General features: G+C 35.1%; 1 non-coding gene and 2 pseudogenes across 1 annotated transcript; all 3 read right to left on the bottom strand.

Annotated features, from left to right (window-relative positions):
- Nucleotides 1-2,747: 2,747 nt before the first annotated feature.
- On the bottom strand, nt 2,748-5,210 carry LOC149539698 (pentatricopeptide repeat-containing protein At2g13600 pseudogene; annotated as a pseudogene).
- Nucleotides 5,211-5,916: 706 nt separating this feature from the next.
- LOC149539699 (S-adenosylmethionine synthase 4-like) lies at nt 5,917-46,346 on the bottom strand (annotated as a pseudogene).
- A 6,348-nt stretch (nt 46,347-52,694) lies between these two features.
- On the bottom strand, nt 52,695-53,013 carry LOC149539700 (signal recognition particle RNA). Its single transcript, XR_016356612.1, has one exon.
- Nucleotides 53,014-72,089: the final 19,076 nt, after the last annotated feature.

Consider the following 72,089-nt stretch of genomic DNA (forward strand, 5'->3'; position numbering starts at 1 on the left):
ATATTCTATGAGCTACAAAATGTTCAATTTTGATTGTAATATTTCATGGTGATTAACTAACTTCCTAAAGATTCACCAATATTTTCTACATAGAAATTATGATTCTAAAAATAATCGTCAATATAAATAATATTTAAAATTAAACATTTGAGAGTTTCACCAATAGAAACAACTTTGTTTTTTAGAAGAAAATTATATATTCGCCAGAATTTTATATCTTTTTTTGGGAGGGAGTTTCTTAAAGTTCACCTAGTAACCTCTTTAGAACATTGTACAACTTTAATGTACATTTGTTGAAATATTTTTTCAGTTGTAAATACAAAGGATTGAAAATCATAAATGAAGCTTCATATTCCATAAGTGTGTGTATAAAAGGAAAGGTCTTCAACAAATTTCGTTCCTTAGGAATCATTCATTAGAAAGCTCCTTGAGCTCATCAACTGATAAGTAGGATATTTTTTCCATAGCAAGTCAAATTGTGATTTTTTTAATCATGATTCTACTATGTAGGTTTTGAGTCAAGTTCATTGACCCATGTTTCATGTGTAGTGGTTCACAAGAACCCACATATTATCAAAATGAATGGAACACTTAAAGAATTATTGTATTCTGGGTGATGCTAACAAATCGAAAACTTCCCATGAGGTCACACATTCAATATTACATAAAGTCAACTATTTAACATGTAATCATGAGCATGAGAATGTCATTGAGATAGCAGAAATTCCACTAAATTATATGATTAAGATTCTGTTGGAAAAAAATGGTATTTAAAAAATAGTTTATTAACCACAAATCAATGAAAATCATCAAAACTTGTGTGAATAAATTAAATATTATGTATAAATTAAATATTATATATAAATAATTTCTTAATTTTAATTCTACTTGTTGCTAAATGAGTTTCTAAAAATATTTAATAATGAAATATCATAGATTAAGAGTTATTACCCTTAACAATCTAGGGTTTCTCTAATTACTTCAACATGATCGAGCTTAATCTCTTCATTTTATCCTTTCGAACTTAAAATGCTTGAATTTTAGATTATTTTGGTTCCATATTCAATAACTTCAACATGGTTGATTAGATGATACAAAGATATTGTGACTTAAATAGGCTAAATAGTTGTTTGTCAAACCCAAGCGGTTCATAGTTCATTTTATTTTCATATGTTTTTTTGCTAAGAATCAAGCACAAAGAAACCTAGATTCACATAATAATGTCTAGGTTTCTATTCAGGACATCTATCTAATATCCTAAAGGACATATTGGGTGTGAACACAAATTACTTTATGTAGTAGGCATTTTAGTTTGAACAAAATTACAAATGGTGGCAATGGGAGGCTCAGAATGGATTAGTGAGCACGATATATTAACTATCATGAGATAGCGCACAATTTGGCAAATTCACAATGAATAACCTAGACCAAAAATCATTTGGTGAGATATCACGTCTACAGAGCATCCTTTAGTGAGCAAGGATATAATCTAAATATCAAATTCTTAACAAGGAAAATTGATTAGTTTTGTCTACCATTGATAATTGGTTTTTGAAAAATTGGAAATAAATTTTTTTATAACTAAGCAAATTAAGGCTCTAGCCAGGGGTCTTGAAGGCAACCAAATATAGATAATTATAAACATACAAATAGGCGAGACAAACCAATCATCATTATATGAAGAACAACTATCATGGCAATGTTATGTGTCTTGAATCCAATGTCTTCTATTGACATAGCTCTTAACCAGAAAAAGCTTGGCTTGTGGAGTGGGCTCGTGAGACCACAAAATCCCACGAGTAGTAGGAGTGCCAGGGTCGTAACATTTGTACACCCCAAAAAACACAGTGTTGGCATGAATACCAAATCCAAACAACTCACATAATCAAATACAAGAAGAATACAAGAAAATAAGATAAGAGAAAAGCCAAAGATTGAATCTTACTGGCATATAACGAGTCCTTGGACAAAAGAAGATTAACCAAAAAAAAAAAAGGCAACGATTGAATCTTGTATGTAATATGTTTACCAGTCCATGGAAGTTTGATGATCCCAGTTGTCCTAGGCAACACAGAAAACAATGTCATTGAAGTAAGTAAAAGCATGGATTGATTACGTTGTCAATGTATGAGTGAACACCGTTGTGCTACTCGAGTGTTGACCCATTAGTTTTCAAGAGCGTTTGCCACCTGTTTATGAATGACCGTTGCACATTTGGGTGTGGCGCATGTCCTTCATTCACATCTACCACTTGATGAATAGAGGCACAAGAAAGGGATGAAAGTCATGGATTTGGGGTTCTACTATTACTAAAATTTCCTTCATCACTTTCTCAACCTAACTGATCACGTCTCCATCCAACTTTCAGGCATCAAACCATCGTCTTTTTGGCTGCCTCTGCATACATCTCAAATACATCACTCCCATGACGATGACCGATACAGAGACCGTGACTGCCATATTTATTTTCCCTCCTCCTTTCCCTATCATATTATTTTGCTCTTTCTCGATTGTTTCGTAGCCTCTTGGAATTTCCCCGTCTAACTCGTAAGTTTTTGTGATTTTCCTAAATTCATGCATACTCCATCTCTTTGAATGGTTTACTGTAAAGTGATGGATTTTTGTATATCACACCATTAATTCTACTTAGCTTCACAACATAGCCCAATAAAGCTTCATCGGACAATACAAATAAATAACAAGTGGAGCAGCAATTTCATGATTAGATATGATCCTTGTAGATAAGATTTTGATAAGATACGATCCTTGCAGATAAGATTGAGTAAAGATTTGATACACAGATCAGTCACCCTAAACTATTATCTAAAAACCATTTTCAAGGTTTTCAAAGTTGTTTCGCAGTGTGAGACAATTTTCGATTGTAGGGAATCCCAAAGGGAAAGCCCATCAGCTAACAAGATATAAATCCCTACATCATTTACTTCCATGACAAGAAGGTGCTCTGCCGTGTTAATTGCTAGCTCCATAGTGTTATGGATTCGACATGCTCCAAGAAAGGCTCCCCAAACATAGGCATCAAGTTCAATTAGCATTCCTTTTATTAGCTTCTCCGCCTTGTCTAAACACCCAGCCTGCCCCAGAAGATCAATCATATAGGTGTAGTGTGACACATCTGGGATGATGCCATGATCACGAACCATAGAATGAAAGTAGCGGTGACCTTCATCAACAAGGCCAGCATGGTTGCATGCATAGAGCACACCAAAAAAACTAACCTCATTGTGTTCAATGCCCCTCTTGCACCATTTCTCAAACAGTTGCAAAGCCTCCTTCCCCTTCCCATGCTGGGCACAACCTAATATTATTGAATTCTAGGAAACCACATTCCTTTGACGCATATTGTCAAACACATGGTATGCATCCTCTACAATACCGAATTTGGCATACATACCAACAAGTGCACTACACAAAACAACATCCTTATCGAATCCGCTTACAATAATATAGGCATGGAACTGCTTACCCGATTCAAGTGCTGCTAAGTTAGCACATACACTGAGAACACTGGCCATTCTAAAACCATCTGGTTTCAGGTTTGTCTTTAGTGTTTCCTTAAACAAATTCAATGACTCTTCGTCATAACCATTCTGTGCAAGGCCTGCTATAAGCACAGTCTAGGAAATCACATCTAGGTTCAACATTCCATGAAATAATGCAAGAGCTTCTTTAGGAGAACCATTCTGAGCGTTAGCTGTAATCATTGCATTCCATGATGCAATGCCTCTTGCAGACATTTTTTCAAACACATGGCGTGCAATTTCTATCCTACGGCATTTAATGTACATAAGTAAAAGGGCATTCTGCACAATAGTATCCGATTCAAACCCACTTTCTACGACGTGATGATGAATACACTTTGCCTGTTTGAAAGCTTCCATACTACCACATGCCTTGATAATGGTAGCAAGCGTGAATTGGTTTGGCTTAACTCGTTCTTTCTGCATTTTATCATACAATTTGAGGGCTTTTTTGGCATTACCCCTGTTTGTGTAACCAGAAATAATACGTCTCGTTGTGAGATTCTGTCAAATACTTTGCGAGAATCTGTCATATACCCACATTTGGAATAAAGATGGACCAAATTATTTCCAACAAATATCTCATGCAGGAATCTAAGTTTTAGAATATGTGAATGTAGATGTTCCCATTTAATATAGATGTCGATTTCACATAGCCCTGCAAGAGAAAACAATAGATTTTAGAGTCCACGAAAACACATTGGTGAAGCATGTGGTGCAAAACAGCGAGTGCTTCCTTTAGTCTCCCCTGTTTGCAAAGGGCATTAATGTTTCCTGCATAATTGTCGAATATAAGGCCATGGACTCCTCACCTGGAAACAAAGATCTCATAGTGGCAGAGTGAATGTAGCCAGCTAAATAATGTTCAAAAATGGTGAATTGAGCACTTCTGCTAACGATCCGAGAATGTGTGTTTTCCTCGCTAGAGGCAGGCAGTGCACCTTGGCCAATCTCTGCATGCTTTTATGGCACAAATTGCCTCCAAATGAATATGAGTTTGCACATTATCGGTTACTCCACTTGCTTTTATAAAATGAATACGAATATGACCTTTCGAAGTTGCCAATGCATATATTGATCTACACTTTGAACATTGAATGTTTTCTTGCTACCATTGAATAGATATTTACACTATTTTACCAAATATTTTCTATTCAAATATATAGAATTAAGTCTTGCTTTCTCTTCCATGTACATAACATATACCCAATTCTTAAGGAGACAATGATCTATGTTTTGATATATCCAGTTATCCATGACTGGTGTTCTTTGAGGGTTTGAGATTTTCATAAAAGATGATTTTCGGTAAATGATGGGGTGAAATATTTTGAGAGTGCTTGTAATAATGGATTTTATTAGATTTGATTGGGAGTATTGGAGGAACCTAGATTGCCAAGTTTTGGGAGTTTTACATTTTTATTCAACTGTTGATATCACATCTTTACCTTTGCACTTTTCTATTTTGTTGTCTTTTTATTGGCATCACTGATGCTAGATTTGAACAAATGCTTCCTAAGGATCCATTTCATGTTTGGGTGTTTCTGGTTGTCAACTGTCATTGATCTTCCTTTGTTTCTAGTATTATGTTCTGTTTGATTTTTTTGTATGCCAATACAAGAGTATGTTATTTCATAATTGTAGACATGTGCATAAATATAATATACTCCGCATTACCAAATCAAACTTCTAAAGACTATAAGTATACTATTTCAAAACTACCATCAGTTTATTAAAATTATATGAAATGTTTTTGTAGATTTCAATTTAACAAATATCTGTACTTACAAAATAAATCACTCCTATCAACTTCTTGTTAAGAGTAAAAAAGCACATTTGAAACAATTGAACTTTGTTAGTTAGGTATATGTTCAGACAAAGGTAGTCTTTTATCAATGTTTCATCTCCATTCACTTGAAGGTAGTTAATTCAGTTATAAAAACACTGTCAAGTACATGGGAAAGAAAAAAAATACATCCTGTTATAATGATAAACAGATGAATGCTCAATTTTATATGAATTTCTTAGGAAATAGATCTCTGTGTGGAAATAGATCTTGGCAGCGTATACTAGAGATTTTCCAAATTACATTCATGAAAAGAGCAAAGTACACTGTCAGTCATACACTGAAATAGTATTTTTTTTCTTAGATCATATCGATAATCATGAGCATACAAAAACTGAAGGCTGCTACAAGATTCTACTTCTTAAAATAGAAACAATCTCACTTATCTTCAGACATCTTGACCCTAAGATGGATACAACTAAGCTACAATAGGCAAGACAAGAGTTGTTGAGCTTAACAAGCTTCCTCACACCAGAAACCTAAATGGGTTTTGCCCAAATAGCTTATTCATCCTCACAGCTGAAAATAAAAGCCTCAAGCTGAGGTCTTGAGAGGCTTGATAATCTCCTAGTGAAATCAAGGTCATCCCTGCCAAAATGACCATAAGCAACAGTCTTCTGGAACCTTCCATTCCTACCCCTCTTCAAATCCAGATTGATCGAAATCATTCCTGGCCTGAAATCAAAGCTATTCTTGATGATTTCTAGAATCTCCTTATCTGGGATCTTACCAGTGCCATAGGAATCAACAAAGACAAAGAGGGGCTCAGGGACAGCAATGGCATATGAAACCTGAACAATGCACCTCCTCGCAAGACCAGCAACAACAACACTCTTTGCAACCTACCTTACTACATATGCTCCACTCCTGTCCACTTTCGTTGGATCCTTCCCACTGAATGCCCCTCCTCCATGAGCTCTCCATCCTCCATATGTGTCTATTATTATCTTCCTCCCTATCAGTCCTGCATCTCCATGTGGCCCCCCAATTACAAACCTACCAGAGGGATTCAGATGGAATATGGTGTTCTCATCCATGTACTTCGATGGGATCACTGACTTTATCACATGCTCCTTCAGATCTGTAGCAATCTGATCATTTGTGATAGTCTCATCGTGCTGAGTAGAGATGAGGATGGTGTGGACTCTCACGAGAACCATGGCATCCTTTTCTTTCTTGTACTCAATTGTCACCTGTGTTTTCCCATCCGGTCTCAGCCATGGACATGTCCCATTCTTCCTCACCTCTATCAGTTTAGCCCCCAATTTGGTGGCTAAAACATGGGTGAGGGGCATGAGTTTGAGGGTTTCATCAGTGGCATAGCCGAACATGTGACCCTGATCCCCTGCTCCAATCTCTTCAGGGCACTTAGTGAGATGGCCATGAACGCCCTGTGCAATGTCAGGGCTCTATTGTTGAATGTTCACAAGCACTCTGCACTTGTCCGCATCAAAACCCACATCATCAAAGATGAAGCCAATTTCTCTACAGGTCTTCCACCTTCACATTTACAAGTATAAATCTCTTTGCATCAGGGAAATATGGCATTTTTCATTCTCAGATTTGATTGCACAATCTCACCATATCGATGTATATCTAAACAAGATTTTTCCATTATGAAAGTTGTTGACAGAAGTCAGAAATCAATGGTTATTCTGTATACTGATTTAAAATTTATATTACATCTACTTATTAATTAATGTTGCAGTAATGAGGGATAAACAAATAATTACTTATAGATTTTGTTATTTGAAATTATACTTAATTAACCATTTATAATAACCAACAAATAAGAATATATTGTTTAATAAAAACGTTTAATTGCAAATAAGATCATGCTATTATTTGACTATTATATTAAAAATATTTAATTGATAAAATATACCCATCAATGATAATTATATTAAAAAGTTTGTGAGCGACTATATTATTGAGGGTCTGTGACAATCCACCCTTCTTGAAGTTGCTTGTCCTCAAGTAATTTGGGATGTGACATGATTTCTTCACTCATCCATGTAGCATCTTCTTCGGGCAGGGTTTTCCATTTAACCAAATACTCGGGAATAGTTCAGTTTCGTAGTCTTATTTCCCTTTTATCAAGGATTGCTTTTGGTTCTAATATTAATTTCCCCTCATCATCGAGTGGTGGTAAGTCGACACTTGGGCTAATCTATCTTCCCAAAACCTTCTTGAGTTGAGACACATGGAAGATGTTGTAGATTATACTATTCTCAGACAGTTCGATCTCATAGACTACAACTCCTATCTTTCTTATAATTTTGTAGGGACCATAGAAGCATAGCTTCAATTTTTCCACTCCATCTGTCTTAAAGGTTGATTATTTGTAGGGTTGTAGTCTTAGGAATACTAAGTCACCTACTTCAAATACTCTTTCCACATGCTTCTGATCTGCATACATCTTAGATGAATTGATTTTGAGCATGATGTAAATTATCATTAAGTGCATTCATGATATCAACATATTGTTGGCCGAAATCTTTAGCCCCTTGTACATTTCTTCCCTAAATGATTAAGTCCCCAAAAGTAGTTGCCTCATACCCATATAATGCCTTAAATGGACTCATTTTAATGGACATATGATGGGTAGTGTTATAGCAATACTCTCCTAGATGTAACCACTTAATCCATGTATTTTGTTGTCCTGTTACATAATTTTTGAGATATCCTTTTATCTATTTGTTAACAATCTCAGTCTCCCCATCTATTTGTGGGTGATAACTTGTGGTTGGGGTTAAGTCAATTCTTGCTAGTCGAAATAATTCTTGCCAAAATAAGCTAGGCAATTTACAATCTCTATCACTAATGATATTTTTTTGGCAATCCATGTAATCTAAAGACTTCTTTGAAAAATAAAGTTTTTCTAAGTGGGGTGACTTTTAGTGTGTAGATATTGTGAAGAAATGTGCATATTTAGTCAGTTTATCTACCACTACAAAAATGAAATCCTTATCTTGTGCTTTTGGTAATCTTGTGATGAAGTCCATAGAAATGCTCTCCCACTTTTGATTTTTAATGGGTAATGGGTGCAGAAGGCCATCTGGATGATTATTCTCTTCTTTATTCTTTTGATAGGTAATGCATTCTTAGATGTACTTCTTAATATCTTTCTTGAGTCCTATCCATGCATATCATTCTCTAATTTGTTTATAGGTCTTATAGAATCCTGGGTATCCTGACAAAGGGTTATCATGGTATTCTTTCATGATTTTTCTTTTGATTTTGGAATTGGTTATAAGAAGTATCCTTCCTTTATATAGTATGAGTTCTTCCATTATCTTATATTCATCATTGGGTGCCTAACCTTCTATTATTCCCCTTGCCAATGGATCTTTAGTATATTCTACAATGATATCCTCTTTCCAATCCTCAGTGATGCTTACTATGGAGTTCACATATGCTTGATGAGATAAGGCATCTACTATGACATTATTAGAGCCTTTAACATATTCAACATCAAATTTATAAGCTTGTATTTTTCTTACCCCTATTGGAAATCATTGAGATCCTTTTGGTTCATAAAAAATCTCAAGTTGTTATGATCAGTCTTAATGTTGAAATTTCCACAAACCAAATATTGTCTAAATTTAACTAAGGCATGCGTGATGACTAACATTTCCTTATCATAGATGGAGTAACAACATTCACTTTCTATCAACTTACAACTTTCAAAAGCTATAGGATGTTTACTTTGCATAAGGATTGCACCAATTCCTTCCCCTGAAGCATCACACTATAATTCAAAAGGTTGGAAAAAATCTGGAATGGCCAAAACTGGACATAAACTCTTAGCTTCTTTAAGACTTTAAAAAGCTTATTGTGCACTCTCAATCCATTGGAAAGTTCCCTTCTTAGTTAAATTGGTCAATGGAGTGGCTATCTTGGAGAATCCCTTGATGAATCTTCGGTAGTAGCTACACAATCCTACAAAACCCCAAAGTTGTGTTATGGTTTTGGGTGTTTTCCACTCCATTATTGCTTTAATCTTTTCTTCATACATGCTCACTTCTTCTTTAGTGATTTTTTGACCTAGATAGAGGATTTCTTCTAGTCCAAATTCGCATTTTGATGCTTTATCATATAAGGAATTGGATTCCAAAATATTTAGTACTTCTTCAATGTGTTGGAGGTGCTCTTCCCATGTTTGGCTATAAATAAGGATATCATCAAAGACTATAAGTAGGAACTTCCTTAATTGTTTCTAAAATGTGTGATTCATACATGATTGGAAAGTAGTTAGGGCATTAGTAAGTTTGAATGGCAGGACCAAAAACTCAAAATGTCCATAGTGACATCTGAATGTTGTTTTGGGTACATCTTCTTCTCTCATTCTTATTTGGTGGTATCCTGATTTCAAATCTATTTTTGAAAAGTATTTGGCTCTATGAAGCTCATAAATGAGTTCATCTGCTCTTGGAATGGGATAACAATTCTTGATAGTTTTCTTGTTTAAGGCTCAATAATCTATACACATTTGCATGGTTCCATCTTTCCTTTTGATGAGCACTATTGAGGATGCAAAAGGGCTAGAACTAGGTTGTATGTGGCCCATTTCAAGAAGTTCATTTATTGTCTTTTCAATTTCATCCTTATATTTTTGGGGGTGCCTATATGGAGTAGTGATCATGGGTTTTTCTCCTTTTTCCAATTCTATGATATGTTCAAAACCTCTTTTGGGGGGCAATCTTGGTGGAATATCCTTAAATACCCTTTGGTGCTTTTTAAGAATAGGTTGAATATCAATATTGATAGTAGGTTTTTTCTCTCTAGTTTTATCCAAGACTAGACATTGGGCAGCCCACTCACCCCACCCATGCCTAAATATTCTCTCGAGTGTTTTACAAGAGACTAATTGTTGGGATCCATTTGGAATTCCTTCTAGAGTTATTTCCTAACCCTATTAATAAAGTGGATTTTTAATTTTGAGAGATCAAACTTAAAGCATCCAAAAGAGAAAATCTTGGGTGATCCTAAGATTATATCATTATTTAGTGGGACTACATGTAAGTCTTCTTTGATGCAATGGTTACATAACATAAATTCTTGTTGGGGAATCATCTTTGCGCATCTAACTAGGGATCCTATATCTTCAACAGCTATAAATCCTTGAATTCTTGAGTCTTTAATCCCATTTTTGCAACCAACCTCTTGTTAATAAAGTTGTGAGATGATCCACTATCAATTAAAGTCACCACTTTTTTCTCTTCAAGAGTACTCTTGATTCTTAATACATGATGCTTAGTAGATTTTGTGATAGTGGATACTATCCAAATTTCTTCCTCATCATCATCTTCTGGTCTTGGCTTTTCTCTTGAGTGATCATCTTTTCTGTCAGAGGTCATTTCAATATTGTTTTCTCTACCTCTTTTTTCACATTTATGTCTAGGGGCACATTCTTCTTTGCATTTAAAACATGTTTTCCTCCTTTCAGTATATCTATTTTTGCACATGTGATTCCTATCCCAAGGTTCCTGATATAAACAGCATTGTCTTCTTTTTGTCATTATCTCTCTCTCTCTCTCTCTCTCTTTATCTATAGGAGTTTCTTCTTTTTTGTGGAATGTCTTATTGTGATTGCTTGTTGTTTTATTATTTGATGATGATTCTAGATTTAATGTTGCTTCAAAAGCATCTTCAAGGTTTTTGGGTTTGAGGATGCTAACCAACCCTTTAAGGGGTTCTTTCAACCCTTCTAGGAATATGTAAGTGAGCCTATCTTCATCAATTCCTATAACTCGCACTATTAGTCTGTCGAACTCATTAATGTAATTCTTGACTATCCCATATTGTCTGATATGTGTTAATCTTTTAAAATCTTCTTGGGGATGTTTTCTATCAAATATTTTCATTAAATTTTGGGTGAATTCTTTATATGAGGTAATATTTTCATGGCCTCGTGTGTTTTTCCCATAGTACCACCATTCACATGTGATGTTGGCTAAATGTAAGATGGAAAACTAGAGTGCATCCTCTTTAGTCATGGGTTTGAATGTTAGGTATGTGTTTAATGTTTGTAGCCAATCATATGTTGTGATCTTTTATGAACCATTAAAATTTGGAACATCTACTTTATTTGCTTTATGTTTAAGATCTATATTAATGTGTGTCCTAGGAGTCTCCCTTCTTTTATCTTCAAAAAATTCCCTAAATTAGATTACTGCTCTAATATGTGGTTCAAGATCAATGTAAGCTCTTGCTATGTCCTCAATTTAGTTCAAGGGTTGTTCTATCCCTTCTTAATCTCTTAGTACTTTTCCTCTAGGTAAAAATGTTGGTTGTGGAATCCTGGTAGCCGTATGATCATTCTTTGAGTGGTTTGAGATAGTATCTCTTATATGAGTAGGTGGTCCTTTCATATTATTACTAATTGAGTTTCCCATACTCTGTAGTGCTTGGAGAAGTGCTTGGTTAGATTTTTCCATTTGATTAATTAATGTTTGGCTATTCTATTCCATGTAAGATCTCATCTCATTTGCTAGGTCATTCATGGTAGTTATTTTTTATATTCCCTCTAGAGTTTCCATAATCACCTATTCATAGGATGACAGGATTACTGCTCTGATACCAATTGTAATGAACCCTCTTATAGATTCATGAAAGATTTATAATAATACTAAATAACCAATTTTTTTGTTTCTTTAACTACCACTTCTATAATAAGAAGGGTAGAATTACTATGCTCAGGTAGAAACAGGCTCCAGGAGGCTCCCTCATGAACAATGTCTATTTTGGGAATCTTCTCCTCATTGTGCCCAAATTACTCTCCTTGTCACAAACTCCCTCTTCATTAGAAATATAGAAGGATTGGGTTTGATATTTGGATGGTTAAATATTCATCTTTGTGAGTGGTGTTTCATGGTTTTATCATAGTTCTGTTGTTGCCTAAAACTTGATTTTTGGGAACAAATGTAATTAAACCAACTTTAATAGAGAAAATCCCTTATTATCTTTTGTAAATAATTCATTAATAATAATAAATTAAAGGAAAGCTAATCCTAAGTTCAAATATCATATATATGTTCCCAATATAAGAGATGGTACCTTTCTTCAGGATGATGTATACAATCAAACTAAAATTGTGGCTTGTTTTAAAGGGTATAGAACCCTGTTTACACAATTGATAATTGGGTAATCCAATGGAGGATCTCCACGTGCTTCCACTAGGAAGAGCGTTTGGTTTTAAACATTGCTGATAGATCAATGATATGTGATGTGTGCTGATATTAATCACATCGAGAGGAATGGACAATTTCTCTTAGTCTCCTGATTTGACTCAGTAATTTGTTGTATTATTCCCTCGTATTCCTTCATCCTTTTCTAGTACTACCTCTATGTTATTACTGTGATGCTTGAATTAAAGGTGTGTAAATGCCATATCTTGTTATTCCAAGTCTTTCATCTACCTTTCCTTGGTGGGATTGTGATCCTTTATAGTGTGAGGTGATGATGTGGAAAGACACATCTCCTCACTTAAATTTATATCACATCTACTTATTAATTAATGTCGTAGTTATGAGGGATAAACAAATAATCACTTATAAATTTTGTTATTTGCAATTATATTTAACTAACCATTTATAATAACCAACAAATCAGATTATATTGTTTAATAAAAACATTTAATTGCAAATAAGATAATTTTATTATTTGACTATTATATTAAATATATTTAATTGATAAAAATTATACATCAATGATCATTATATAAAGAGTTTGTGAGTATATTAAAATCATTTTATTGATACCATCCATGATAATTATATTGAAAAGTTTGTGGCTGATCATATTATTGAGGGTCTATGACAATTCGCTTGAGGGCTTTAAAGCATTTAACATCCAGAGCATCCCTATAAGAGAAAATAAACATACTAACAAGCTTGCAGCCATTGGTGCTTCTTATGATGTACCAGAGCATGTTGAAGATGATAAGGAGCAACACATCAGAGAGGTTGTAAGGCCTGTTATTCTTGACAATTTCACAAATTGGCAAGCGTTTGATTCTGATGTACAAATTGTCAACTTCTTGCAAAGTAAGCAAAATTCTCTGAGAGGAATCAATTTAGACTACAAGGCTAGTATGGTGATCAAATCATGAACCTTAGTTCAAACAAGTTACCCAAGGGCCTAATTAGTTTGGAGAGTATCTTCGATCCTGATGATCAAGGAAGGAGCAGAGGCTCAAACTTGGTTGCAAACAAAGATGATCACATACTAGTTGTTGTTGCTAATCGAAGGACTCTTAGTTTGGGAAAGGTATGCTCTAAAGTTGAGAAAGAAAATTTTGTTCATTTGTGTCAAGAATTCAATGATGTATTTGCATGGACTTATGATGATTTAAATGGTTTTGACCCAAGTTTTTCACAAAATACCATAGATTTGAGTGATAATGCCAAACTTGTTTAAAAAAATAGAGAGTAGTCAACCCTAATATTGAGACTATGATGAGAAAGGAGTTATCCAAGTTAATAGAAGCCAATATTATCTTCCCTATTAAGCATTCTTCTTGGGTAGCCAACCTTGTTCTTGTTAGGAAGAAGAATGGGGAAATTAGACTATGTGTAGATTTTAGGGACCTTAATAGGGATTCTCTTAAATATCACCATCCTCTTCCTTCCATGGAACAAATCTTGTCCAAAGTTAGTGGTTTAGAGAGATTTTCTTTCCTAGATGGGTTTTTAGGGTATAACCAAGTGTTAGTCCAAGAGTCTAATAGATATAAGACTACTTTCACTACCAAATTTGGGGCACCTATGCCTATAGAAAAATGCTTTTTGGACTAACTAATGCAGGTGCTACTTTTCAAAAGGCAATAGAGATGGCCTTCAAGAATATGATTGAGAGGTTTGTTTTGGTTTACCTTGATGAAATAACAATATATTCAAAGGATTTGGTAGACCATTTTGGCCATCTAAAGTAGGTGTTCATCAAATGCAAAGAATATGGTGTGTCACTGAACCCAAGCAAGTGTGTACTTGCCACTAATCAAGGGAAATTGCTTGGACATATTGTGTCGAAGGAAGGTTTCACTATTGATCCAAAGAGAACAAAGGAAATTCTTGCTCTCCCACTTCCTACTCATAAGAATGGACTGCAAAGCTTCCTTGGTAGAATCAACTTTGTAAGAAGATTTATTCCTAGTCTTGCTACCATGCTCAAGCCTCTTACAACTATGTTAAGAAAGAACATGATCTTCACCTAAAAAAAGGAAGGAAGAGATAGTCTTTAAGAAATTAAAGAATCAATAACATCAACACCTACCCTTATCAATCCCAATTTTGATAAGGATTTCATTCTCTATACCCTAGGGGTGAGTCAAGCATCTCAACGATCGAGACACAATTGAATGATACAAATGAAGAACAACCTATAGCCTTTTTTAGTAAATGGCTAAAAGACTATGAAGATAAGTACAATTATGTTGAAAAATAGGTCCTGTCTATCATAAGGGCCTTAAAGAAGTTCAGGCATCTCTTGTCTCACAATAGAATCCAACTCCTGGTTCCTCATGGAAGTGTGAAGGACTTTCTTTTAAATAAGGATGTCAATGAGAAGAGGGCTAGATGGATTGCTAAAGTTATGGAGTATGATGTTGATATCAAGATCACCAAGCTTGTAAGAGGTAAAGGACTATGTGAACATATGATTTCATCCCAGGAGACAACTAAGGAAGTTTCTCTAGTTATAGAAAATGTAGAATTAGTAGGAGGTGAAAATCCAAACAATTGGATGCATGACATGTAACCTTCTTGTTAGGAGAAGGATATCCAAAAGGGTTAAACAAGGCTAAAAGAAGATAATTCAAACTACAATCTATCCCTTTTTTCCTAGTGGATGGGATCCTTTTCAGGAAGGATCTAAATGGAGCCTTACTAATATGTACCAACCTTGATCAGACAGATAGGATGATCAAGGAGTTTCATGATGGTCCTAATGGTGGTCATTTCTTAGCTAGAACAACCACTATGAAGGTCATGAGGGATGGTTATCATCAGCCAACATTATTCATGATTGTTATAAGCATATAAGAAGATGTGAGAAGTGTGCTTTCTTTTTAGGCAAATAGAGATTAGGAACTCTTCCCCTGCATCCAATTCAAGTTGATCAACCATTTTCCCAATGGGGGATGGATTTTATTGGTCCAATCAATCCACCTTCCAACTCTAGTCATAAGTTGATCCTAGCTGCAACATATTATTTTACAAGGTGGAAAGAAGCATTAGCTTTGAAGGATGCCACAAAGATTTTAGTGGTTGGATTCCTTGATGGAATTGCTACTAGGTTTGGTGTTCCTTCAACAATCATATTTGATAATGCTAAGTCCTTTGTTGGAACCCATATTTTTTTCTTGGGCAGTTGACCATGGTATCTATTTGAGCACCTCCTCAAATTACTACCCCCAAGTAAATGGCTTGGTTGAGTCCTCCATTAAGAACCTAATCAGAATCATGAATAGGATTATTGAGGACAACCAGAGGTGTTGGCATTCAAAATTAAAGACTGCCCTTTGGGCTGACAAAATTACATCTAAGAGAGCAGTTGGGAACTCTCCTTTCATGTAAGTTTATGGAAGGGAAACAAGGCTTCCTATCTCACTTGAGTTCCCCTCCCTAGAGTTAGCTCATCAATTGGAGCTAGTTGAACATGTTACCATGACTGTCAAGATAACAAACTTAATGAAATTGGAAGAAAAGAGGCAACATGATATGTAGACTCTTGAGGCACATCAACAATAGGTCAAAAGGAGCTTTGACAAGAGGTCAAAAGCTAGGGTTTTTTAGAGAGGGAGACCTTGTCCTCAAGTGGGATGAAGATAGGGCCAAACCAAGAAGGCACTCTAAATTTGACGCTATCTAGAGTGAACCTTATGTTATCACCATTTGTAAGGAGGCTAATGCCTTCTAGCTATGCATGCCCAATGGTGATGTCCTACCCATTCCAGTCAATAGAATTTACCTCAAACATTTTTTGTATATATTTGGTTAGTTTCCAATTTTCCAAGAAGTGTCAAGCACGGGTTATCTATTTGTCATATAACTAGATTTTGAAATTTTGTAGTTATAGAGAAGATAGGGGCAAAGTTTTGGTTTTACAAAGCACAAGTTTCATCTTATGACTACATAGCCCATTGGATGCTTAAGGTCACTAATCATATACTTAACAGGCTAGTATCCCCTCTGAGTCGCCAAAATTATTAGCCATTTTTTCCCTCCTGCCAAATTCAAGTTTTTCCTGTCAAGCATGGGCAACAATCATATTTTCAAATTTTTAAACATTCTAATGTTAGAGGGATACATTAAAAATCTTAGCTTATCCTTATATCCCTATGTTTCAAGCCTTTCATGATTTCTATGTTATATCGTATGAATTGTTTAAGTTGTGACCGTGAGATTGTTCTTTCATTGCCAAGTCGCAAGCTATTAGCACTTAACACTCAGGTAATCTATGAAAGGGAAAAACAAATAAGTCTACAATTAGCATACCTTTGCAACATTTCATGCTAGCTTATGGTTCCAAGGTGCAATGGTGTGAAGTTAACTCAAACAGATAGATTTCATGTGGGTCACAAGGTCATTGATGGTTAAGCTTAACTTAAGATCAAGTTAGTTACGCAATGATTCTCTTTATCGCTCGTTCACACGGTTAAGGCACTCAAGTTAATGGTAAGTTGTGAGCAAATAGTCATGGTTTGAGTTTGGCTTCATCGCAGGGTCGCAATGGGTTAAGGGTTAATCATAATCAGGGTTGTGACACTGAATTTTCCTATGCTTTGCACAATCGCAAAGATAGGACAGTTAACTGGGGTTTAGGTGGTGATGAAATGATTCTCTTTTGTTAGCACTGTGGCCAAGGTTAGTGGCTAATTACAAGTTACAGTCATGGAGTTACAACATGGCACCATATGGATGAACTCTGATGATGTGGCAACACTAGATTGGTCATAAGTACTGATGTGGGTGGTAAACTATGGCTCTCCCTTGGTTGTCTGATCTCCCAAAATCAACGCATGTTGTTATGTCACTATGGAAAAATATATGATGAAATTATATAGAGAGATAGTGATGATACAACACATGTCTCAGTGGGCTCGGGTAGCGAGTAAGCAGTGGCAATTAGGTTCATAACTCACATGGTCGTAGACATTTTATGTTATATCAATTTTTAGTTATGAATGTGCAACCTAGGCATTTTAGTAACCTCGCATCATTGCATGGTTAGAAGGTTGTTAGGCCTAAACCATGACAATGGTGTGAAGTGTTAAAATCATATAGTCATAGGGACATGACAATTAAGGGAATGATGTGTTGATAAGCTTTGAAGCAGCGATAAGTAGTTAGTTTCATAGGATTAAAGCAATTAATAAAAATAAGGGTAGCGAAGGTACAAACAAAGGCAAGGATGCAGGTCAACATAAAGTTTGAATGTTGGTGAGGTGGCAAAATGTTTTAATATGGTTAGACCACATGGTCAAACCTGAGGAGTGACTCTAGTTGACTGATGACATGGCTAACTTAGCATGCTGATAACAAAGGGAGACAACTCTTTAATGGAAAATATAATCTTCTCGATTATCTACCAGTTGTAGACACCTGAATTTGATTACATCTCTTTGGTAATCCTATTTAGCTATCTCTAAAGGCATCATTAATTAAATTCCTATTTAAATTAACCTTTGCCATCCCCTAGCTAATTAATCTTATTAAATCATCTACAGTCATAATTGATAAATCAAAAAACCTATTATTTATCAATTAATCCTATTCTCCTATCTAATTCCAAAACCCTCATTTATTAAATAAGTCTATTTGATAAACAAAACCCTCAAATCTAATAGCCCCTAAACTATCATAAATCCTCCATTTAGCCTAATCCACCCCATCCACCCATACTAACTAAGCTTAGCCACTAACTCACCCACCCTCATAAATACCATCCACTTGCACATCTCTAACATCCATAATCTAATCCTAACCCAAGCCTAACCCATCCCCTAATCATTTGCACATTTTTAAGCAAGCTTAAGACTTTCCTAAACCAAGCTAAAGTCTCCCCTCAAAATATCCCAACCACCAAGCCATAAAAGCTCTTACAAAGCCATGAATGACTCTTACAAGCCCATTCATTTCTCTTACAAGCCATTATGAGGTCTTTATGAGTTTTGAGCCTCCTTTGTTGACCCCTCAACCCCTCTTGCTCTAACCAATGATCTTGTGACATGTGTCACTCCCTGATTGGCTATAAGGAAGCACAATCCATGTGCTCTCCTCTCATTCAATCTAAACCTTCCATAACCTTTCTCCCATCCTTGCATCTTAGCCCTTGATCCCTCAAGCCCTTTGCCTATTTAAGGAATCACCTCCCAAGTCATTTTAATCACAATCCATTACCATAAACTTATAATGCTATTTTGAGATACCATTTTTCCAATCTCACTCACTCACACCAAAAAGCCATCAAACATCCATTGAAGCCTTTGGAAGCAATCGAGCATACATCCTACCAAATAGACACATCCATACATCAAGTGATCATCCTCATTGAGAGAGCCTATCCATGGCTCATATTCTCATTTAAGGACCTCACTTTGTCTCATCTAAAGTTTATATTAATTTTGTTAGTTTATGCTTTGGTTTTTAAATAGATTAGTGTTTCTTACTAACATATTAGTGTACACATTTTGGCATGCCCGATGGGACCCCACATTTGGGTCTATCTAATCATGTTTTTGAATTTTTTGTGTTAACTAACCAAATTAACCTTGTTTGCTTGTGTGTTTTTGTGATAAGTTTACTGATCTTATTGCAGGTATGTAGGTCATCATTTGGAAATTGCACTCCCAGCCATCTAAACATTTTTCATTTTTGAGCACCTAAAAATAAGCTTATTTTGCGATCCCGCGACCCCAGGAATGTGATAGCGAGAACGCGGCCATTCGCTGGCGGGAACGCGAACCTGCGACAACAAGTTCGCAGTTCATCACCAAACAGCTTCTGCCACATATTCTAAATTTTTCCTGCATCCCCACCAAACCTTTTTTTCGTGGGAAAGCTATCTAAACCTGCGGGATCGCATATATTTTCATGTGAGAATGCTACCTTCAGCCGGTCAAATCCTTTAACTCATTCCTATCCTTGACCTCTCAAACCCACTGATGAATTCCCCTGTGAGAATGCTGATAAATCCGCCTGCAGGATTGCTTTCTCGCGAGATCGCACTGTGATTTTTATCCCGCAGCCTGTCTTTCTATAACTTTTCACCAGTTTTCTGTACTCGCAGGATCGCTATCTAAACCTGCAAGAATGTTGTTATACCTGCGAGAATGCTATCCTGCTGCTTATCCCTGCATCCTCGCACGCAGGATTGTAAACCTACGAGATCGCTATCCTAACTCGCGGGATCGCCAAAAAATCAAAAAAATCAAAAAATCAAAAAAGCATTTTTAAATTTTTTTTTTAAAAGAGTATAAATCAAATTTTAACTTTGAGTGGTTCCGTAGGATATGAACTATTCTAAGCATTTTTACGCATATCAAAAATAACAAAAAAAAGTTGATTTTGTTTTTCCCATAGTTAAGCTTTGATTTTTGAGATTTTTGGTGACTAATCAAATTGGCTTTTGTAGCTTTGCATATTGGAGCATCTATGAAACCACTAACCATGTTTCCTGCAGGTTCTCCTTACATGGTTTAATGCATGTTGCTAAAATGAACTTGAATGTTTAAACACTTGTCTTTGAATGCATGTTGCTCAAATCAAATCTTGAATGCCATGGATTAAAACATAACATTTTCATTAGAATGCATTATCAACACAATCTTGGATGCTAAAGGTTAAAAAGAACGAATGCGATGAACATTTGATTTTGGGTATTAAAGAACATTGCAAATCAACACACTTTAACTTTGGTGCTTAAAATGAACTTCATTCAATCTTGAATGCTCTAAAGTGAAAATATGCTTATTCCCTCCTTTTTAAAAGCTTTCATGCGTGTGATTTACTTATGTTGATGATCTCTCGATTTCCATTATGTTGACGACGCTGTCAAGTTGGAATTGAACATCTATATCTTAATCACTTGTGTTTTCAATAGATCAGACAATCTAAGAATCAGTTGGTGGAAGAACTCTGCTTTTTAGCCCAAGGTCGTCTGAATCTTCTCTCCCCTTATCGCCTTTGTGGGCCATCTTGGGTGCATAAGACTAGGATCCAAAACCTTGTTTTTAGTTTTAGGGGACCTGCTTGGGGATTTCATCACCCCTTGGGACAACCTCAACTCCAGCATTCCGGTGGAGTATAAATATTGGGAGGTGAATCCAAAGACACCTCTCTTCGGATCAAGATTTTTTCACTCGAGCTAAACCTCAAGGAACTTTATACCCTTGAGAAGTGAAAGAGGAGAAGTGGGTTATCGCTCCTCTCAGTTGTGTGACATCTTTTTGGTTTCATCTACTAATTTGGGCCTCACATACCTTGCGTATATCAAGGACACCCCTAGCTAATCCTATATATCCTAGAAAACCTTATAGGGCTATTCGTATGTTTGACATGCTTGCGTGTTCAACATCCTCCCCGTGTTTCAAGAAAAAATCAAATCATTTTGCTAAAGAGATCACTTGTCTATCCTTTGAAATGGTTGTTAGCAAGTCCATTCGCAACAACCCAACCATTGGTCAATCATTCAACCCAAATGAAAGGCATACTTAGCGTAGCCACTGCCTCATCCGAGATTCATCCAAGCCTAGACTAGTAACATTTCATCCCCACCTAGCTCATCATCACAACATGATGTCACAATCCTATTATGGTGAGTTTGGTCATCCCTCCTTTTCTCCCACTCCATCCTATTCCAATGATGATGATGATCTTGTCGATTATGACGAGTATATTGAAAGCCTTAGAGATATTCCTCCAAACATCCTCCAAAATCCAAACATTCCTCCAAACTGCTCCATCCCTCCTCCAAACATACCCACTAGTACTCCCTACCCTACCTTTGACAAGGGAAATCCATTATTATCCTCATCCTTACCTCCTCCTTATATTGTGCCCACATATTCCTCTTATACATCAGTCATATCTCCATCTTCCTCTACCTTCATCTCCCAGCCTCCACCATTCCAGAACAATTCTAGTAGCTACATCCCTAGTCCAAATCCACCATCCCAATCTCTTCCAAATCCTCCAACCAATCCTAGTTCTACAATGCATCACCCCAATCCCCGTACTCCTCCTAGTCCAACACACTTGTCTCCAAGGAATTTTACAAGGAAACTCAAAGCAAATCCATCTCCCACCCCCATCACTCCTCTTACCTCATCCTATCACTACCATCCATACCACATCCACCCCACTTATCAAACCCCTTCCATCTCCTACTTCCCATCCATCGAATCCCTCCAAATCCCATCCACATCTCCTCCTCCTAGCATTACCCAAATCCTATATAATGAACCTAATGAGCCCATCCCCCATCAACTCATCCCCATTGAAGAAACTCCTACCCATCCATCTACCTCACTTAAAGAGACCATCCATACTTCTCCTATCATACCATCCACTCCCATCCATTCATGTCAAAATCTTGTCCAAAAGCATGTTAAAATATCCCATGACATAAAAGAAGAACCTATCACCCCACTTATTCCCCTACATAATCCACTTTTACCATCCCCTCCATATCTGAATCCCACCATCACACCTGCTCTATCTCAAGATCCATTCCCATCAACCCATCCCTATCAAGATCCTCTCCTTCCATCCCCTCTACTCCATGATCATACATCTCCCATAATCCATGATTATAGATCCATCGAAGAAGAACTAACTATCATATATGAAGTTTTGACTCCTTTAGCTAATAATGGACTCACATCTGTGTTCCAAATAATGAACATCATATTGAAGAAAGAAATAAAAATGTATCTCTAGATGTTGGTATCCCCGCTATTCCTACATGGTCGCAAGTCCTTCCATCTTCACCCCAACATTCCCATCCATCTTATCCTATATCTATTTTGGGCCCTTATCCTACTTCTTTTCAACCCTCCATTTTGGGTCCATACATCCCTTATCCAAATCCCCCACCCTTCCCATCCATTTTGGGTCCTTATATACCTAATATGAATTCTTTATCTCCCCCATCTATTTTGGGACCTACACCTTACCTGTTTCCATCTATTTTAGGCCCACATCCTTCATTCCCTCCATCCATTTTGAGCAACTATATATATCCATATCCTATCTTCCAATCCATCATTCCATCCCCTCAACTCCACCAGCTAGATCATCAAAGGCACTCATCCTTGAATCCCGTCCAACCTTCAACCTATCTCACTCCAATAATCCCTCCATATCCTCCATGATGTTGTTCCCATACCATGGCTAATAAATGCATATTGAATGCCAAAATAAAAAAGCATAAATCCAAAAATCCACAAAAATCCAAGTCTATACATGTCCCTTCTAAAATACATGTTCCATAAGAGAAGCATTTGATCCAAATCAAAGAAAAGGTCAAGAGGCCAGAAAGGCCCAAGCTGCAAAAGTTAAAAATCATGTGGATACCGAAGATGCTCCTAAAAGAAATGCATCTCAAAGAAAAATCTCAATTGGCATCCATTCATGCTACTCAAAAAGCCTCATCCATCCATCCTTTATCCAAATCCCCATAAATGCATCCTTCATCCCCCCAATCCACTCTTAGTCCATATGCTTCTTATCCTAAATTTCCCATCCTCCGTCTTCCAACTCTACTTTTAGTCCTTATCTTTCTCTTCCTCCATTTTCTCCTCAACCTCGCTCAATAGCATCTTTCCCACTACTTTATCACCTCTCAAGGTGTGTTCCAATGATGATCTTTCCATTTTCCTCATCCATTTACCCACAAGTCTTATGTCTTCCCATCCATTATCTACCAAACTCCCACCCACCATTCCACTTGTTCAAACCAATCCTTTTCCATCCATCCTACCAACATCTAGGAGTAAAAATGCATCAAAAAAAAAAAAAAAAAAAATCATCCATTGGTGAAAACTTGGCAATTCAAGCGCCATGGATAAGTACCATGATGAAAACTTGGCAAACAAGCGTCATGTGTAATCCCTCCATCCAAATGCTCTATACACTTAGGGGCACATTCCATCACCCATCATCCCCATCTCATCCCACCATACCAACCACATCCTATCCATTTCACCCACATTGGATATTGATAGAAATAAAGTCCACCACTAGATACATGCTTTTGGTCATCCCTTTGCCATCCATTTTCCATCAAAGTTTGTATCCACCTATCTCTAATCCACCCATCCTCCTTATCCTCTACCTCATTAACTTTTCACATCCTAGCTTCCATCTATCTCCCTCATCCTCTTGTTGACCAATATTCAATCCTATCGCATCCCTCATAAAAAATCCTCTTGGATAGCATATTATAACTGGGGGCACTCTATTCCTTGGAGACCGTGTCGTGTCCATCTTTCCATCAATCCTTATCTTTTGCATTCCTCTATCCACTGTTCCCTTTTTCATCTATCCTTGCATCTCCCAGCATTACCTCCATCTTTCCATCACCTAGTACATCCCTTGTCATTGGTATCTAGCCCTTAGCTATCCCTCATCCTGAGCTTCCATTTGCTATCCTCTCATTCTGAGCTTTTTTATCTCACTATCTCCTCATCCCAATCCTCCTATCCACTATCTCTTCATCTTTATCTTTCCTGTCGCTATCCTATCATGTTGTGCTTTTGACTGGTAATCCCTTGTACATCCTTTGATCCATCAGTTGTATATTCCTTGAGCATTAGTCCTTATCTTGGTCTCATTGTATTCCTCTCATCTCTTTGCATCAATTCTTGCTTGATCGTAACTTGCAGTTCTCTTGGTTAGGTGCTTTAGTGAATCCTTGTATGAGATCCCTTGTCATCAAAATGTTGTCCTAAAGAATTCTGCTTTCCCAGCTCATCCTACTCCTCGATATTACCGATAGATCCTTGCAGGATGCATCCTTCCTCTCATCTGATCTTGGTCCGTCAGTATCCAGTCCTACTGATCTCTTTGGCAAAAAGTTAACTTTTTTATGGATTTACATTTTCTTTTGATTTCTTTTGTTTTTGAGATTTCAAGTTTGGTTCTTAATGTATCTCTTCCAAATGATTTGGGTTATTCCCTCCTCACGGTCACCACGATCTTTTATATCATGGTGTGCTATGAATGGGGCAATTCGAGTGCAAGGTCTTAATCAGGTCTTTCATCTTTTCTTTTCTTTTCTGCTAGTGGGTTCCCCCATATCATTCCCACTCTGACTCTTCCAGGATTCATGTGTGATGCTGGGGCAATCCTGGCATTTTGTTTTACATTAGTCCTCTGTAATATTGGTACAAAGGCCTTGATGTTCTTAGTAACCCTAGAATATACCCAATATTCCTATATCAAAATAAATGCTCAATTACATGGTAGTGCTCCCCTTTGGAACACCCCCACGCTCATGCTTAAATGGATTACTTCATACTTCCATCCTATCAAAGCCTCATATCCTATCCACGAATATGATCCTATCCAAACATCCCATCCAATGAATCCTGCCATCATGATCCAACCAATCTCTCAATCCCATCATATCCAATCTTGCATCAATCATAATCATAGCTCTTGCATCAATCATAATCATAGCTTTTGCATCAATCATAATTGTAGCTCCTGGATCAATCATAATCTTAATCATCATCAATCATAATCCTAGAATCATACTCTCCCCAACCCTACCCTCCCATTCTTAGCCCTTGGTTATCCTTGTGCACATGGTTTTTCTTTGTCTCATTCTCCCATAGTGAGAGCTTGAGCTCTCTCCCCTCCTCTCTTAGTCACTCTCTATCCTCCCGCTCGTCCTTGATTCTTGTGCTTTTCAAGAAGCTGTCAGGCCTCGCCTTCTCTTCCTGCCACCTTCTTGAGGGGGCATCTCTAAGTCTAGTCTCTCCTCTTCTTATCCAAGACTGGGGCAACCTTGTTGCTAAAACATCTTTCTCATGTCATCTTCATTCAAACTTCTTTGAAATAGTGTTGTCTCAACACTATGTCAAAGAGGGGCAAAATGTAGACACCTAAATTTGATTACACTGCTTTGGTAATCCTATTTAGCTATCTCTAAAGGCATCATTAATTAAATTTCTATTTAAATTAACCTTTGCCATCCCCTAGCTGATTAATCTCATTAAATCATCTATAGTCCTAATTGATAAATCAAAAAACCTATTATTTATCAATTAATCCTATTCTCCTATCTAATTCCAAAACCCTCATTTATTAAATAAGTCTATTTGATAAACAAAACCCTCAAATATAATAGCCCCTAAACTATCCTAAATCCTCCATTTAGCCTAATCCACCCCATCCACCCATACTAACTAAGCTTAGCCACTAACTCACCCACTCTCATCAATACCATCCACTTGCACATCTCTAACATCCCTAATCTAATCCTAACCCAAGCCTAACCCATCCCCTAATCATTTGCACATTCCTAAGCAAGCTTAAGACTTTCCTAAACCAAGTTAAATTCTCCCCTCAAAATATCCCAACCACCAAGCCATAAAAGCTCTTACAAAGCCATGAATGACTCTTGCAAGCCCATTCATTGCTCTTACAAGCCATTATGAGGTCTTTATGAGCTTTGAGCCTCCTTTGTTGACCCCTCAACCCCTCTTGCTCGAACCAATGACCTTGTGACATGTGCCACTCCTTGATTGGCTATAAGGAAGCACAATCCATGTGCTCTCCTCTCATTCAATCTAAACCTTCCATAAGCTTTCTCCCATCCTTGCATCCTAGTCCTTGATCCCTCAAGCCCTTTTCCTATTTAAGGAATCACCTCCCAAGCCATTTTAATCACAATCCATTACCATAAACTTATAATGTTGTTTTGAGAAGCCATTTTACCAATCTCACTCACTCACACCAAAAAGCCATCAAACATCCATTGAAGCATTTGGAAGCAATCGAGCATACATCCTACCAAATAGACACATCCATACATCAAGTGATCATCCTCATTGATAGAGCCTATCCATGGCTCATATTCTCATTTGAGGACCTCACTTTGTCTCATCTAAAGTTTATATTAATTTTGTTAGTTAATGCTTTGGTTTTAAAATAGATTAGTGTTTCTTGCTAACATATTAGTGTACACACTAGTCACTTTTGACATTTCCCATGCCTAATAAATGTAAAGGGACAATCTGTCACTGCTTGGTTATCCATCTACCTTGTCAAAGAAATAATGGCCACTATTTCTATCTCCTCAAGGCTCTATTGGCTATGAAAGATATGATTTTCCTGCATCTCGATGTGTACCATGTGTTGGATACAATTGATTAATTGTGTGCTGTCTTTGATGTTACACAAATGTCATATCAATTGACAGTTAGTGCAAGTCAAGCTCACTTGTTTAATGAAGATAGTTTCCTAGTCTACTAAGCATTCCTGAGTTTACTTTGTGCAGAAGGTAGTTTCTACTGAGCTCACTCAGGCATCGAAGGAAGTCAAGCAGAGAAGAGTGTTAATTGAGCTCACTTGGTTAAAAAAGGGTAAGTTAAACAAAGTCAATATTAATTGAGCTCACTTAGCTACCAAAGGAATTTTGGAAGTTTGCAGTGTTAACTGAGCTTCTGTTGGTTAACATAGGAAACTTTTTTAGAATCAATTTCTACTGAGCTGGGTCAGCTACCAAAAGATTTTCTTAGTTTGGCATGTAAAGCTTATTTAATTTACCTATTGATTTTAGCTGATTAAGGTGATGAATAATGGTTATTCTAATTTTTATTTGAGCTAACTTGACAATCTAGAAGGTATAAGTAAAAGGTCAAGTTGTGATTTCAAAGTGTGTGTGAGATGCAAGTTGAACAAGTTGAAAGAGATAAGAAGAGGAAAGTGAACCTGAAGGATAAGCAAATATCCTTGAGGAGCAGAAAAGTATTATTTGATTAGGAAGGATCAAGTATGAACTAGAGCATAGATCTATAATCAGCAATTCAGTTGCATCACAATTAGGTCATTTCATTGTTACTCTCTGACCATTATAACAGTGAACTAAAATCTCTTAATAGAGTTGGTTTAACAACCATTTGTAAATCCTCTAATAGGGTAGAAATTCCATTGAATTATTTCAAGACCTTTTGTAAGGCCACTCCTAACAGGGTGATTAAATCTTTTAACAAGGTCACACCTACCAGTGTGTTTTGTAACCTTTAACAGGGTTGGCTCCTAACAGGGCTCACTTTAGAAGAGTGAAAAATAGTAACTAGTTACATTGATGGTTTTTCCCAAATTAGGTTTCCAAGTTAAATCCTAGTGTCTCATGTGTTCATGTTATTTCTTTCATGCTTGCAAGTAATTACTAATAACATCTTAAGATTTACTAAACTAATTCACACTATGCATTTACTGAGTTACAACAACTTTCTGTGTGTTTGCTGAGTATCAGCAGTAACCAATTTTGTTAGTTTGAATTTTATAGTTGACATCTAAGGGATCTAGAATTTATTTTAGTGGTAACTGATTCACCCCCCTCTCAATTACTCCTCTTATATTTCCAATAATTGTTATCAAAGCTTTTGGTGCTTGCAGAGAAGGTTTCAAGGGCCTAAGCCAAAGATCAAGATGTCTTACAAGAGAGAGATTCCAAAGTTGAATAGTGACAACTTTGTAGCATGGCAAGAACTTATGAGGCTTCACCTAGCTACCATCAGTGATTCAAGATGCAAATATCTTGATGAAGAATATAAAACTCCCACCGGAACATTATCAGTTGATGATATTGTTGAGAAGAAGAACCATAACATCATGATGATTGACATTGCATCTACTCTTAGTTATGTTGAATTTGATGAGGTCAAATACTATAAAATTGCTTTTGATATGTGGAACAGGCTGAAATAAATCTATGGAGGAGATGACAATGTAAGAAGAGCCAAAGTAGAAAGCCTTAGAGGACAATTTGATCAAATGAGGATGAGAGAAGATGAAAATGTTGCAAATTATGTGGAAAGAATTAAGGCCAGTGTTAGTACAATCAAAGCATCTGAAAAAGAAATCAAAGAACAAACTGTTGTAAGTAAAGTTCTCAAAACTTTGCTTCCCATTTATACAACTAGAGTATCTTCTATTCAAGAAAAGAGATGTGATCCAAATAACAAGATAGGCTTGAATGCTCTAGTAGGAAGATTGACAACTTTTGAACTAGACAACTTTGACAACTATGTTCCTGCCTCCAAGAATATTGAGTTTGCATTTGAAGCTAAACTCTCACTCAAAGAAAAAATCAAGAAAATAAAAGATAATCAATCAGAAAGTAAGGAAGAAACTGAAGAAAGTTCTGATAGTGATCTTGAAATTGTTGAAGCTCTACTTGCAAAGAAATATTCTAGGAACAGGGGAAAGTACAAAGGTAAAATCCCTCTAATTTGTTTTTCTTGTGAAGAAATTGATCACATTGTTGCTAGATATCCAAACAAAGAAGGCAAGGAAGAAAAGAAAAGCCACAAGTACAAAGGCAAGAAGGAATTCAAAGGTCACAAACCCTATAAAGACAAAGGTAAGAAAACTTGTTTTATGGCTAAAGATTTTGATAACAATGAAGATGAAATAGTGCATATTGTTGTAAAAGATGAGTCTGATGATGAAGGAGATAAGATGGCACTTGTCTCTCATGTTAGAAAAAATGACACATGGATCATAGATAGTGGATGTTCTCACCATATGATTGGAGAAAAAATTAAGTTTGAACATTTTGAACATTATGATGTAGGTAGTGTAAGGTTTGGAAACAATGAACCTTGTTGCATAAAAGGAAAGGTCGAATCTCATTAACCAATGAACTCGTATGTGACAATGCCTATTGGGTTGAAGGACTAAAACATAATTTACTAAGTGTGGCACAGCTGAAAAACATTGGATTCAAGGTAGAATTCATGAATGGTAAGGAAATATTGTTGGATAACCAAGGAAATCTGATTGGATCAGATAGGCAAACAAAAGGTAACCTATTTTATCTTGATCTTGGTGATTGTTCATGTTTTATTGCTCAAGTAGAAGAAAGTTGGCTATGGCACAAAAGACTATGTCATATGAACTTTGATAATATGGTCAAGATTAGAAAACTTAGAAGAGTAAGAGGTCCCCCTAGTTTGAAGAAACCTAATGTTGGATTATGCAAGAATCGCCAAATTGGTAAAATGGGAAAGACTAGTTTTAAGAGCAAAAACTATTAGTCAGAAGATGTCTTGAAAATTGTGCATACTAATTTATGTGGACCCATTGGAATAGAAACTTATAGTGGAGAAAAGAAATTCATTCTTTTTGTTGATGATTATTCTAGAATTATGGTTGTTATGTATCTATGTATCTTAGAGAAAAATCAGAAGCTTTTGAGAAATTCGAATGGTATCTTGCTAGAGTAGAAAAGGAAATTGGAAAAAGATTGAAATTCTTAAGATCAGATAGAGGTGGTGAATTCATCTCAAATGAATTCAACAATTTTTGCATTGAAAGAGGAAACAAAAGACAAGTATCAGCCCCTGGTACTCCAAAGTAGAACGGAATAGCTAAAAGAAGAAATAGATCCATCATGGATTGTTCAAGGACACTAATGATTGAGAAGAATGTTGCTATCAAATACTGGAAGGAAGCTATCAGCACTGCAGTTCATACTTTGAACCGAGTTTAGTTAAAGGACTCAAACAAAACTCTCTATGAACTATGGTATGGCTACAAACTCAATGTAAGTTACTTGAAAGTATTTGGTAGCAAATGTTATATCTTGAAAGAATCTAGAAAAGGAAAATTTGATATAAAAGATGATGAAGGTATATTTCTAGGATATTCCTACGGAAGTAAAGCATACAAATGTTTGAATTTGTCCACTCACAAAATCATAGAAAGTGCACATGGGACAATTGATGAGTTTGCAAAAAAGAACCAAAAGATTACAGAAGATTTTTCTACTATGAACCTAATACATTTCCAAACACATTTGACAAAAAGAAGACTTCATCTCCTGAGCTCTCCAAATCTCCATCAACTATTGAGCAAGTCACAAGGACTCAAGTCACATTTAGAGGCTATCGAGTTAGTGCATATCGCATCTAAAGAACCCAAGACACAGATAGAAGGACTCGAGCTAGAAGTTGAAATTCAAAATGAAGATAGTGCAGTTCATTCAAAAGTCAAAGAAGCTATATTGGCTAAATATGTCAGAAGGCATCATGCACCTGATCAAATCATTGGAGACAAGCTACATGGAACAATGACAAGAAGGAAACTAATAGGTACATGTTTACTTGTTGAATTTGAACCTAGAAGTGTTAAAGATGCATTGGAAAAATGAGAGTTGGATTGAGGCTATGATTGAAGAAATAGAATAGATAGAAAAGAATAAAACTTGGACAATTGTACCTAGGCCCAAAGATAAAAATGTGATTGGTACAAAATGGGTATTCAAAAATAAGCTAAATGAAGACGGAAAAGTGTCAACAAACAAAGCAAGGTTGGTATGTAAATGTTATTCTCAAGAAGAAGGTATTGATTATAGTGAAACTTTTACCCCTATTAAAAGATAAGAAGGTGCTAGGACTTTACTTGCTTATGCAACTCACAAAGGATTCAAAGTATATCAGATGGATGTTAAATCTACATTCTTGAATGGAATTATTGATGAGGAAGTCTACATTAAATAGGCAGAAGGTTTTGTTGATCTATACAAAAAGGACATGGTCTACAAATTACACAAAGCCCTATATGGTCTCAAACAAGCTCTTAGAGCCTGGTACGAAAGACTACATAACTATTTGATATAGATTGGTTTTCAAAGAACAAATGATAATAACAACCTATACATTAAGGAAGGACCAGATAAGAAGATTGCGTTGGCAAAAATATTTGTGGATGATACTCTTTTCATAGGAAATGATGACTTATGCAAAGCATTTTCAGAACAAATGAATAAAGAATTTGAAATGTCCATGTTTGGTGAAATAAAATTCTTTGTTGGATTGCAGATACAATAGAATAGAAATGGTATCTATATCACTCAATCTAAATAAATCAAAGAGATACTCAAGAAATTTGGAACGGAGGATTCAAAACCAGTTGGAACCCCATGTGTACTAGACTTAAGCTTACAAAAGATGATGACTCCAAAGAAGTAGATCAAATCTTATACATATCAATGATTGGTAAATTACAATATGTGGTACATACAAGGCTCAATATTGCCTTAGCAATTGGGATAGTAGCAAGATTCTCAGCTAAACCCAGAGAAAACCACATGATGACAATAAAAAGAATCTTGAGATATCTAAAAGGTACTGAAGACTATGGTTTATGGTACAAACTTGGAGGCAACCTTGATCTAAAAGTATTTACTGATGCTGATTGGGCAGGAAATCTTGATGACAAAAAAAGCACCACTGGTGGAGCATTCTTTCTTGGTAAAAGGCTCATATCTTGGACAAGCAAGAAGCAAAATTGTACATCTCAATCCACAGTAGAAGAAAAATATTTAGTAGCAGCAACAAATTGTTCTAACATTGTTTGGTTCAAACAAATGTTGGAAGGAATGAAGGTTGAAATCAAAGAGCCAATAGTGATGTATTGTCATAACACTAGTGCAATCAATATATCAAAGAGACCAGTGATGCATTCCAAAATAAAGCACATTGCTATCAAATATCACTTTGTAAGAGAATTGGTACACGATAAAGAAATCAAATTGGAATATGTGCATACAAAAGAAAAAATTGTAGATATATTCACCAAGCCATTACCTAAGGATGCATTTTTGTGTCTAAGAGGTAAGTTAGGGGTCATTCCACTATCTGAAGCTCACTAAACAAAGTTTAGTGATGCATCAAGTTGAAAATCAATCAGTTGATGCAATATTAACAAGGACATATTGCAGATGAATCTGTACTCAAGGTACATTGGCCCTAATCAAAATTGTCTTTGGCATGTATTGTCAAAGAGGGAGAAGTTTATTGTCTTATCTTTCTAAAATTTTGCAGAGGAAGAAGTTAAGAAGTTCATTCACAGAGGGAGAACACTAAAAGAAAAGATTTTTTCATAAAATCAAAGAGGGAGAAACTTTCTAATAGAGGGAGTCTTGTTCTCAAAAATTTCATTGTGCTATGACATGTTGTGTTGCCATCAATGCCAAAGAGGGAGATTGCTGGATACAATTGATTAATTGCTTGTTGTCTTTGTTGTTACACAAATGTCATATCAGTTGACATTCAGTGCATGCCAAGCTCACTTGGTCAATGAAGATAGTTTTCCTAGTCTACCGAGGCTTCTTAAGTTTACTCTATGCAAAAGGCAATTTCTACCAAGCTCACTCGGGTGTCGAAGGAAGTCAAACAGAGAAGAGTGTTAACCAAGCTCACTTGGTTAAAAAAGGGTAAGTTGAACAGAGTCAATATAAACTGCGCTCACTTGGTTACCAAAGGAATTTTATAAGTTTGTAGTGTTAATCGAGCTTTTGTTGGTTAACATAAGAAATTGCTTCAAAATCAATTTCTACCAAGTTGGGTTGGCTACCAAAAGATTTTTCTATTTTGGCATGTAAAGATTATTCAATTTACCTATTGATTCTAGCTGACTAAGGTGATGAATATTGGTTATTCAAATTTTTATTTGAGCTGACTTGACAATCTAGAAGGTATAAGTAAAAGGTCAAGTTGTGATATCAATGTGTGTGTGAGATGCAAGTTGAACAAGTTGAAAGAGATACGAAGAGGAAAGTGAACTTGAAGGATAAGAAGATATCCTTGTGGAGCAAAAAAGTATTATTCGATCAGGAAGGATCAAGTATGAACCAGAGAAGAGATCTATAATCAAAAATTTAGTTGCATCATAATCAGGTTATTTCATTGTTACTCTCTAACCATTGTAGCAGTGAACTAAAATCTCTTAACAAAGTTGGTTTAACAACCATTTGCAAATCCTCTAACAAGGTAAAAATTCCATTGAATTGTTTCAAGACCTTTTGCAATGCCACTCCCAATAGGGTGATTAAATCCTCTAATAGGGTCACACCTAACAGTGTGTTTTATAACCTTTAACAAGGTTGGCTCCTAACAAGGCTCACTTCAGAAGAGTGAAAAACAATAACTAGTTACATTGGTGGTTTTTCCCAAATTGGTTTTCCATGTTAAATCCTGGTGTCTCATGTGTTCATGTTATTTCTTTAATGCTTGCAATAATTATTGATAACATCTTAAGATTTACTAAAGTAATTCACACTCTACATTTATCGAGTTACAACAACTTTTTGTGTGTTTGCCGAGTGCCAACAATAACTAGTTTTGTTAGTCTGAATTTTATAGTTGACATCTAAGGGATCTAGAATTTATTTTAGTGGTAACTGATTCACCCCCCGCCCACTCTCACTTACTCCTCTTATATTTCCAACGCCATGATCAATTTTCCTCTCAAATTTGAAGTGATTGTCCTTTGCAACCGTTAATGTAGTTGTTGATTTTTTCCTTAGGGTAGAAGCAATCTGAGTTATGCTTGAACTATAAAAGCATTTTCTGTAACCCTTCTTAGGGTTGGTCATTTTTCTCTAATTCTATAGCAGTAGTTTTCTACATGTTGTTACTATACTTTCCTTTTTTCTATAATTGAATGTAATCTTCTGCTTTATCTCATTCTCCCATCAATAATAGTAGAAAATCTTCTTGCCTTTGTTGGTGTTTTATTTTCATTCTTCATTTTGCATAACAATATCTATTCTTTCCTTTGAATGTCATAGAGTGAAGTTCCTTCCTTATGGCATTTCATTTGGTTTTATGATTTGTATGTAACTATTGGATTAAGACAAAGGTTGAATCAATGTATTTTGATGTTATATTGATGAATAGTGAATTGTTAGCCAAAGATATGACTAATTAGACTATTTTGGTGTATCACCCCTTTTAGATTAGATTAGGTAGATAACTTTCATGCATTCCTTCACCCTTTTTCTCTCAAAGAGTAGTTAGGTGCACCCTAATAGTAAGGAAGTCAATCTTCTTTGGAGACTCATTCTCATAGTTCAAGTCCCATAGCTTGGAGATTTTTTTCGTGTTTCACAAGGTTGCCTTTAGGTAAAAAATTTAGGCAAGGGTGCAAATTTTTGTGACAACAGAACTTTATTAGGTTAAGGAATATCTTCTTATTGGGGTTACAAAGTATAAGGTGTAAGAAGGTCAAAGTCAATGTTGGAGGTTAAAAAAAAAATTATGTCGATGCATGAAGAATAAAGTAAAGACATAATGATCAAGGAAGAGGAGATTGTTCAAGAAGTTTTAGATAACAATGTCGCACCAACATAAAAGATGCGAAGATGAAATTGTCATTGTTAGATCTAGGTTTAAGTTTTTATGTTTTGGAGGACATCTACAAGGAAGAAAGAAGAAGGATTAGGTAAAATGATTGAGGGCATTGTGGTTGAGAAGGACGAAGTGAAGAAGAAATTAAAAGAGCTATCAGAGCATAGCAACACTAATCAGGTTACAATCATATTTGAGAATAGAAGAAGATTAATGGTATGCAATTTTGTTATGGAGCTTTAATAGATCTAATATAACAAGATAGTAAAAAATATAGGTCACTTTTTTATTGTCACTTTCTCATTATCATTATAGTTGAAATCCCTTAAAAGGGTGGCCTAATACGTCTATTGTAATTCCTTTAACAGGGTAGAATTCTTAGATTAGAGTGTTGAAATCTTTCAAAAAGGTTGCTCCTAACAGAGTAAAGACTCTAACAAGTATAGACAAAAATCCTCAAACATGGTCATACCTAACAGTGTTCTTGTAACCTTAACAAGGTAGGCTCCTAACATAGCGTATTTTAGAAGAGTTTAATATATTTGAGAGCACTAATCTCACACTATGGTTTTACCCAAATTAGGTTTCCATGAGATAAATACTAGAGTTATTTTTATGTGAATGTTTTTTAGTTATGAATGGATGATTAATGAAGTAGTTAACATATAATGGTGTTATAGGTAGAATTGAATCTTATCGATAACAATGCTGAAAATTGATAAATTACTTTAATTATTTATTCCCCCCAATAATCAATCCTATACCTAAAGTTATTATCTCTTACCTAATGAGTGACTATCTTCTCCTCCTCATCATTCAAACTTGACTCAACCACTATGCTCCATTGGATCTCTTCTTCAAACCTTGTTACTTCATCTGTCAATGCCTTCACATCATGTGACATGGTATTATTGTCTTCAACCAAATCACTTACTCTCCTATCTTCATCATCTATTGATTTTTTCTCAACCATTTGTTCCTTTTCATCTCATCTTCCAACCTTTCTACTTCATCCTTTAGTGCCTTTATCTCTTGTGACAAGGTTTAATTCTCTTGAACCAAATCACTTATTTTTAGAGTAATAAAGTTTTTTCTTATTGATCAAATCATTTGATTTAATTATTAAGTCACTTATTATATCTAGTTTACTTAAGCTAAAATTTGGGTGTATAGTAATTAATTATTTTATTAATTATTATCATGCAACCTAGCTTAGTTACCTATTAGGGTTTTCATCTCCTTTTATAAGGATTGATCTCTTTGTAATTGATTCATTTTTTATAATAACAATTTCTCTTTTTGCTCATCAAGAATGTCTCATCTGTGGATCTGGGAATTCCAACCTCTATAGGTTTTTCTTCTCTCTTTCTATGACAAGTGTTTATATGCAAGTGATTCTTGGGAGTTGTGGAGTTGATCTTTCACCAACTTCAACATGGTATCAAAGCTCTAGATCTTCATGCTTCTTATCCTCTTCATGAGAGGTTTGACTTGGTTTTTAGATCTATGTTTTCTCTTTTGGAGGGTTTTAGTTTTTAGAAGTGTTTTATATTGGATATGGGGGATCTATGTTTTGGAGCACTTTGAGACCAAACGAACATCACTATTGAGCTCAGAGTGCTCAAGAACCCCCATTTCATATAAAACTTGTCCAATTTGGATGTTGTTGAAATCCATAGAAAAACAATGTTGCTCCCAAACCCTAGGCACAAATCTCAAGAGTGGAAAAAAAACTTTATTAAAAAAATAAAGAAATTTTTGAGAAATAAAGAGCATGGTAGAGAAAAAAATTAGTGGGCCCCTGTTTCATATCCACCTTTGCAGAATTTTATTTAGAAAATCTGTGGGCTTGCCTTTAAAGTGGGGAGAGGAGGATTTTTTGGGCATGATGTCTTTTTTTGGGCACAAGCCATCCTTCTTACCTTGCTTGGTACGTGCCATCCTATATCCTAAAGTGGGCCCTACGCATGTTTTTCCATGGAGCAGTACTTTGGACTCAACACTGATGTTGTTTTATAAAATAAACTAGCCACTCTTATCCTTTCTCTACCCAAAGATCATGTGGCTTTCTTTTTTTGGTGAGCATAATTTCTTGGTGACTAGCTTTCTGCCAAGACCCTTGATTTCTAAAGAACCTCACCTCATTTTTGGGGACTTTGACCAATGATGTGTATTATACCAAGAAAACTCTCGACATCACATCCAAACACAATCCAAGATGCAATGTTGGAAGAGTTTGTGTGTGAACAAGGAATGCCAATTAGGCTGGTAGTTGATCGAGAAACTAAATAGGACTGGGATGTCCTATGCATTGCAAACTAGAGAATCTTAATGCCTACCCTGGTATTTGGTCCACCTTGGACTCTCTATCCAATATCAAACCATGAGTTTTGCTAGCCAATGTTTTGGGCCGAAATCTTTATTGGCAGTTGCCATTTTTTTGTACCAGCGTCATTGGAAAGTGGAAGTTCTTTTTGATATTGGCTAGTTTCAATATTAGCATCATTTTTGGGAATTTATTTTTGGAGCAGTTCCTTTCTTTTTTTCCTATTTCCAGAGTAGTTCTATAGAGTGATTGGTAGGTCCTCCCCATACATGCACTCTTCCCTTTTAGAGACCCCACACACATTCAAACATGTGGTCCTTACTATTTTTTTGGGATCTCCCACCTTGGAGAAGATTTTCCATGCATGTTGAGGGATTATTTATCCGAAGTGGCCACAACACCATCTTGGCCCTACAAAATTTAGGATGCATTTATTTTTGGCATGTAATTACAAGAGGTATTTTAGCCTGTGATTGTCACTTTCCTCTAACTTGGTTGATTGTTTCCATGGTTTTGGCATGATTGATGACAGTTTTCAGGTCATCAAATTTTTTGGCAATCTTTTCAACACTTAGCAGTTTCCATGCATGGAACCATGCATCCTTGGTTCTCAGTCATGTTTTTATTGCCTCTATTTTGTGTCACATGCACTCATGGATAGCTAGCTGGCCACATCTCCTGTGGGTTGATTTTACCAAGCCGCACTTACAATGTATGTATGCACTTTTTGGGGTCTAAATAGTCATTTCATGTGCTTGATAAGTGATCCACATTTTTTGGTGATTGAGCCTTACGCAATTTTTGTGCTCAATATTTTGTGCTTTGTTTTGGAACCTATGCCCTTTCTGTACCACTCTTTTTATGGTTGAATGTGATTGGTTGGGTTGGTGATGGTACTATTTTAGGTCCTTCATTATATGTTCTCCATGTCTTTACATTGACCCATTGTCTACCCATAATTGATGGTTTTCTTTCACACCATATGTTTGATTAACACATGTGAATTATATTGGCCACCATATTTTCGAGCACCAACCCTTTGTTTTTCGACGACTAAATTTTTTTGTGGTAGGGGTCATTTGTCAGCCATTTTTCACCTCAACGACCATTTGACTATCAAATTAATGCTAATCATCTTCTAAAGTTAGCATTGCATCAGTGTTCTGATTTTCCCTTCTAGCTCTATTTGGACCTACCTTTGTGATTTTGCTCATATCTTGGGCATATGGACTCCATTTTTTCGCAAAAAAAGATATCGTTGGAGAGCTTAAACAAAGCCCATTGGAGTGGCACATGTAATTTTCAGTTTTGAAGGTTTTTTTATGACTTTTACTATGGTTAAAGTCAGGAGTTTATTTTTTCACTCTAGGAAACATATCTTGAGCATCCAATCTCTGATTTGGGAATTTTTTATATGATTGGAAAGGTCTTTTAGATATCTTTCTAATGATGCTATTTATTTTTCCAAATTTCGCAACAAGCACATTCTATTCAATTTTTTGCATTTTTGCATTGTAGTGGATATCTTGGTTGTTTTAGGTCTGGGGATCAATTTTGTTGCTTTAGATGATTCATCATGGATTGTATTATCCAAACATCTCTTCTAGTCTATGTAGACATCATTTATATGTATTCTTGCAAACACATTGAGATAAAGTGCCATATTCCATTTGTATTTGCATTTCAGTTATTTTTGCCTTGTTTTTCCTTTTGATTCGAACAATGCCATCTAAGGACACTCATTCATATTATTGTATTCTTGGGATTCATCATATCTTGTGTCTTATTGTACATGCACTACTCTAATTAAAGTGTCATGGGGGGTTGATGTTTTGTCTTTGTTTATCATCTTCCTTTGTCCAATGAGTTCCCCTTCTATGGCATTAGCCTCATGACATATCTAAAATTGATCACCTCGATACACACATCTATATTTTTTTGTGCATCTTGATCATGTTTCCTTGACATGCAATTCTTTTGGCCCACTTTTCCAGTTGCATGTCACCTCACCCTTGTCTAAATTAGGGAAGGCTCTTCTATTGTTTCTCATGCTTTCTTGGTTTGATGGATTGGGCTATGTATTCAATAGTTGTTCCTATGTACTAGGAAGATCCTGTGGCTGGTTACCTATGCATTTTGGTGAGATGAATCATTTACCATATAAATACTCTTCTTTTCATTCCTACTTTGGTTGCAACCTTCCATATTTGATTGATCAACTCTTCAGGATTCAGTATTTTATGCCATATGTATCTTTGAGTAGTGTCTTATGAGAGCATTCATGCAGATTATAATCTTCTCTACTTGGTTAGGTTCTATTTCAATGGAGGTTCCTTAGATCAATAGTTAATTTTGATAGAGCTTTACAGCTTCTACATGCTTCAGTAGTGTTCTTCATGATCATCTTTTGTCCCTGTCTTTTGAGACATTCCCTAATTTGGAGGATTCTTCAGTCCTTCTCTAATTCTTTTCATAATTATTTCCATCTCTTTTTGGAGTACGATTTTTACCATCTGGTTTTTCTGTATTTCTCCTCTTTTGTCCCTATCTTTTGGGACATTTTCTAGTTTGGAGGCTTCTTCAGTCCTTCACTAGTTCTTTTCATAATTATTTCCATCTCTTTTTGGAGTAGGATTTTTACCATGTGTTTTCTCTATATATCTCCTCTTTTCAGAGATTTGGTTGTTCTTGGGTACCTCATCAAGCCTTGTTACCAAGACCCATTTCTACTTTCAATATTAGTTTTTAGGTTAATAGTTGCACCCTAAGTTTATCTTAAGGGGGTTGTTAGAGTAATAAAGTTATTTCTAATAATTAAATCATATTGATTTAATTATTATGTCACTAATTATCTCTAGTTTACTTAAGCTAAACTTTGGGCATATAGTAATTAATTCTTTTATTAATTATTATCATGTAACCTAGGTTACTTACCTATTAGGGTTTTGATCTCCTTTTATAAGGATTTATCTCTTTGTGATTGATTCACTTTTGATAATATCAATTTCTCCTTTTTCTCATCAAGAATGTCTCATATGTGGATCTGGGAATTCCAAACTCTATAGGTTTTGCTTCTCTCTTTCCGTGATAGGTGTTTGCATGCAGGTAATTATTGGGAGTTGTGGGGTTGATCTTTCATCAACTTCAACACTTACTATATATAATCCATCCCTTCATCTTCTTTTGAATCCTAGATTTATTGACACTAACCTTTCTCTAAGTATATTTGAAAAAAAAAAATCCCCTTATTTAGGACAAAGTCTAAGAACTCTTGGGACTACATAAACCTATCATTAGATAGAAATGTAAAGCACACTAATTCTCTAACATCATCCCCTTCCTTTAATCTATCAAAATTTGTGACACTTTGTTCCTTCAATAAAGCTTTACCACTTTGTATGTTGTGTCAACATTTTTCATTTGTTCTTTTACCCCTTGCATTCTCCTTTGAACTTTAACATCTAAAGAATCATTTCTAGCTAAGTCCTCAAAAACATCACACTAATGATCTGAGGGTCCCAATTTGAACCCACCCCTAATCTAACTAATAAAGTATAATAGATCACAATTTCTAATTTTTGAAAAATCCATCTTGTATGGTAGTAACTTGGAATATAATAGGTCCAATTCTCATTTTCCTGAGATCTCAAAATCATAGAAAAATATAGTTTGGTGGAAGGAGCCTTTCTTTTCACTTGGGTTTCTTAAACAAATCTTGTCAAATTCATTCAATTGCCAAATGATTTATAAGAAATCAATTCTATCTAACACACATCAAGGAAAAGCATGGGATTTAATGGATGCGCTATAAAATATGATGATAATGTAATTTGGATATAAAAACTAGTATCCCTAGTTACAATAGATTCCTAGCTTGGGCTCTAGCTCAAAAGATCTCAAAAATCACCTCACCCTTTTTGATGATATCTAATTGATTGAGTGACCCAAATTTTACAACAGGACGCCATCAAAGGATTTCTCAAAGATGACATACTTGGATTTGTGAGAGTGCATGTTCCATAAATACATCCATTCTTTAATAGGAAACCTCTAGTTTTTTTTGGTCTAACTGTTACAAAATCAGCTAGAGGTCCCAAGGGCAATGAGAAATCTTGCTTCCACCAAACATAAGAATGTCACACGATAGAGAATACCACCTAAAATGAACGAGATGGCTACCATTATGGATATCCAAAAGGGTTTCATTTATACCATTACAAATAAATGAGGCAATGTAAAAGAAGGCATTTCTTTTGTGTGTTGGATTTCAACGACCAACTTCATAATATGGATAGGCATAGTGGATAACACATCAATTCCAAGCACTTGGAAATGTTTCAATAAAGTGCACTTGAAATAATCTAAAAAAAAAATCATAATCAAAGGGCTCAACATATTTTATCCAAAAATGAAATAGGTTCCCGATCCTCCTTTCTTCTATGAAATGGTAACCATTTAACCTTGAAGTTGCATTTTGCTTTGCCATATCCATTACCTAGTAATGTAAAATCAATGGGAACTTGGGCATAATGGTTTAACATAAATGTTTCACAAATAAATTCCATGTCAAAGTTGGCCAAAAAATTCCCCTCCTTTGTTGAGATATACTTGTTGTATGGATTTTTTTTTCTCCATGGCTCTAATAAGGTCTACATTGACCAATAAAATTGGGATGACTATCATTCGCAAATCCATTCTCCATGCATTGCTCACTAGAATTGGGGCTCTGCTATTATTGTGAAAATACAAGAACAAATCCCTTTTGTTAAATGGGGTGCAAGATTCCCCACAAGATTTCGCCTTGTCCACAACTTTATCAAATAAACAATTTGTTCCTTGGGCATGCCTTCCCTTTTCAAAACTAGACGATTAAACAATGACATTTGCATCCATGTCCCTCTTAGTTGAACCTCTTTTTGAATTTCCACTCATCATATTAGATCTTCACATATTTAAGAAATGTGCAAACAATGATTCCAGAATGAAATTAAAATGTTCCAAATATTGGCTCACACAGTCAGATTACTTATTTTCAAAAAAAAACCCTAAAATAAAAAGAAAATCATTTGTGGATAGCAAAAATTAAACTAAACCATATTTAAAACTTAAACCATATTAATTTTTTTTCAAATTTTAGTTGTATTAAAATGGTCCCAACTAGCTATGTCTTTGTTGCACTATAATGGTAGGTTCATGTTAAAGAAAAAGGATAATTTCATTTCATTTATTAAATTACCTTTTCTCCCTTCTTAAGATTTCGCTTTATGCGTATTTTAGCTTTCTCTATTTAATAATTATTTTAAAATAGCTTTCACCTTTAGGCTTCCCTTTGTAACTTATTAGATTACCCTTTTTGGGTTTTGATCTCCTTTTATAAGGATTGATCTCATTGTAATTATTATCTCTTCTTCATCTAAATATACAATTTGCATGTTTTTCAAATCAAACCCTTGCCTCTTCTTGTCTTTTTCTTCTCTGTGACAGGTTTTCTACATGCAAGTATTCTTGGGCTTCATGGATTTGATTTGCATATTTGCCCAAATCCTACCATTCCAAAGAATGTTTGATAGAACTCTAGTAACTTAGTAGGACCCACAACTTGAAGATAAAATTAATAGTTTAGAGCTAATGTACAACATAATTTATTAGTCCTCGCCTATAAAAGGCAAGGTACTAATGTTTTTGTTTACCCCCTACCTATTTCTTTATTTTCCTAGAAACAACATATCCTAAGGTTCCTTAGATTGTATATTTTTAATTTCATTTATCAAAACAAAACAAAAAAGTTCAGATTGGACCAGGACTATTTTCCTGGGGTTTAATTTTATTTTCCACTACTAAAAATTATTTTTAAAAATGAAAAGACAACCATGCATTAATTACACTGACTCCCTCATCGCATTGATAAATGCAGTCGCTCATTTTTAGAAACAATAAATATTATTGATGATATAGTCATACAAAGGACTATCAAATCACTTGTTTTGAATTGTTTGTAAACTATAAATAATCCCATAGATTTATTGTTAGTTCCTTCCACGGCAGGAAAACTTATGCATTCATGTCATGCTAATATCATATTAACACTGACCAATCAAATCAAAGAATTTAAAAGATTATATGAAACTTTAAATGTTTATATTTTTTTAAATTTTTCATTATTTGATAAATCACATTTTTCATTCATTCTATTGGTTCATACTATTTTTGGTGGGGGAGAAAATTAATTTTCTTGAACAAAAATACAAATATTTTCTAACAACTTCATCTTGCATTAATGAATGCATTAATTACAACTTTATCTTTGTGACAAGCTGATAAGATTTTATCTCTTTAATTTATCTATTTCTATAACTATCTCTATCTTCTTTCTATATGTTTGTCTCTTTATCTATTTCTATAACTATCCCTCTCTAGATTATGGAAAGTGAGGGGTCTTCAGTAACTTTCTTTATCCTATTGTATTAATAAATGAATAATGCTAGAAATGGAAATTTGTAACTGTAATTTTTCCCCAATATTCTCTCAAATGAAGCTTCAATTGTTTTCGGGCTTCGTCCACTCCAACCTTTATCTTCTTCCTCATAAATGAATTGTCTTTGTCAACTTCTTTGTTGCCAGATTATAAGTACAATTTCACTTACACTTATTTGCAAGACCACTTGTGTATGAATGGAATTTGTAATATGTAGGTCTGAGTAATAGAGAATCGTAAGTCTAAGATAATTATAGGAAATTGTGTGACAAAAAGATAGTAGTGTCCTTATAAAGGACTCTAAAACACACTGAATGTCTATATTTTTAGATAAGATTTATTGATCAAATAAACAATCAAACTAGAACTTTAATTATTTGAAGTCAGAAATTTTGAAGTAAAAGATACAGTTGCTGATATAAATTTTTGAGGATCTGTGTAACTCTCTTTGAGAAATGGGAGTTTTATACATTCTCTCTTGACAGGGCATTGAGACCCAGCCGAAGTGTGAACATGCCTTTATTGCTGCTGCTGTGTCTTCTTTCCAAACATTTCCAAATGCCCCCGATCTGTTGATTCCGCCATTACTCCGAATGTAAAGCTGCAAAAACTTATCACAGCAAGCGTATAAAGCAACAGAAAGACCCACAGATTTGTAAGTTAAAAAAGTTTAAGCGAAGTGAAAGAGTATGTTGGAATGAAAAATTTCACTTGCCACATACCTTAAGTTAGTCAGAAAAAATATCTACAGATATGGTATATTTTCATGGTTTGACGAGGGTTTTTTTTTTTTTCTGTATTGGTCTTCCACAAAATAATAAATTCTGTGAACTACAGTGGGCCTAATCTTAAGTAGCACGTCAGATATTTGCGATTGCGTACATGGAGCGGTGGGAAGAAATCCACAAAGTAGGGAACATGGTTTAGGGGAGAAGCATTGAGAACAATGATGTGGATTTACTTTTTAAAAAGCATTGAAATTGTCTATCCCATCCAACAGCACAAATGACTCCGATGGTTGTCTACCGCTATGAAATGATTTCAACCGTTGATATATGAAATTAGCTCCGTGAAGTAGGGGTATTAGGTCCTCACCAGCTGCGATGATGTTTATTGGGATGTAAAATGAGGTGCACACTCTAGAAGTGGAGTTAGTGTTGAGCCATCTTTCTTCATGGTGATCTTGATGTTGCAAAGTACCTATCGCATCATAAACAGTCAAAAGATAAACTCATATTCAATGCATCTAACATAAATTATTTTCGATAGGATCACATTATAATTCATTCAAGGAACTTTGAACAAATATAGAGAATTGATTTCCATTAAAAAATCACTAAACCTAATTTACAGATCATCATATATTTTTCTTATCCTCTCATTTTTAGTAATAATGATTTAAAGTGTTAACCAAAATGATTACCTAAACCAAATACACAATCAACATCCTAAAAATTAAAAATTATTAATATGGGTTTTGAAAATCTACTCACTTAACTTATGCCTTCACTAATTTGTAATATAGTTATGACAACAATAAAAATAATGATTGCTTCAATTGTCATAATCTAGAAGTTAACGAGATTATTTCTCTATGTCTCTCTTTCTCTTCTCATACATATTTATCATGCATATTTATCCGGATTTCCATATATCTCTATATCTCACTCTTTCTCTCTATCCTCCCCTCTATATTTTGTATATCTCTACCTCCATCTCTAGATCTCCTCTTCTCATCATCTGTACTTGTTTGTCTCTATCTTCTTTCTATATGTTTGTCTCTTTATCTATTTCTATAACTATCCCTCTCTAGATTATGGAAAGTGAGGGGTCTTCAGTAACTTTCTTTATCCTATTGTATTAATAAATGAATAATGCCAGAAATGGAAATTTGTAACTATAATTTTTTTTCCCAATATTCTTTCAAATGAAGCTTCAATTGTTTTCGGCCTTCGTCCACTCCAACCTTTATCTTCTTCCTCATAAATGAATTGTCTTTGTCAACTTCTTTGTTTCCAGATTATAAGCACAATTTCACTTACACATATTTGCAAGACCACTTGTGTATGAATGGAATTTGTAATGCGTAGGTCTAAGTAATAGAGAATCGTAAGTCTAAGATAATTATAGGAAATCGTGTGACAAAAAGAGAGTAGTGTCCTTATAAAGGACTCTAAAACACACTAAATGTCTATATTTTTAGATAAAATTTATTGATCAACTAAACAATCAAACCAGAACTTTAATTATTTGAAGTCAAAAATTTTGAAGTAAAAGATACAATCGCTGATATAATTTGTTGAGGATCTGTGTAACTCTCTCTGAGAAATGGGAGTTTTATACATTTTATCTTGACAGGGTGTTGAGACCCAACTGAAGTGTGAACATGCCTTTACTGCTGCTGCTGCGTCTTCTTTCCAAACATTTTCAGATGCCCCCGATCTGTTGATTCTGCCATTACTCCAAATTTAAAGTTGCAAAAAACTTATCACAAGCAGCGTATAAAGCAATAGAAAGACCCACAGATTTGTAAGTTAAAAAAGTTTACGTGAAGTGAAAGAGTATGTTGGAATGAAAAATTTCACTTGCCACGTACCTCAAGTCAGTCAGACAAAATATCTATAGAAATGGTATATTTTCATGGTTTGATGAGGGTTTTTTTTCTATATTGGTCTTCCACAAAATACTAAATTCTGTGAACTATGGCGAGTCTAATCTTTTGTAGCACGTCAGATATTTGCGGCTGCGTACATGGAGCAGCGGGAAGACATCCACGAAGGAGGGAACATGGTTCAGGGGATAAGCATTGAGAACAGTGATGTGGATTTACTTTTTAAAAAGCATTGAAATCATCTATCCCATCCAACGACACAAATGACTTCGATGGTCATCTACCGCTATGAAATGATTTCAACCGTTGATATATGAAATTAGCTCCGTAAAGTAGGGGTATTGGGTCCTCACCAACTACGATGATGTTTATTGGGATGTAAAATGAGGTGCACAGTCTAGCGGTGGAGTTAGTGTTTGAGCCATCTTTCTTCATGACGATCTTGATGTTGCAAAGTACCTATCGCATCATAAACAATCAAAAGATAAACTCATATTCAATGCATCTGACATAAATTATTTCCAATAGGATCACATTATAATTCATTCAAGGAACTTTGAACAAATATAGAGAATTGATTTCCAATAAAAAATCACTAAACCTACTTAATAGATCATCATATATTTTCTTGTCCTCTCATTTTTAGTAATAATGATTTAAAGTGTTCACCAAAATGATTACCTAAACCAAATACAAAATTGTTAATATGGGTTTTGAAAATCTACTCACTTAACTTATGCCTTCACTAATTTGTAATATAGTTATGACAACAATAAAAATAATGATTGCTTCGATTGTCATAATCTAGAAGTTAACAGGCTTTAGTCCACTAACTAGTTGTAAATTAAGCAAAGATTCAACAATTAGTAATTTAACTTGAAATTTGTTGCGTTCATGTTCAATAGGGCAGTTGCAACTACGACATCTAACATCATTCTTTTTGCCTCTATGCTTCAATGAATGCTCATTTCCTGTTCCAAAGCTCCCATTTTGGAATAGGCACGGGATGCCAGAATAGATATTACATAATGTATCCTTATGCCTTCCAATTCCATTGTATTGACTGGTTTTAAAGACTTTCAACAAATCCATTTTGTATATATTTTGCAATCATAGAATTCCATGAGATGAATTATCACGAGGCATTTTGGCAAACTATTCATATGCTTCTCATCCTTCCACATTTCTCTTACATGCCTACCAAAGCAGACAAAACTTCTCTATTCGATGGATGTCTACTCCCCCTTTGAAATCTCCCATTTTAGCATGGGCAACTAGGATAATGACAAGGGATGTAGAGTCTGCCTTTACACCTGCTAACTAAATTTTCTTGAAAGTTTCTAAATCTTTTTCATCAAATCCATTACTCTGTGTATATCCTGCAATAATTTTAGTCCATGATTGGAAACTTCTTTCAGGCATTGTGTTAAACACATTGATGGTAGGAAAAAGTTTGCGACAAACACCCAATCAAAACCAATAAAATGTAAATGTGTGAGATTGTTTGGATGGTAGTCTTTCTCTGTCAATCACCATCTCTTGTCAAATTTGCAAAAAGAAGTCTTCAACAGATGTGCAATCATCTTGTGGAGCTGCGATAGAAAGCAAACATCCAATAAAATCTGATCAGATATGAACAGACTAGATTATTTCTTTGTTTTGGAACAGTCATGTGTCAAATCACATCGATCAACAGTTAACAATACTTCAATGGTAGTCATTGTCTCTCCATGATTGCTAACCGTTGGATGGAGAATTTTTCTCCTCAAAATCAAATAGGGAACGCCTACGGCGCAATTATTAATGAATTACTTACAAAAGATAAATAAGATATTTTCTCTACTAAATTTGGTTTAATTACGTTTGTTCCCAAAAATCAAGTTTTAAGCAACAATAGAACTATGAAAGAACCACTCAAAAAGATGAATATTTAACCATTGAAATATCAAATCCGATCCTTCTATATTTCTAACAAAGAAGGAGTTTGTGATAAGTAGAGTAATTTGGGCATAGTGAGGAGAAGATTCCCAAAATGGGTATTGTTCACGAGGGAGCCTCTTGGAGCCTATTTCTACTTGAGCACAGTAATTCTACCCTTCTTAGATATAGAAGTGGTGGTTAAAGAAACAAAAAATTTGGTTATTTAGTATTATTGTAAAACTTTCATGAATCTATAAGAGGGTTCATTACACAAATCCCACACCCTATGCTTGTATGCTTTGAGAAGGTTGTTCCTTGTAATATTTTGATTTCTAACTTGATGAACAACCAACTCATTGTCCCCATATACCTTCAAAGACTGAATTCCTCTCCTTTGTGCCAATTGAAGCTCCTAAATTAGTGCCTCATACTCTGATACATTATTTGTGCACCTAAATTGGAGCCTATAAGAGAAATAGTATTTCTCTAATTCAGGGGAAGTGAGCATGACACCAACCCCTGAGCCATTCTTATTTCTTGAGCCATCAAAGAACATGCTCTACAATCCATCAATATCTTCCTGTGTCTTCATGAGACTAGGAATAAGAGCATCCTTTTTTGATATGCAATATGTGCAAAGGCTAGTTTCTAGGGCTTCTTGTATTGGATCAAACTGATAAGCAATGGCCTACTCATCCAAAAGATAATTAGGAACCTCTGCCGAAGAAGTAGTAGGCTTGTTTGTTATGTCTCAATCTTCTTCTTCAAAAATAGTGCAATTCATGTTTATGGGACTTGGAGTATAGGTCTCAATATGATTGAGGGCTGGAGGCTCTACTCTTATGGAAGCTTTTGTTCCATACCTTGTTCTAAAAAACATATAAGACCAATCAAATGAAATATAGCCACCTATTTATGTAGTAAAGTCTCTGGAAAGACAGATGGAAAAATGGGGTTTGACCTTAGCTACTGATTTATCTTGTGTAACAGTACAACCAGGGCAAGCATGCAATGGCATCTTCACATTCTTAAAGACTCTATAGTCTTGATAGAGCTACCATCTAATTGGATAACTTCTTTTGGATTCATCTTAGAGTTGGTTCATGCGATGACTCTTTCCCACTTGCATAGTATATTTCTTACATGTCTTGTTGCCTCTGGGTTTATATGTCATTTGTGTCTTGGTACCTTGAGTTAGATTGCTTTTAGGTTTTCCTTGACCTATATATAGTCCCCACTTCATCTTCTTTTGAATCCTAGATTTATTGACACTAACCTTTCTCTAAGTATATTTGAAAAAAAAAATCCCCTTATTTAGGACAAAGTCTAAGAACTCTTGGGACTACATAAACCTATCATTAGATAGAAATGTAAAGCACACTAATTCTCTAATGTCATCCCCTTCCTTTAATCTATCAAAATTTGTGACATTTTGTTCTTACAATAAAGTTTTACCACTTTGTATGTTGTGTCAACATTTTTCCTTTGTTCTTCTACCACCTACATTCTCCTTTGAACTTTAACATCTAAAGAATCATTTCTAGCTAAGTCCTCAAAAACATCATACTCATGATCTGAGGGTCCCAATTTGAACCCACCCCTAATCTAACTAATAAAGTATAATGGATCACAATTTCTAAGTTTTGCAAAATCCATCTTGTATGGAAGTAACTTGGAATATAATAGGTCCAATCCTCATTTGCCCGAGATCTCAAAATCATAGAAAAATAGAGTTTGGGGAAAGGAGCCTTTCTTTGCACTTGGGTTTCTTAGACAAATCTCGTCAAATTCATTCAATTGCCAAATGATTTATAAGAAATCAATTCTATCTAACACACATCAAGGAAAAGCATGGGATTTAATGGGTGCACTATAAAATATGATGATAATGTAATTTGGATATAAAAACTAGTCTCCCTAGTTACAATAGATTCCTAGCTTGGGCTCTAGCTCAAAAGATCTCAAAAATCCCCTCACCCTCTTTGATGATATCTAATTGATTAGGTGACCCAAATTTTACAACAGGATGCTATCAAAGGATTTCTCAAACATGACATACTTGGATTTGTGAGAGTGCATGTTTCATAAATACATCCATTCTTTAATATGCAACCTCTAGTTTTTTTTGGTCTACTTGTTACAAAATCAGCTATAGGTCCCAAGGGCAACGAGAAATCTTGCTTCCACCAAACATAAGAATGTCACACGATAGAAAATACCACCTAAAATGAACAAGATGGCTACCATTATGAATATCCAAAAGGGTTTCATTTATACCATTACAAATAAATGAGGCAATGTAAAAGAAGGCATTTCTTTTGTGTGTTGGATTTCAATGACCAACTTCATAATATGGAGAGGCATAGTGGACAACACGTCGATTCGAAGCACTTGGAAATATTTCAATAAAGTGCACTTGAAATAATCTCGAAAAAAAATCATAATCAAAGGGCTCAACATATTTTATCCAAAAATGCAATGATAGGTTCCCCATCCTCCTTTCTTCTATGAAATGGTAACCATTTAACCTTGAAGTTGCATTTGTCTCTGCCATATTCATTACCTAGTCATGCAAAATCAATGGGAACTTGGGCATAATGTTTTAACATAAATGTTTCACAAATAAATTCCATGTCAAAGTTGGCTAAAAAATCCCCCTCCTTTGTGGAGATATACTTGTTGTATGGATAATTTTTTCCCATGGCTCTAATAAGGTCTACATTGACTGATAAAATTGGGATGACTATCATTCCCAAATCCATTCTCCATGCATTGCTCACTAGAATTGGGGCTATGCTATTATTGTGAAAATACAAGAACAAATCCCTTTCGCTAAATGGGGTGCAAGATTCCCTACAAGATTTCGCCTTATCCACAACTTTATCAAATAAACATTTTTTTCCTTGGGCATGCCTTCCCTTTTCAAAACTAGACGATTGAACAATGACATCTGCGTCCATGTCCCTCTTAGTTGAACCTCTTTTTGAATTTCCAATCATCATGTTAGATCTTCACAGATTTAAGAAATGTGCAAACAATGATTCCAAAATGAAATTAAAATGTTCCACATATTGGCTCACACAGTCAGATTACTTATTTTCAAAAAATAAACCCTAAAATAAAAAGAAAATCCTTTATGGATAGCAAAAATTAAAGTAAACTACATGATGCCAAGATGCTTGATAATGCACTCGACAAAGTTGGAGTAGATGTTAGTTCTCAAACTTATGAATTACACAAATTCCTCAACTATGGTTCTTTATGCATATTGAGTTATCAAAAATTGAGTTCAATTTGTTTGACATGAGACATCAAAACCTGCCACTATGGACCATTATGTGAACCAATAGCATTAAGAAAATCCTACACTATAGTTTTGAATTTCAGTTATTGTTCTTCACCTAAATCAATTATTTTGTATTTATTTCTAATGAAATAGGATATTGGTAGTACCCAATCCATGTGGCATTGTTTTTTACCATCTAATGTTGTTAGTAAGACCTATCACTTGAAGACAAAATTGATAAGTTAAACTTAAAGCTAATTTAAAACTTGAACCATATTAAAATGATTTCAAATTTTAGTTATATTAAGATGGTCCCAACAAGCTATGTCTTTGTTGCACTATAATGGTAGGTTCATGTTAGAGAAAAAAAGATAATTTAATTTAATTTATTAAATTACCTTTTCTCCCTTTTTAAGATTTCGCTTTATGCGTATTTTAGCTTTTTTTATTTAATAATTATTTAAAAATAGCTTTCACCTTTAGATTACCCTTTGTAACTTATTAGGTTAACCTTTTTGGGTTTTGATCTCCTTTTATAAGGATTGATCTCATTGTAATTATTATCTCTTCTTCATGTGAATATACAATTTGCATGTTTTTCAAATCAAACCCTTGCCTCTTCTTGTCTCTTTCTTCTCCGTGATAGGTTTTCTACATGCATGCATTCTTGGGCTCCGTGGATTTGATTTGCATATTTGCCCAACTCCTACCATTCTGAAAAACATTTGATAGAACTCTAGTAACTTAGTAGGACCCACAACTTGAAGAAAAAATTAATAGTTTAGAGCTAATGTACAACATAATTTATTTGTTAATTTTTTATGTTTCCCAAAGATGGCCCTATTTGAGAAGTCCATAAAGATGAGTGGAATGAAGGAGTGTGGAATCCCTTAGTCGACATGACACATATCGATAGGTTTCATCATCAAAACATTCACAAGCGGCAAAGAGTTTTTATTGTCTTGTTGATGGCCAATAAAGCCATCGGTAAGACTCACTTATGAAAGTTTTGAATAAGATAGGATACATTAGAATAAGACTCCCAAAGGGTTGTTATTAGCATAACTTGTGAAGATAGAGTGTTTTACTATTTTTCTGAAGACGATGTTTACAAATAGGATGGATAGAAATATAATTTTAAGTCATAAGTTGAAACAACTTAGAAGAAAATACCCTTAGTAATTACTATTCAAACTCTATATTGTTATAAAGTGCATATAGATTTAAAGAATAAAACAATCTATTACTATCTTGAATCTTTTCTTTTCTATTTCTTTTCTTTTGCTGTGCTATATTAGAAAAAATGAAGTTTTAAGACCAAAAGGTCGGGGTTCAAGGATGGGCAGGCCGGGAGGATGAGTGGGAGAGAGGGGCAAGCGGCGCGTAGTCCTTCCACTGTAGGGAGCGGGAGGTAATCGTTGCTCTGTGAAACCAGCCTCACGCGGTTCCCTCCGCCTTACGCTGCCAGACAGAACGCATCCCTCCTTCGAAGGATGGCCTGACAGCAACTCTCTACTTGGAGCAGGGCACGCCACAAATCGTATGCCACGCATCTCTCCCTCCTTCCGGCCAAATCCCACCTGTTCCTCTACCTTGTGCGTCCCCACTTGGGTTACAAGCCCACGCTACTGAGCCCGACCTCCAAAATGCTCAAACTCTCCTTTTTTAAACTTGTGCATAAATAGTTTCGTGCTACGTGTGGAATAAATACACATCTTCCGCTGATTTACACCACAGCACTCAAATTACGTTTCTATGTAACAACTCCGACATTGTCAAAAGCGCTTCTACACTTGGATTTTTCTACAGCCCAGCCTTAAAATGCTGAATGCGGCTATATCTTGTGAAGTGATTTTTAGAGGACATTGTATAAGATCCAGCGGTTTTGTCTCTGGCTTTGGAATTTGCACTCGCGCGGTTATAAACAGAGATGATGATCGGAAAATGGCTTCGGGGTAGTAAAAGAAACATTTAAAGCTGCAACAATACAGAGTTTGTTTCATGCACTGCATGAGCATTCTTCTTCCTTTCTGCTAGAGCGGCCTCGATTGATTGATCCTCGGTTTTATACATAAATTTCGCCCACAAACTTAGGAAAAGGAAAAATCTCTACATTGGCTCCATTAAATAAACTCGTTAGTCCTGCTTCGATATTATCTAACACATACACATTCTTTTCTTGTCCCTGATTCCTGCCTGCTATAAATTTTGGCATCCTCTCATGAACCGATTGCCATTTGAACTTCTCACCTGATTTACACATTGTTTCTTAATCACTTATGCCGCTTCCCTGCTCTCTGCTTTGATTAAAATTTAGGGAAACCAAAAGGAGTTAAGTGAGATTTGGGTCGGAAGTTTCCCACTGATAATTCAGCAGATGGAACAGTCAAAACTTGAACCCAAAGAAGGGAAGTTGTTCATCATTATGCCTATGTTTTTAAATGGTTGTTCTTGATTCTCACTTAAAGCACATATTATTTTGTTCCTGACCTTTTTCTTGCAACCGTATATGTGGCAGGCATGTTTTCTCTGATGTCAACAGATGCTCTGTTTGTATCCAGTCTATGTTACTGTCAAATGGTCTTGACATCGGGCACCAGGAAGGTTAATAGGGCTCTTTTATTTATCCTCAGAATTATCTGACTATAACATTGAAAGTTAAAAGGCATAATGCATAGTTATATATGCCCATTTCAGCATACGTATACATTGAGCTGATCTTATATAGAGAAAGAACTGTATAAATAGACAGATTCAGTAATTAAATAATCAAGGAGTCTATGCATATTTCGGATATAGCTCATCTGAAGAACTTGAAACTTGAGGGAAATTGCAAATGATCTATGCCCATTTCAGCGCACCTGTACATTTAGCTGATCCCTTGTAGAGAAAGAACTGTATCTACAGGTCGGTATAGCAGAGTGAAATATCCATCAAAGGGTATAACACTAGATATTGTCCCGAAACTTGCTGTATAGGTAAGGTTTTAAGAAATCGTTGAATTCCAGTACTTTCAACACCATGATTTTGATTTTGATGTATTGACACTTAGTATTTATTTTGATGTAGTAATCTACTATTAGTATACGTCAGCATTTTTATGTGTTCTGTACAGCAGGTTAAACACATTTGCGAAAAGAGTGACATTGATTTTAATGTATTCTAATGATACTATTTAACAACATTTACATATTGGGTGATTTGACAATGATCTCCACTCCTGGACAAGTTGTTTAGAGCTACGTTTCCTCTTGCACCAAGTTACTAAATACTGGTTTTAACTTACAAGCTTCACTCTATCTGGAGACTGAACTTGTATTGTTCTGTTGTTTCTTTTATATTTTTGGTATTATTCAACACCCTAGGATCAGACACTTAGCAAGATTTAAGAGCTAGCAAAAGATCATAATTTGTTCTTCAATTTTAGCCTGGCTTAGACCTCCTGATAATCCAACCCTGTTCTAATGAATGTAAGTCTTTCGTGGAGAAGTTATAAGATTCGGCTTTAATCAAAATGGACTTCAATTGTCGAGACCCCATCATACATTTGTAAGATTTCAAACAATTGTCAGGACCCCATCAAACCCTAGATCTCTGTCAAATCAAAATGGTGGTTCACAAATCTCTACCATTATGTTCACAATAGTGGTTCATAAATCACCAGTTCAAATGAGCTACTCATAGATCAAAAAAGACAAAAATAAGAAGAAGCTTAAAAATGATCAACTATTGATATATAAATGATTCACCATTAGTATATTCATTGATGAAAGCTGAGTGAACCACTATTGAAACCCAATTCACTTCTAGATATCATCCCCTATCCTTACAAATGTTTGTTTCAAAAAGGTTTTCCATTGCCTCAACACTGCAAAATTAGACACAAATATCAAACATTGGAACTTATCATACCCACAATAAAATTACTAATGATTGATTTATCTTGCAGAAAAGAACTTGTCTCAGATGAAGTTCTCCATGTTGCTTATAGACCACTTGGCATCGATCCATTTAACTGTCTATTAAATTCCTATATCTCATAAAGAACATTTCTCAAAATACTCTACATAATTTGAGTAATATAGCATACTTTAGAAGGTACATTATCTATCCATCTTATAACTGTGTATTAAATAACTATATCTCATAAAGAACACTTCTCAAAATACTCTACATAATTTGAATAATATAGCATACTTCAAAAGGTACAGTATGTATCCATCTTATAAGATAGAATGTAATTATTTACAAACTTGAAATACCCATATGCATATATTTCAACTTGTAGATCGGTAAGATGGAAGAGGGGAGCCAAAGCCTCTCGTATTGAAACAGTCAAATTTTTTCTTGTGAAATCCCTGCAAGTGGGAATAAAAAGTCCCTTTTTGGTCTAGTAACTGTGATATAAACTTCAATAATCTATTAAAGAAAGTGAATAGGATTTGTTACTCGCAACTTAATTAGAGTAGCAAGATTGGACAAGTTGAGGTATGATGCCATTTAGATGCTTGTTTATAGGTTTCACATACAATAAATTCAATAGATTAGGAAAAAGATAAGTAGTTGTCTATCTTAATTTCAGGCATTCTAAGCTTGTTAATAGCTCTCAAATTTATTGTTTCACTTTCTCAAGAGTTATGACGAATGTGAGAGACTTAATTATGTAATAAAATGTCAAAGTATGATCATTAACATCCCTTTTCTATTCATCTAACACACATTCTCTACTATAATTATCAAATTGCACAATTTATTTAATTAAATTATTAAGTACATAGATATTTTAATTTTAATACATTTGAAATACTTTAGTAGTTAAATCATATACTAGGTTTTTGAAAGATAGTAACTATGAGTTATAGATGAAGAGGTGAATTGGAAAATGGACCACTCGTAAACCCTTTCCTCTAATCATCTCCCTAAAATACTTATAAATAACAATTATGATAGTTTAAAGGAAAATATTATGTTTTGAATAAATACATGACATTGCAATAATTTTAGGCAATACCAATCATCTTCAACATAAGTTCTATTATTGAGTAGGCCTCGTTGTAATTGGGTAGTGCAAGTATTTGCTAGTTATCGTGTTAAAACTCATTAAATATATTACAAAATTACTTTATATTTTAATTTCTTTAATTTGGATGATGTTGGATGTTGTTGACTTTCTTTTATTGTTTATTAATGTGGCAATAGAAAGGTATAATTTTGTTTATAATTTGAAGGAGTTTAAAAAAAAATGTGTGTTTGTTGTTATATATACTTTCTACATTTTTTAAAACATCTTATTTTGTTCGGTAAGAGGCTAATGCCTTGATAATTTAACAAATTTACAACTTGTCCTTAAGAATTGAAGTGTAATATCTATTGTCTTCACAACTTTTCTTGATAATTGATTTCCATCTTTCATCTTAACTTTGTTATATCGATTAAAAGAATTAATAGTGGTCTGTAGATTACATCCTACAAATTTCAAAAGCTTGGCCAAGATTGTTGTTAAATTAATCAACATGTCATAATACATACAAAACAAAAAGAAAATTGTTTTAATAATTGATTCTTATTCCTTTAGAGATTAAGAAATGACTAAATCAATCCTTTATTTTGTTAGATCTTGTTTTTTTTCCTCAATATTTTGTTAGATCTTGTTATTCATATTTCCTTATATTGTTTTGAATGATTCAATGATAGTAAAGTTACCTCTTAGAAAATATTCAATCTTAACTTTAAATTTAATTTCACATTCTTTAAAATTTGGTTGAAAATTTTAACAAGAAAAAACCAAAAAAAGGGGGAGATAAATCAAAAGAAGAAGATTTGAAAGATTCAAATTATCATGGAAAAATTTGATACAAAGTAGACCCCGGAAACAAAAAAAGCAAAGTCAAAGATAGGATAAAGGATCCAGATTTCTAGAATGAAAAAAATTAAAAGATAACCAACGCTGAAAAGGCAAGAACATTAGAATTTGACAAAGGCACAAATCTATAAGAAATTAGAGCTAAATCTATAGACTAAATGAAAAGAAGAAAATAGAAGATGCAAAGAAAAAAACACCATAAAAAGGAGGCTAAAACTAGAGACAACCAAAAAACTACAAACAACAAACGAAGGGGAAACCAAAGAAGAGAAACAAGGAAAAAAGAGAAAGATCAAAGAAACAAAGCGGAGAAGAGATGGGACAACAGGGGCAAGAGATAATGCTCTACTCCTAAATCAAGGGAATATAGAGTAAGGAGTGCTTGATAACTAACCAAAATCTCTTGACAGGGCTATAATGCATATTTTAATTACTATGCACATATTAAACAACTATCCACATAAATTGATATAAGAATTAGACTATATTTCAAACCTATCATGATAAACATATCAGAAAAAATAAATTCATTCATAGAAATTCTAAGAGCCTAAAAAATGTTTAAGATTATATTTGTATTTATATTGCATATTTACATTATAGCATTAGAGCTAGGTGACTAGAGCATTGCCAACAATTGTTCCTCAAAAAGAAAAAGGGAACAACAAGGCAACTAGTAGAAACCAAAAAGGGAATGAGAGGCCAAGGCCATTGGGAGAGACAAAATAAGGGTCCATAAAACAAAGCCTAATCAAACTAAGGCCCTACATCTTAATATCATGATATTGACAAACTTATATCACATAAGACCTTTAACTACCAAATACCATTCAAAGCATTTCCATTCTTCACAGATGCAAGTGTCCAAAAGGAACATCCAGTTCCTAATAATCTCTTCCTTTCCTACAAAGAAGCTTAGAGGATTCTTTAATTCCGAACACACTTGAACAGGGTAATTGTGGATGCCATATTCACTCCTTTTAGGAATGCACAGATTATCATCTATATTCTCAAGAACCAGATCCAATTCCTTAATGGTCAAACTTTTGAAGACTTTTCCTCAAAAATCCCTAATTGTTGGTTTATTCTCATCAACATGCAATGTTGTGTTAAAAATAGCAATAGGGAAGGTAAAATTTGTCGGGGGGGGGGGGGGGGGGGCGTGTGAATTAGTACTTCAAAACTTTAACCATAAAATCATTCACCACACATCCATCTCACAATTTGCATATAAAATGAAATATCAAACTAATCGTATTAATCCATAACATGCAAACAAATAATTTACACATATGACACAAGATATTTGGTTACCCAAAAACCCTCCAATGAGAAGGTAAAACTGGGGTGGGGATGACACCCACAAATCTTCACTACTGCAGTTGTAAAGTGTATCCAATGAAGGTTACAATGTTTGATCATAAACTATGATCTACCTTGTGAAAGGTCTACCCTATTAAAGGCTTACAAAGACTATTAAATCTTACCCTATTAAAGGATTTCAACACCCTATTAGAAGTGTGCTTGGTTAAAGGACTTCAACTTACAATAAAGTAAGCACCATGTTAAAGGATTTACAAAAGGCTACTAGGACTACTTGATTAAGAGATTTTCACTGATTCACCTGCTACAATGTCTCAGCCTTGATCCTTCAGTTAGCACTAGTTTGCTAGATATAAGATCTTCTCTTTACTAGTGTATACTTGATCCTCCTGATTAGATGTATCACTTTTGTCCTCTTCTCTTTTTTTTTTTGTTCTCTTTAACTAATTCTGCAATTCATATCTTATTCACAACTCCTTAGTCACCATGAATGCTCTATCTACGCATGCAAACTTCTCTCTTTGCTCATACAATCTTTAGGGTTTTCCCTCCTTAAGAAGACTTTGGTGACCTAAGGTTAGGTAGGAATCAATGATTGTGATTCACCCATTTTGCCACTTAGAACATCCCTTAATTTGATTGGTTGCATATATTGCATAGGAATTCATAATATACCTTTGCATATATCTTCTAGAATCAAAAAACAATCTTTAGTCAGCTCAAATATGGTTTACATAGGAGTTTGTGCCATTACAAACAACTATGTCTGAAACTGTTTACTTGGCATCCACTATATATTCAATGCTATAACAGAGCCTCTAAATGACTCGACATCCACTGTTCACTTAACATCTGAATCACTCGACATATGCTAGTTTGCTTGTCACTAGAATCAGCACTAACTGTCTACTCAACACAAATTGGTGCTCGACACATATTGTATATTATGCTTGACATGCATTATCTAATAACTTATGCTCAACATACACTACTTGATCGGCATGCACTAAGTACTATTAAGAAATGACTTAAGTGTACTGTTAGTCATATGTCAAAACCAAAATGAGATCAACAATATCCCTCTTTGACATGAGTGACAAAAACAATTTGTCATGCATATATAACCTTAACTTATGAGCATAACTTAGATAATCTATAAAATTTACTCGACTCGCATACAAAATTTTAAAATATCAAAATTTTGCAAAATTGATGACTTATCAGTCATACAAAAAAACTTCATAATTCTCCTTGAGTTGATTGTTCTATCTTGTATCCAAATCTGATACTCCTGCTGAGTAAATTTGCTAAACTATTGCCATCATCTATTTTTTTATTTACTTCTCCTTTGGATATTCTCTATGTTTCTGTCTCAATTCCCCTTTTCTTCAGTATCCCCCTTTTTTGGCACTCATGTCATGAGTGGTACATGAATAGTGTGTTATTCCAAAAATGTTTTATGGACCTCCATTACTATCTTGAGTGCTACATCCCAATTTTTGCACGCTACCTCTAGAGAGCGAAATTGAAAATTTAGCTTGGTAGCAAGGTCTACTAAGCCCTCATAAGTAGAAAGATGAGAATATTTCTTCATCAAAGTTTCTGCAAATGCTAGTTCCTTGTGTAACACTTCCATGTGTGGGGTCAACATAGATTGGATACTGATCAAGGTAGCCCAAATGTTAGCATCTATTTCTTGTAATGTGGTTGGCTGACCTTGAGTAGATAGTAGTCTTAGAAAGAGATAATTTTAAGGCTTTGCCTATAATCTTCAGATCTCCTCCCAGTTGGTCAACACGCCTCTGTATTTCTTGCACAAAAAGATTCAAACACAAATTTGTCTATAGATAAAAGATAATCTCTAACACCTTCTTCACATCTTCCATTTTGGTTGCAAGTTCAACCTGGCTTAGTGAAATGGCACTAGAAATCTTTTTGTTGAACTTTGATTGGAACTTCCTCTCAGACTATTCTAGTAGTTTGGTATTTGTACTAGGTCTACATCACTTATCTTCTCAACAATTGTCACCAATTTCTCAATAATAGGTTTTTCCTTATTAGGTTCTGTAAGGCTAAATGCATCAAGAAATATGTCTTTGACATCATGTAGAACTTGTCTTTGCTTGTGTCCTTCTGAGTAACTCTTGGTGCTTCTTCCTTGCTAAAGCTTCTCACAATATGCTCATCTCTTTTGTGATGATTGTTGCTAGATCAAATTTTGGAAATTCAATCACCTCATCTAAGCTAACATCTCCATAAGATGTGCCTTCTCCAACCTTAGATGTATCAAGACTAGGCCTTGATGATTGTAATGGTATAGCATCTACACTTGGCCTATATAGAGTTTGACTAGGAATGAGGGTTGTAGAGACTGGTAGGGTAACCAATGTATGAACTGTTATTTGTTCCTCTAGTTTCATAATCAAAACTTTTTTTTCTGTCTTGTTAGCTTGCTTCTCTTTTTCTTCACCTTGTTCCCGTGAGATAGGTGCAGGACTAACTTCTTGACCTATATGGACTTGTGTCCCATCCTATTCAACTGTCAAAACTGCTTGCACTGATGCATCTGGCACAAATGTGCTGACATATGATGTCACAATGTCCTTTCTTTTATATACCACAATGGGCATTGAAACATGTGTGTCAATGATGACACCATATTGTCCTTCTTTACCTTTTGTCTTTGTAGAAGTAGGGGGTACACTAGATGTGTCAGTGTTATGTTTCTCCCTTGTAGATACCTTATCAATCTCATCTGTACTGATTAACACAGGATTAGTGCATAATTTGGTAGTTAAATTAGAATCCTGTAATATCCTTTTCAAATCATCCTCTGTCAAAGGATTGATGTTCTACACTATGTTGTCAGAAACGTCCTTTATCTTGATAGTATCTTATTGACTTCCTTGGTCCACATGAGGGTGATTGGCACTCAACATATGTACCTCGGGTACATTATGATCTTGCTGCTTCTCTTCGTCAATTGTAGCCTCTTCATCTGCTTCTTTCTTTGTGCCTCTCTCATGTCCATCTTGAAATCCAAGATTAATAATTATTATCCTATATCACTTTTAAAGAGTATTGATTATTTAAAGTAGTATTATTTTCATAATTGGTACCTTTAAAAATGCTTTGGAGGAGACGTTTTCCTTGATTTACATCCTTGACATTTGATATTTGTTAGAATTAAGATTTAACATAAGATTTTGAAGATACACATGAGAATTTAGTGAGAAGTATACTATCTTGAAATAATTACTAGAATTATTATGATCGCGACTTATTTATTATGAAAACCATTGAAACATGAACTCATGTGAAGATGCGAAAAGACCCCTAAATTATCTAAGATTAGTGTTTATTATGAATAGAGCCTCTTTATTATTACACATTAATACCTAGTACAAACTATTAGGACTTATAAAGTCCTAATCTCATTTGATATATCATCTTCTGACATACTAGGACTTATAAAATCCTAATCTCATTTGATATATCATCTTCTGACATACTTTTAGATTCTTTCAAATGAGTTGTGTCCATATCTCATTCCCATACATCTATTTGATCTATTGCAATGAATACTTCAATCAAATTTGAACATGGAGGGGGACAAACATGAAGAAAATGAAACAAAAAACCAAATTCCTTCTAATAGTAAGCACCCATTCAATGAGATTATCAATGTCTTCAATTGCCAGAATAGGATATGAAGGGGCATTCTTGTTACCATTGATTCTATGAAGATAAAATTTAGGTTTGGGGATAGTTAAGTCTTCCCTGATATTTGTGATGACTAAAGCAATATTTTGAATATAAGATTCTTTGAAAATTCTTCTACATAATAACTCAATTGCAACTTTGTAAGGATCTACTTGTAGAGATGAAGCAATAAACATCATAGGAATATATGAGTTAACTTTGTATCTATCCCTATTAATGATGAATTCTTGACTTAGTATTTTATGTATTGCCCAAACTACTAAAAAGTGGGTAGCCAACATTATTCTTTTGTGTCTTTGGTATTCTATTATGCCATCAAATGCAATATGTTGTGCAGGACCCTTGATCATAATAGGGGTAGACATGGCTTCAACCCAAAATAGATATGAATGTGAGGGCCAAAAAGGGTTAACTTGTACGAAAGGGATAACTAATTGAAGGGTAAACTGAAATGATAAAGGTTTGTAACTGCTTGGATTTTGGTTACATCTTGTAACTAGTTCAATATAAATCTCTTTCTAGAGCTTAAGTATTTATTTGCGAATTTGTTGATTTATTCATTTTATACTATTTGAATGATATTTTTAATAAGTATCTTATGACCGTCTCCTCCTAAGTTTGCTAAATTGTCTACATCTTTGTTTCCTTCCCTATAGATATGTGTAATCTAAATAGATTCTAGTTTGTTAATTAAATCTAAATCCAACTCTAATCTAGAATTGAGTTGCCAATTCAGGGTTCCTTTTTGTAAGAATTTGCCTAAGGGAAAAATTCACCTAGGAACTAAGAACTCAAACACAAGCACACAATAGACCAAAAAGAGAGAGAGAGAGAGAGAGTACGATCAGAATAACAATGTATTCAATAACTGGTTCATCAGAGTACACTAGGAGTGCCTGAATATAAAGGCCTCTGAGATACATCTAGAATGTCTCGTAATCAGCACCATGATGTGTCATACAACCAAGCACATGTCCACCAAATATGGGTTATCCTCCATTAAGCATAGAAGTAAGTGTGGTAATGAGAGGATAAGCCTACAAGGGCGTGACACACAAAATAGTGTTATAGACACCATGTGCTAAAATAGAGTTGCGTACTCCTATGTTGTCAACATGACAACTCAAAAGTTGTGTAAACTCCTAAATATCTCACAAATGAAAATAATAAAATAATACAAAAATAATTAAATAATGCTTTAAACCTAAGTAAACTTAAGTAAGTGTAATAAGTAAATACTTATTTACACCAACACCCCCCCCCTTAAGTGCAACTTAGGGGAATGCCCTTAAGCTTACGAACTAGGATGAAGATGCATAATGGGTCTCGACTACTAGGCCATGTTAGGTACCCATGTACATAATGAAGATGCAATCTCCCACAAAGCGGGGAAAGAGGGAAAACCTCATGGGAAAAACCCTCCCCCAAAAAGAGAGATAAGAAAGGATGCATCGATGGATGGAGTAATCAAGACCTCCCCATTACGACATACATCCAGTATATACATAAGAGAATGAAAGAAGGAAGAGAGACATAATAGGATCCCCCCCCCCCCAAAAGAAGAATGCCAACAAGTGAAAGCTCCTCCAATGAAGAAGCTGGTCCAAGAATGTAGAATAGTGTTCCTCCCCTTAGGAAGAAACAAAGCCAAAGGTATAGTCCTGAAGATGTATGGTGGCCCTGAAACCTACTCAAGTATCCCTGTGCCGATGCTAAAGTTCACCCGTTCCAACTGTGCTGAAAAGAATGAATGTAGATCTGGCAAGGATGTCTACTGAACCTGTTCCACTGAACCATCTATCTCCTCAACTGACAAAGAGACCTCCACTAATTGCTATTCATAAGGATCCACAATCACACTAACCTGTAAGGATTGATCATGTAGAGAATGGACATGAGGGTCAGAGTGAGCCCTCACAACAACTGTAGAAGAATCATCATCAATGAGAAGATGTAAGTCCTCAAGTTTGTCTCCCAAGTCAACTGAAGCTGGAGCTGGAAGACGAGATTTACCATGCTGTGATGGACATTTCATTGTGGCAATGTAAGCACATGGACTGGACTAATGTGACCTCTCACTGCAACTGTCGACAAAACCCCACATAACTGAACCTATTGAAGCACTATCGTTGGTGTCACTATCAGTTTCCACTATGTCTGATGAGCAGAGAGGAGTAGAGGATAAGCTTGGTGAACTCTCCTCAAAGTGAACATCCTTCTCCACAAAAATCTCATGTGTCTTTAGATCCATGAGTTTGTAAGCCTTTACATTGTCTTCATAACTGATAAAGATACAAGGCCTAGGTGTCGATGCCTTGCAACTCCTGGAGGATAGGTTTGCCCATGCTAGACAACTGAAGACTCTAAGGTGACTCACAATTGGTTTTTTGCTGCACCATGCCTCAAAAGGAGTCTTGCCATCTAAGGCTGGATGAGGAGATCTATTAAGTATGTGAGTAGCACTGCTAATGGCTTCAACTTCAAGTGTAGGATCAAGAGACTTGGCCTTTATCATGCAACTTGCCATGGTCTTGAGAGTCCTAATCCTCATAGCTGCAACATCTGTCTTGTGTGGACTGAATGTTGGTGAGTTCTGAAGATCAATCCCCTCAATTATGCAAAAGTTCTTAAGTCTTCTATCAACATATCTATTCTCATTGTCTACCCTTAGTACTTTGAGGGCTTTCCTTGACTTGTGTTCAACATGAGTCTTGAATTTTTGAAGCTTATGAACCACTCCATTCTTGTGATGAAGGAAGAAGACCCAAGTTAATCTTGAAAATTCATCAACAAATGTGAGTATGTAGCAGCCTTGGCTGACTGAAGTCATTGCAAAGGGTCCTTCTAATACCATGTGAACTAGCTGAAGAACAACTGGAGCTCGAGAAGACTTCCCTTTATCATACTTCTCCTTGAGATTTATATCCACTGAACAAGATGAACATTTTCCCTTAGAAAATTTGATATTAGGTAGACCTTTGACCATATGTTTTGAGCAAAGTTGCTAAAGAGAGCGGAAGTCAAGGTGACCAAACCGCTCATGCCATAAGTTGATGTTTGAAGTAGAGTGAGTGAACAAGGCTTGGAAAGGACTCTTAGGCACAAAGTGGGAGAAGGAATATAACCTCTTGTCATCATTGACTTTCCCCATTGCTACCAATGAATCATCTTTGAGATTTCACACCATCACTGAATCAGGAAGGAACTCAACCTTATGACCATCTCCAAGGTGAGTGATTTGGTAAACTGATAGGAGATTAGAGCTTAGATTTGGAACATAGAGAACATCTTTGAATTCCCCATCTTCCATTTCAACATATCCTTTCCCTTCAAATTTCATCTTAGCATCATCTCCCACGAAGATGTGTGGTACCTTTGACTGCTTCAATGAAGAAAAGTCTTCCCTTGAAGAACCCATGTGGTAAGAGGCACCTGCGTCAAGTATCCATTCTAAAGAAGAACTTGTGTTAGCCATAAGTGCTTGACCTTTACCTTTTGAAGAGGTAGGAGTAGAATCCTTGGAAGTACCTGGCACTTGAATCTTGTTCTTCTTGAGTAGATTTTCTAACTCATCGATTCTTTTTTTCTTGCAATGATGCTCGTCATGATTTGGCTTTTTGCAGTCTGCACAAAAGAGTTTGTCCTTCTTTTCATTACTTCCCTTTTTGTTTGAAGAAGAACCGCCTTGTTGAGAGGAGTCATGCTGTGTCTCAAATTGTGTTTTTTGCTTCCACTACTTCTTCTTGTTGTTTCTTTTTTCCCCTTGACTAGATTTGGAATCATCACCAGCCACCAAGGCTTTGGTCTTAGATGACTTGAGAAGTCCAAAATCCACCAAGTGACATTGTTCAACAATCAACATGTTTGCAAATCCATCAAAGGAAGGCTTTTGGTAAGCAGATCCCATGGTCAACCTATGAGTATTAAAACTCGAAACAAAGTTGACGTACTCAGAAGGTAGCTTCTTCAGGATGTGATGAATTAACCTGTCATCTTTCATGGGATTTCCACAATCTTTAACAAGTGCCTTATACTCATTGACTTTGATGATGTAATCTTGAATTGTGTCATAATTCTTAGGATCTAAGAGAAGTAGATCACCTTCAATCTAAAATCCCTTTTCTTCATCCACTTTACCATACAACTGTTCAAGTTTATCCCAAGCTTCTTTAGATTCTGAGTAATTTTTAATGTGAAAGAGAAGATCCCCATGTACACAACTCCTGATAACACCTAAAGCCTGTTGGTCTTGTCTTTTCCATTCAATGAGTTCTTTAGCATTAGTAGGTTTGGTAATTGTACCATCAACATAAAAACTATATCCTTTTTCTATTAATCTACTCCATGCAATATCTTTCCATGTAGAATAGTTGTGTGAAGTAGAGGAGGATATTTAAAACCCATGATCTAGAAATGAAAAGAGTACAATATAGAGACACAAAAAACATAGTACACACCCCCCACTTTTCACTCAATCAAAAGACCCCCCCAAAAAAAGATGCTTTGGCACTTTATAAGTAGTGCGTTTACAATGAGCCACTTGTCAAAATGAACAAAGTGGACTTTCTGATTTTGGTTTTACAACTACTTTATAAGGATGAAATCTATCACTTAAGCACTGTAGCTTAGTTTTACAACAATTCTGAAAAAGAATGAAAGCTTTACAATGCCAAAGAAGGCCTAATTCTGAAAGTGAGAAATTGGTCCACACAACCCTAGAATCTAACTTTAGATCTAGAAAGTAGACAAAAAAAAATGCACTTTCAAAAAAAATAGAACTTGAAAAAGTGACCAGATGTGCCTGTACGGAGCTTCTGAAGTTGCGAAAGGTAGGATTAAGTAGGTATAGTCACCAAAAAATGCAATTTCTACAAAATTTGTGCACCAAAACTAGAAAACAACACCACCACTAGGAAATTTATGAAATTTTATCTAATTTCAAAAAAAATTGCACCTAAATTGGGGTCCAGATGTCCAAGTTATGGGCTCACAAAGTCAGACTGCCAAATTGAAATGCAATTTGGAGAGGGGTCTGGAGGATAAACTGCGAGTCTAAATTTGACGGTCAAATGGCTGTCAACACAGTTATAAAATTCTTGAAAATGATGTTTAGATGGGCATCAAATTTAACACCGAGAAAAGATGTTGTCAGCAAAAATTTAGGCCCTGTGCTGATGTGGCAGGCTAAATTACCGTCTGTACCGTACAGAATGCACCACGTGTCAAATTTGTATGGTTGACGTGTCACTACTAGGTTCCACAGGTGAAGTGGCAGTCTTGGGCTTATGTGGCTACTTGTCCACCTATCTTATTGCAGACGTGGTGAGTAGGTTGTCCATGTGTCTGCTACGCAATGGTTGACTGGGCAGGGTTTAGAGCTGGAGCAGATGAGTGGGAGTTGAAATGTTGTGTGGATATTAAAAACCATGGGCTGTAGCCTTAGATGGAAAAAAGAAAACCATGGGTCATTGTCCTGGAGGGCGAGAATTGTATATTGGACATTGTGGTCGTGGTCGAAAAATACAGTCCGAGCTAGAAAGATCTGCGTTCCGAAAACCTTAAAACCTTTCCTTTGGTGCCACTGTTTCAAAGACGATGCCAAAAATTGGAAATTGATGTCGAGATCGGGACTGTGCACTGGAAATGCCAAATGCACGGGCAAGGAAAAGTCTATGACACCGAAAAAGTTTGCAGGGGGTTGGGTTCTTTTTAACCTGCGGTCGCCGAAGGAAAATTTGAGCACCTGACCGAAGATGTACAGTGATGACGCCAGGAGTTATTCAAATGCTATGCAGTGGGGGTATTTAATCCCACATTTGTAGTGTATGGGCGCTTAGTGCTGTTTTTAAATAGAAACCCGCAAATATCTAAACAAAGACAAGCCTATGGTTGGGAGTCCGTCGGTCGGTGGGTTTAGCCGTCGGAATGGTAGGTACATCCCCCTCTGCAGTCTATGAAAATTTGTGGATGTATGGGCGGCTTGGGATTTATGAAGTTCGCTGATAACAAAACCCTACAATAAATAAAAATACCGTCCAAATAACAGATCTTAGGTGTCACTGTCCGGGTTTGTTAAATTTTTTTTATCTGTCGGGTGCCAGTAGGGAAATTTTTAAAAAAAAATGTTGACAAAAATACAAAGAGAAAATAAATGCAGATCTAAAATAATCAAATGAATCTGCAAAAAAAATCATACCCATACCACAAATCGAGCCTCCGAGTTTCAATTTGCAAAATTTTTTTGCCTCACGGTCGACTTTGAGCCAAGGTAGGTGTGCTTATAGTTGATTTTCATCGGTTCAGCATTTCAGAAGCAAAGGCGAGGTCAGATTTGGCTCTACACACTCCTAATTTCTGCAACACTCTGGATTCGGGCTAAGGTGATGAAGCAAGCAAGAGGTCTGGAATGACTATGTGATGAAAAAATATCTATGCTCTGATACCATATAAGAATTTTCCTAAGGGAAAAATTCACCCAGGAACTAAGAACTCAAACACAAGCACATAGTAGACCAAAAAGAGAGAGAGACTATGATCAGAATAACAATGTATTCAATAACTAGTTCATCAGAGTACACTAGAAGTGCCTGAATATAAAGGCCTCTGAGATACATCTAGAATATCTCGTAATCAGCACCATGATGTGTCATACAACGAAGCACATGTCCACCAGATATAGGTTATCCTCCATTAAGCACAAAAGTAAGTGCGATGATGAGAGGATAAGCCTACAAGGGTGTGACACACAAAATAGTGTTGTAGACACCATGTGCTAAAACAGAGTTGTGTACTCCTGTGTTGTCAACATGACAACTCAAAAGGTGTGAAAACTCCTAAGTGTCTCACAAATAAAAATAATAAAATAATGCAAAATAATTAAATAGTGCTTTAAACCTAAGTAAACTTAAGTAAGTGTAATAAGTAAATACTTATTTACACCAACACTTTTTTTTCTAATTGCATTCAAGATAATTCGAGAGTCTACTTCAATGATCAATTTCTTAATACCAAGTTCCACATCTAGGCTTAGCCCTTCTATTAATGCTTCCATCTTGGTAGTATTGTTAGTAACTTTTACTAATTATTTAGCACTTTTAACTAGCCATTCTTGATTTTCATTATGAATGATACATCCTAGGCCTGCACTTCCAGGATTACCTCAGAATGCTCCATAGAAATTTAACTTCGCCCATCCTTTTGGTGGTGGAAGCCATTTACAATTAGATCTAGCTTGTTTATCAGCTTTAGAGTATAGCATTGGAGGATTGATGGGATTTTGCCAATTATTCTTCATATCAAAATCCCATGCCAAAAATGTTCCTTCTTTAATAGAATTTCTAAGATTGTTATTGATATTTGCTTCGATTTTGTTTTGGAGGGCAGAGATGGATAATTTCTCATTTAGGAAAAACTTTTGGTTTCTTCTTTCCAAATTTCCCATAATAGAATTGATGGGCATTTTTTTCATAAGTCATTATATATTTTAGAAGAACCTTTCTTTTGCCAACTGATCAATTGTTCAAGATTTTCTTTTGAAAGCTTGAATACCAATTTAATTTGTTGCATAGCCATAACCAATAGTCTCTAGAGAACAAACAACTAAATAATTTATGTTTAGTTTTTTTTACAAAGAGCACATCGTGAAGGCCCTTCAAATCTTAATTTTGTAAATCTATCTACTGTTAGGATTCTATTTTGAATTGCAACCCATAAAAAATGCCAACTTTGGGAAGGAAACTTGGGTCCCAACATAATTCTAATGGAATTTCTATCAATCCCCATCTATGAGAATTTGTAATACGTTCATTTCCTAATTTTAATTTATATTTTCTACCATTTGAGGATCCCCAAATTAATTTATCCTTCCCATTTTTATGGTTAGCTTTGCACAGGTTTATGAAATGATTATATTGATATTTTTCAAAATCTAGTAAGTTTATTTGAGAGGTTGATTTTCACTCACATTTGAGCATATTATTAGTTGTAATAACAATATTTTTATAATCTCTAACTGATGATCCCCAATGTTTTGATAATGTATCTTTGATATTTGGGGAAAGATTCATCTTATCTGGAGATAGAAGCCCATTCCAAGAATCTTCCTAGAATAAAGCACTACTACCATCTCCTATGTCCCAAGTTAGGTACTTGCAAATGAGAGGGAAACATTGCATCATGAAATTACAAGTTCTAGAACACTTAGGGGGATTAGAGGTTCAAAAAATTGATAAAGGGTTAGATGTTGAGAGATATTTATGATATAGGATGTTTGTCCATTTGTTGTCTTTTTCTTGAAAAAGCCTACAAACCAATTTGGCTCCTATAGCCTCATTTTTCCAAAGTAACTTTATAATACCTAGGCCACTCTATTTTTTTGGTTTGCAATTGGTTTCCCATCGAATGAGTGAATTTTTTTTCTTTTCTTCTAATCCACTCCAAAATAAGTCTTTCATTTTCTTATCTAGGTTCTATTTTACTCCACTAGGTAATAGAAAACATGACATTTGATAAGTAGGAATAGTAGAAAGAATGATTTTGATTTTGGTTGTTCTACTTGCCTTGGTTAACCACCTCCCTTTCCAATTTTCTATTTTTATTTTTTCTATTTTTCCTATTATACGGTTCCAAGATTTAACTTGGAAACCCAATTTGGGAAAAACCACCAATTGCAACTAGTTACTATTTTTCACTCTTCTGAAGTGAGCCCTGTTAGGAGTCAACCCTATTAAAGGTTACAAAACACATTTTTGGGTGTGAACCTATTAGAGGATTTAATCACCCTATTAGGAGTGACCTTGTTAGAGGTCTTTAGACACTCCAATCTAGAAATGTCACCTTATTAGAGGAATTGGTAAATGACTATTAAGCCAACTCTATTAAGAGATTGATACACTCCTAAAATGGTTAGAGAGTAACAATGATATGACCTGATTGCTAATGCAAATGTATTGCTGATTTTAGATCTCAATTTTGGCTCAATTACTTGATCCTTCTTGATCAAATTAATCTTTGCTGCCCCAAAAGGGTATTCTTCTTATCCTTCCAATTTACTTCCTCTAAGCATCTTCTTATCTTCCACACATTCAATTCTCAACTTGACCTTGTACTTATATCATTAACATTGTCAAGTTGGCTTGAATACAACTTAGAATAATTAATATTCATCTTCTCAATCAGCTAGAACCAACAAACAAATCTATTAAACTCAATATGTCAAAACAAGAAAATCCTTTGTTAGCCAAACCTACTCAGAAAATACTAACACTGAAATGATTTTCCTATGTTAACCAAGTGAACTCGATTAACACTGCATCTTTACAAACTTCATTTGGCAACCGAGTGAGCTTGGTTAACATTGGTTCCATCCAACTTTTCTTTGTTAACTGAGTGAGCTCGGTTAACACTCAATTTTTGGTAACTTCTTTTCGACACCTGAGTGAACTCGGTAGACACTGTCTTTTCAACTTGGAAAACACTGGAATGCTTGGTAGACATAGGAAATTGTCTTCATTTCCTAAGTGAGCTCGACATACATTGACTATTAAAGTTATGAAATTTTGTGTAAAATCAAAGACAATATACAATTGATCAATTGTTTTCAACACTCCTTTGAACAAAGATCTATCAATCCTTTTTGCTATTTGGAAAAAATCTCTCCTTCTATTATACCAAGTATAAATACCATTTGATGGAGCACAATCCAAAAAATTATCATTATTTATCTAGTTCTAAAAATATAGCATTTTTTTGTGATATTACTTCAGATCCTCCCAATTTTTCTTCTAAATTTAAGATTGCATTAAAGT

Source organism: Cupressus sempervirens, chromosome 9, assembly GCF_028749045.1.
Source record: "Cupressus sempervirens isolate cs-2001-9-10 chromosome 9, ASM2874904v1, whole genome shotgun sequence".
Taxonomy (NCBI): Eukaryota; Viridiplantae; Streptophyta; class Pinopsida; order Cupressales; family Cupressaceae; genus Cupressus; species Cupressus sempervirens.